Genomic DNA, 71,789 nt, shown 5'->3' with positions numbered 1-71,789 from the left:
ATACTTTTGGCAACTTTTTATACTATTTTTGGGACTAACATATTGATCCAGTGCCAGTTCCTGTTTGTTACATGTTTTTTGTTTCACAGAAAATCCATATCAAACGGAGTCCAAACGGGATGAAAATTGATGGAGATTTTTTTTGGAATATATGTGAATTTTGGGAAGTGGAATCAACGCGAGACGATGCCTGAGGGGCCCACGAGGGTGAGGGGCACGCCCTGGGCCCTCATGGCCACTCTGTAAAGCGGTTGGTGCCCTTCTTTCACCGCAAGAAAGCCAATATTCGGATAAAAAGCGTGTCCAAATTTCAGCCCAATCGGAGTTACGGATCTCCGGAAATTTAAGAAACGGTGAAAGGGCAGAATCAGGGAACGCAGAAACAGAGAGAGACAGAGAGACATATCCAATCTTGGAGGGGCTCTTGCCCCTCCCATGCCATGGAAGCCAAGGACCAGAGGGGAAACCCTTCTCCCATCTAGGGAGAAGGTCAAGGAAGAAGAAGAAGAAGGGGGGCCCTTTCCCCCTCTCTCCTGGTGGCGCCGGAACGCCGCCGAGGGCCATCATCATCACCGCAATCTACACCAACACCTCTGTCATCTTCACGAACATCTTCATCACCTTCCCCGATCAATCTATAGCGGTCCACTCTCCCGCAACCCTCTGTACCCTCTACTTGAACATGGTGCTTTATGCTTCATATTATTATCCCATGATGTGTTGCCATCCTATGATGTCTGAGTAGATTTCCGTTGTCCTATCGGTAATTGGTGAATTGTTATGATTGGTTTAATTTGCTTGTGGTTATGTTGCTGTCCTTTGGTGCCCCATCATATGGGCGCGCGTGTGGATCACACCATAGGGTTAGTTGTATGTTGATAGGACTATGTATTGGAGGGCAAGAGTGACAGAAGCTTCAACCTAGCATAGAAATTGATGCATACGGGATTGAAGGGGGACCATTATATCTTAATGCTATGGTTGGGTTTTACCTTAATGAATGTTAGTAGTTGCGGATGCTTTATAATAGTTCCAATCATAAGTGCAGAGAATTCCAAGTCAGGGATGACATGCTAGCAGTAGCCTCTCCCACATAAAACTTGCTATCGGTCTAGTAAAGTAGTCAATTGCTTACGGACAATTTCGCAACTCCTACCACCACTTTTCCACACTCGCTACACTAACTTTATTGCTTCTTTATCTAAACAGCCCCTAGTTTTTATTTACGTGCTCTTCATTATCTTGCAAACCTATCCAACAACACCTACAAAGTAATTCTAGTTTCATACTTGGTCTAGGCAAAGCGAACGTTAAGCGTGGTAGACTTGTATCGGTGGTCGATAGAACTTGAGGGAATATTTGTTCTACCTTTAGCTCCTCGTTGGGTTCAACACTCTTACTTATCAAAAGAGGCTACAATTGATCCCCTATACTTGTGGGTTATCATGGGTACTTGGTATGTCTTGACTTGAGCGTAGATCTCCCCGGCAACGGCGCTAGAAATCCTTCTTGCTACCTCTTGAGCATGCGTTGGTTTTCCCTTGAAGAGGAAAGGGTGATGCAGCAAAGTACTGTAAGTATTTCCCTCAGTTTTTCAGAACCAAGGTATCAATCCAGTAGGACACTACACGCAAATCGCCTAGTACCTGCACAAACTATCTAGAACCTTGCAACCAACATGATAAAGGGGTTGTCAATCCCTTCACGGCCACTTACAACAGTGAGATCTGATAAAGATAATAAGATAAATATTTTTGGTATTTTTGTTGTATAGATTGAAAAGTAAAGATTGCAAAATAAATAGTAAACTAGAATTATGGATCGGAAACTTATATGATGTAAAGTAGACCCGGGGGCCATAGGTTTCACTAGTGGCTTCTCTCAAGATAGCATATATTATGGTGGGTGAACAAATTACTGCCGAGCAATTGATAGAAAAGCGCATAGTTATGAGAATAGCTAGGCATGATCATGAACATAGGTATCACATCCGTGTCAAGTAGACCGAAACGATTCTGCATCTACTACTATTACTCCACACATCGACCGCTATCCAGCATGCTTCTAGAGTATTAAGTTCATAAGAACAGAGTAACGCATTAGGCAAGATGACATGATGTAGAGGGTAAACTCAAGAAATATGATATAAACCCCATCTTTTGTTCCTTGTACAATACGTGTCGGTTCCCTTTCTGTCACTGGGATCGAGCACCGCAAGATTGAACACAAAGCTAAGCACTTCTCCCATTGCAAGAAAGATCAATCTAGTAAGCCAAACTAAACCGATAATTTGACGAGACTTGCAAAGATATCAAATCATGCATATAAGAATTCAGAGAAGAATCAAATATTGTTCATACATAATCTTGATCATAAACCCACAATTCATCGAATCTCGACAAACACACCACAAAAAGTATTACATCGAATAAATCTCCAAAAACATCGAGGAGAACTTTGTATTGAGAACCAAAGAGAGAGAAGCCATCTAGCAAATAACTATGGACCCGAAGGTCTGTGGTAAACTACTCACACATCATCGGAGAGGCTCTGGAGTTCATGTAGAAGCCCTCCATGATCGAATCCCCCTCCGGCAGCTTGCCGGAAAAGGCCCCAAGATGGGATCTCACGGGTACAGAAGGTTGCGGCGGTGGAGAAGTGGTTTCGTTGCTCCCCTGGATGCTTTCAGGGTATAAGAATATATATAGGCGAAAGAAGTAGGTCGGTGGAGCTAAGATGGGCCCACGAGGGTGGGGGGCGTGCCTACCCAACTGGGCGTGCCCTCCTGCCTCGTGGCCACCTCGTTGCGTCTCTGACTTCCAATCCAAGTCTCTTGGATTGCGTTTGTTCCAAGAAAGATCCTCGTGAAGGTTTCGTTCCGTTTGGATTCTGTTTGATATTCCTTTTCTGCGAAACGCTGAAATACGCAAAAAACAGCAACTGGCACTGGGCCTCCTGTTAATAGGTTAGTCCCAAAAATAATATAAAAGAGCATAATAAAGCCCATTAAACATCCAAAATAAATAATATAATAGCATGGAACAATCAAAAATTATAGATACGTTGGAGACGTATCACGGGCCGCTTCCGCCTCCTGCACCTTGGTGGCCGCATCCGCCTGCTCCTTTGCCGCGGCATCGGCTTGAACATTGGCCGCCGCATCGGCCTGCGCCGCCTTGGCCGCGTCCGCCTTATTCCGCTCTGCCTTCTCCCGCTCCTCGCGCGCCTCCTGCGCGTTCCGCTCCGTCGCCTCGTGGAGGTCGGCAAGCGGGTCCACACGGCCGGGCTCTACGGAGCCGTCCGGTGCCCCGATCCCTAAGGCAGATGGGGCTCGCGAAAGAGAGAGCGGGGCCCTATGAAGACACGGCGATGAGAGGCCGGTAAGAAGACTAGAAGAAAGAAGAAAAGCAAATGAAAAAGTAAGAGCAGAAAAATCAAATACTCACCCGGACGCCAATGGGAGCCGCTTCGGGTCCCTCTGGAATTGGGCCGCCTTCGCAGCGGCCTCCTACCGCTTGGTCGCGGCGGCCGTATTCTTGGCCTTCTTCGGCCGGCTACAAACAGCCCGCCTTCGGCCCGGCACTTCGGTGCGCCACCTGGCACAGTCGGCGCGGCTGAAGAGCTCGCGCCCACCTTGCCGGCTCCATGAGCGCGGCGCGGCTCATTCTCCTCCTCATCATCGTCCGGCCAGTCCTCAACGCCACCTCCTGAGGAGCCGCCTGCTCCACCTCCGCCTCCCTTGGCGTCGTCCTCCTCCATGGCAGCTGCCCCCAAGTCGGGGTCATCCACGTCGCTCCTCGTCCGGTCCGGCATGTACACGTGACCCGGCTCCAGAGCGTCGGCAGCCGACTGGGTCGAGAATACCTGTACCATTGCCGACTGATCAGACGGCAAAGCAAGAACTCGGACAAGCAAAGAAGGAAAAGAATTACAAGACTCACCACAGGCGGCAGGTGTGCGCGGTCGTACAGCCTCTTGCCGAACTGCCAATCCTTCTCCGACAACTTGCAGTTGGAGAAGTAGTTGACCAGCCGGGCCACGTCCACGTCCGGCAACTCCCATGTGCACATCCGGCATGGGTCCCGGTGCCCGCTCATGCTACTGATGATGTGGGTCCGGGCTTGGAGGGGGAGCACTCGGCGCGCCATGTAGGCGGCTAGCAGGTCCGAGCCCTTAAGGCCCTCCGACTCCGTCATCACCTGAAGTCGGGCGGGGCGGCGAAGGAGGCGGCCAAAAGGGTGCTCGGTTTGTATTGCCAGTTGGCGCGTGGCTCAGCAGGCGGGCCGGCTACGTAAGCCGGCAAGTTGATGTAGTCCCTCGTCGGATGAATATTCTTGACGTAGAAGTAGGACTTCTGCCACAGTTCCGCCGACCGCAGCAGGGAGACGGGCGGGAAGCGGTTCCCAGCAACCGGACGCCGCACCGCCACGCAGGTTCCGCACTGGGCCGCCGTGCCCTTGGTGGCGGTGCCGAGGTTGAGGTAGAAGCACTCTCCCCAGAGCTCGAGGGTGGGAGAGTACCAAGATAGCCTTCGCAGAGAGTGACGAAGGCGGCCAGCAGCACCACCGTGTTTGGTGTGAGGTGGTGCGGCTGGACTCGATAGAAGTTGAGGAAGGAGTGCAAGAAGCCGCTCGCCGGAAGGCCGAAGCCGCGAAAAAAATGGGACAGGAAGACGATGCGTTCATCGTCCTCCGGCACCGGCAAGATTTCTGCCTGGGGGGGGGGACACGCACCTTCACGTTCGTCTCCCGGGGCAGCCGCCATGTCTGATGAAGAGAGGAGAGGTGTTCATATGTGGACGTTGGTGCCGTCCCAGTCGCCGGCCCATGCGCGTGCCATGGACTTAGGCGCTCGTTGGAGGCGCGGCGTGGTGGCGAACGGGCGAAACCGCGGAGAGTAAGAAAGCCGCGACGAGGAGAGGTCTGGCGATAGTGAGCTGCGGCAGCACTTGGACAAGAGGGAGAGGCGCTGCGGCTGCGGAGAGGAGAAGATGAAGAGCGGCAAAGGCAAAGGGAGAGGAGGGCGCGCGTGCGTCTGCCGCCCCCTCCTCCCCCTACTTATAGCCCCAGGCGGCGGAGCTGAGGGGGCGAGAACGTGGGGGTCGTGGGATTAACTGCGCCCACTCCCCCACGATCCTGTGATTACCGCGCCATAACTGCGTGTATTAACTGCGCCACGAGAGCTCAACCGTCCGCCTCGGCCGCAGCGGATCTGCGCGCATGCCGAGGCCCTGTAGTGGCGGGCCCCAGCCTACGACGACGTCCCATTGCACGCATGGGCTGGCAGGCCGGCCTGCCTACTGGCGCCGCGTGGCGTGCGGGCAACGGGCGGCAAGTCTGGCGTCGGGCTGGCATGCCACCTGGGCGTCACCACGACGTTTCAAAATCACCAGGCGGCCTGCCTGGTCACGGCCGGCTCCTAGTAGTCGGCATCTCGGAAGATGGATGAAGCAAGTCTACCGGACCACTCGGACTAGGAAGCTGCTGACGCTTCTCGCCATTTCAGCCGCGGCACCCCACCAGCTTCAGGGACTACTGTCGGAGTAAATGACCACGGGTAGCCTCATCTGCTCCCCATGGTATTTCAAGACATCGGGGCCGGCTGCGCCCCTCAAACAGCAAAGACGAAAGACCGCCTTCTTTGGGCCGGCTGGTCCAGGCGGCCGACTGCTAGAAGGCGGCGGAGCCCAGAAGGCGGCCATGAGGCGGGCCAACTCCTAGCACGCGGCCCAGAGAGGCCAGATCCTAGCAGGCGCCCCTCCCCCCCCATTCCCTCGAAGTTGGCACCTCATTACAACGACGAGACAGGGTGTGGCTACAGTGCAGCCTGCCACCCTCGAATCCAGGGCAGACGTGGCCACAGTGCAGCGTACTGGGCAGACATCCCTCGCCCGGTGCGACACTGTTGCCACGCAGCCCGTGACATCATCCATGGCAGAGGAAGCCATGCTCCCATGACAGGCTGTCGGTATGGCCCGCAGGCGGCGGGCCCTACCTGTCCGTGAGAAGCCAGAAGGCGGCGAGCCCTGACCAGTCAGCGCGGGGGGAGGCCGACTCCTAGCAGGCGGCCTACCCCCTCCCTCGGAGTCTGCGCGCCATTAACCAGAAGAGACGGGGAATGGCTACAGTGAACGCCCACCAAGCGGCGGGACTGTAGCCTTGCTCTCCCCGACAAAGTACACATCATCAGTGGCACGGCCACAGACTAAGCAGGCGGCAGGACCCGCAAGCGGCAGGCGCGGCCTGTCGGCCAAGTACAAGACAACCAGCGGGACCCACCAGGCGACGGGCCCCACTAGCCGGCGGAGAAGCCGGCAACCAGAGATACTGACAGCCGGGTCCTACACCTGGCTGGATTACCATTGTACCCCTGGGGGGTAGGCCTATATAAACCCCCAGGCCACCCATGCAAAGGGTTCAGAACCTTAACACACACACAACGCATGGAGAGAGTGGAGTATGGGGATAGCCTTGTTCTTCTTCCTCCTCTAGCCGAAACAGCTCAAGGAGCAAGCTTGTGGCTACCTTGCTGATTTAGTGATCATGCGGAGACCGCAGAGTAGGACTAGGGGTGTTATCTCCTAGGAGAGCCCCGAACCTGGGTAAGATGCGTCGGCGTACATGCCTTTTCCAGGCACCGGCGACGTACTCTTGTCCCCCACCATGATAAGCCATCCCTTGGCATATGTCGCACGAAACCCCCGACACTAGTTCTAGTAGGTGTTTCAGGAGATTCAGTTTCAAGCTCATCATCAGATTCAACAACATCATGTTGTATAACTCTAGCAATTTGTTTATCAAGAAAGTCACCAAGTGGCACATCATCATTATCAAGCAAGGTACTAGCATCATCATAAGCATCATCCATAGTAGAAGTAGCATCATCAATAACTTGCGACGTATTAGAATTCATAGCATGTGGTGGTGTTGCAAGTTTACTCATAACAGAAGGTGAATCTAAAGCGGAACTGGATGGCAGTTTCTAACCTCCCCTCGTACTTGAGGGAAATATCTTCGGTTTAGGATCCTTCAGATTCTTCATAGTGATAATATGATAATAGTCCCAAGTGACTCAACAAATACAGCTATGCTCCCCGGCAACGGCACCAGAAAAAGGTCTTGATAACCCAAATTTATAGATTCAACACAAGGGGAGCCAAAGAATATTTGAAGGTATTAGCAGCTGAGTTGTCAATTCAACCACACCTAGAGATTAATTATCTGCAGCAAGTAATCAGTAGCACAGTAATATGATAGTTTTGATAGTAGTGACAGCAGCAACGGTAACAGTAACAGTGATAGCAGTAATTTTGTAGCAAGTGTAACAGTGACAACAGCAGTAGTAACTTCGCAAGAACAATATAAGATAAATTTGTAGGCATTGGATCGGTGACTTGTTGGATGATATTCATCATGTGACAGTTATAACCTAGGGCGATACGGCACTAGCTCGAGTTCATCAATATAATGTAGGCATGTATTCCGTAAATAGTCATACGTGCTTTATTAAAAGAACTTGCATGACATCTTTTGTCCTACCCTCCCGTGGCAGCGGGGTCCATATTGGAAACTAAGGGAAATTAAGGCCTCCTTTTAATAGAGAACCGGAACAAAGCATTAACACATAGTGAATACATGAACTCCTCAAACTACGTTCATCACCGAGAGTGGGCCCGGTTGTTGTCACTCCGGGGTTGTCGGATCATAACACGTAGTAGGTGACTATAACTTGCAAGATCGGATCTAAAACATGGATATCATGATGAATTCACAAACGGTTCAGATCTGAGTTCATGGCACCCCGGCCCAAAGTGACAAGCATTAAGCATAACAAAGTCATAGCAACATCAATCTAAGAACATAGTGGATACTAGGGATCGGGCCCTAACAAAACTAACTCGATTACATGATGAATCTCATCCAACTCCTCACCGACCAGCGAGCCTATGAAGGAATCACTCACTCCCGGTGGGGAGCATCATGGAATTGGCGATGGAGATGGGTTGGTGATGACGAAGAACGAAGATCCCCCTCTCCGGAGCCCCAAACGGACTCCAGATCTGCCCTCCCGGGGAAGAACAGATCTTGGCGGCGGCTCCGTCTCATGGATGCGATAATTCTTTCTCCCTGATTTTTTTCTGGAATAATGTGAATTTATAGTATCGGGGGGGTCGTCAGCGGGGCCACCAGGTGGGTACAACTCACCTGGGCACGCCAGGAGAGGGGGGCGCACCCTGGTGGGTTGTGCCCAACCAGGGGCCCCTCTCTGGTGGGTCTTGGCTCTAGAAATTCTTATTATTGCTATAAAAATCCTTGCAAAGTTTCGTTCCATTTCGAGAACTTTTATTTCTGCACAAAAACAACACCATGGTAGTTCTGCTGAAAACAGCGTCAGTCCGGGGTTAGTTTCATCCAAATCATGCAAATTAGAGCATCTCTAGCAGACCCCGCATAAGTGGTCAAACCCGTAAAAATTTCGCGTTTTACAGTTTTGGGCGAAAAAGTGTCCAGAACAGAATCCGTAAAAGTGGTCCAACCCATAAAAAAATTTAAGGGCGACCGCAAATGCACACCCGAAACCCTTATCTTTGAAGGTTGGAAGGCCAAATCTAGGGGGCCCCGTATACGGGTCAAACCTCGTCGGAGCAAACACGCCACCGCGGAGTTTGCCGGAATCCGCCCTAAACTCGCTGGAATTCATCACCGCACACCGGAAAAGGCCGCTAGGCACCGCAATCGATCGCCGCCGGTTCGAATTGGACGAGCTTGACATATACGTGGCCTCCCATGACCTCATCCTGGCCGCCGGAATCCTCCCGGCGCTGCAGGCAAAGGGGCACGACTCGGCTGGCAATAGAGTAAGGCGCGGATGGCGGAGGCGGCGGGGCGTGGCCGGCAAGGCTGGGCGTGGACGATGGAGGAGACGCGGCGTGGCCGGTGAGGTGGGCGCGGCCGGCGCCGTGATGGGGCGCGGCCGACACGGGTGGGGTGCGGCCGACGGGCGACGCGGCATGGCCTGCGGGCGATGGGGCGCGGCCGACGGGGTTGGGCGCGACCGGCATGGCCGGTGCGGCCGGCTGGGGGAAGGGGCGGCAGCGGCCGGACTGGAGGAAGGAGCTCTTTATTCCAGTTTTACAGTTTGTTTTACAATATCTGTTCGGCCACAGCTAAAATGAACCCTTAAATGCACTTTTTCCGACCCGTATCCCAGTTTTGCAGTTTGCGATTTTAAGGGGTCTGCTAGAGATGCTCTTAGAGTTGAAAACAAGAGGAAAAGCATGAGAAAAAGTAGATACGTTGGAGACGTACCAAGGTTCAGCTTTCTGAATTCTTCAACAAGCGAGGGCTGAACTTTGCGAACCTCGAGATGGTTGCAATATGACTTGCGGCTCACGGCATCAGCCATTACATTAGCCTTGCCTGGTGTATAGGAAATACCCAAGTCAAAATATGCTACCATCTCCATCCATCTCTGCTGACGGAGGTTCAGGTCTGGCTGGGTAAACAGATACTTCAGACTTTGGTGGTCGGTGAAGATCTCACAACAATTACCGAGAAGGTAATCTCGCCACTGTTTCACTGCATGTATGACTACAGCAATCTCGAGGTCGTGAACTGGGTAGTTCTCTTCATGAGGGCGCAATTGACGAGAGGCATACGTAATCACTCTGCGCCCTTGCATTAGGACACAGCCTAACCCTTGACGTGAAGCGTCGCAGTAAATGACGAAGTCCTTCTTAGTATCAGGTGGAGCAAGCACTGGGGCGGAAGTCAGCTTGTCTTTAAGTGCCTGGAAACTTTCCTGACACTTTTCTGTCCAGTCGAACTTGACGCCCTTGTGAAGCAGACCAGTCAGGGGCTTGGCGATCTTGGAGAAGTTCTCGACAAATCGACAGCAATAGCTGGCAAGTCCGAGAAAACTTCTGACTTGTTTGACATTCTTCGGAGGAGTCCAATCAAAAATAGCCTGAACTCGTTCGGGGTTGATGGCAATACCATCCTTGGAGATGACATGCCCAAGATAGGTCACTTCGGGTAGCCAGAATTCACACTTAGAATACTTGGCATATAGTTGATGTTCTTGAAGCTTTTCCAGAACAACTCGAAGGTGTTCAGCATGTTCTTCTTTGTTCATGGAATATAGAAGGATATCATCAAGATAAACCACGACAAACTTGTCGAGGTATTCCATGAATATATAGTTCATAAGGTGAGAGAATGACGCAAGAGCATTGGTCAAACCGAAGGACATGACGGTGTACTCGTATGAACCATAGCGAGTAACGAAGGCGATCTTGGGAATATCCTCTTCACGAACCCGAATCTGGTGGTAACCCAACCTCAAATCAAGTTTAGAGAATACTGAAGAACCAGCAAGTTGATCATACAGGTCGTTGATTCTGGGAAGCGGATACTTGTTCTGAATTGTTGCCTTGTTGATAGGTCGGTAATCTTGGACCAAACGATTCGTACCATCCTTCTTCTTGACAAAGAGAGAAGGTGCTCCCCAAGCAGATGAACTAGGACGAATGAAACCTTTGTGAAGAGATTTGTCGATTTCCTCCTTAAGTTCTAGGAGTTCATGTGGCGGCATCTTGTAGGGTCGCTTGGCAATAGGAGTTGTGCCCGGTTTCAAGTCTATGATGAATTCAACAGCTCTAGCAGGGGGTATTCCTGGAAGTTCTTCTGGAAAGGCATCCTCGAAATCACGAACAACTGGAATGTTCTCTATTCCCTCAAGAGGCGAGGCATTCAATGCATTCAGAACATATATCTGATTCTCGGCATCCTGGATCATCTGAGTTGAGTAGTTGATCAACTGGCCAGAAGGGTGAGTGAGCTGGACTATCTTGGCAGCACAATCGATCTTAGCATTATGGGCTATCAACCAGTCCATACCAAGAATGATGTCTATGTTGGAAGGTCCGAGCATAATGAGAGAATCCAGAAAAAGTAAACCTCCAATCTCGATGTGGTTGTGAGGGCTTACCATTGTGGTTTGCCACTTGGATCCTAGGGACTGAACCATTAGAGGAGTGGGTAATTTCTCCAGGTACAACTCATGTGACTGAGCAAATTGTTGGGACACAAAAGCATGTGATGCCCCTGAATCAAAGAGAACAGAGGCTGGTACTGAATTCACAGATAGAGTTCCCAGCCCGATAGTCGGTTCCTTCTGAGCCTTTTCAGCATCGACGTGATTGGCATGGACAAGTACAACAACAGGTGGTATGATATTACGGTTTCTGAATCGACGGTTTCGACAACCCTTCTTACGGTCAACATGAGGACGTGGTGCATCCTGAGACTAACCCTGGTGACAATCGAGGGTAAGGTGTCCTGGCTATCCACACTTGTGGCATAAGCCATCATTATGGAAAGGAGCCACAACATTGGACTATCCACCCTGAATTGTTAGTTGCCTCGGTGGAGGAGGCAGATGAGGTGCAACATAAGATGGCCTTGGTGTTGGAGCAGGCCGGTGATGAACATTGTGTGGGATCCAAACTCGACGTTTCTGAGCAGGCTAACTCGAGGGTGGGCCAACACCTCGAGTACGCTTGAGCAATTCCTGGTACTCAGTCAGACCAGTTTCAGTTCGGAAAGCTTGGCTGACAAGCGTCGCAAAGTCTGTGCAATCATGAGCAACAAGTGCGAGCTTTATATCGGGACGCAGTCCTTCACGGAATTTTTCCTGCTTGCGAGCGTCAGTGCACACGTCATCCACAGCATAGCGAGATAATTCAAGGAATTTCCTCTGATATTCATCCATAGTCATTGTGCCTTGTGAGAGTTTGCGGAACTCCTTCTTCTGGTCCATCAGACCTTGGGGAATGTACCGTGCACGAAAGGCTAACTGAAATTCCTGCCAAGTGGTCACAGTCTCTGCAGGTACCATACCCCTGTGGCTTTCCCACCATTGAGCAGCTGGACCCTTCAACTGGAATGTCGCAAAGGTGACGTAACGGGCTGGGGCAACATTAGCTGACTCCATCTCAAATAGTATGTCACGAAGCCAATCATCAGCATCCATAGGATTGGTGGAGTTGCAAAAAATGGACGGGTTGAGGCGCACAAATTCTGGCAGTGTTATTGGGGCAGGCTGTTGACGAGCATTCTGGTTTGGAAACTGAGCCATTACTCTAGTCATAAACTGATGATTCAGCTCAAATTGCTGCATCATTGCGGCAATATAAGGTGGAGGTGGAAGATTGTCAGCCATCCTGCTAAAAACATCAGGGAGCAGTTTTAACAAGAGGTTGGAGCAGGTGTATGGAGTCATTCATGATGTAACTTGAACAATGAGCAAAGGCGCAGTATGTACAAAGCAGTAGTCATTAAAGACATACACATACATATACAGAGCCAATTACCCGTTGTTTATATGAGTTCGGACAAGAGGATCCTAGACATACTAGGCGACATGCATGCTCGCGATGGAGGGATACAACAATGAGACATAGCAAAGGCTACATCAATGTCGGAAAAAACCACTAGAGCAAGGAATCTGCAGGGGGACGATGCAGGGTGCCCTCGATAAAAGGATCATGCGGCCCGTGAACAATGTGTAGCAGATGCTGGCCCTCAACTCAAGAAAGGCGTAACACAAATCTCCAGGTGGATGTGACCACGAGATCCTAAGGTTAGAGTTAGCAAAATCATTTAACCTGAATAGAAGAGAGATCAGAATCCCAGAGTATAGATGAGGAGTAAAAGATCCTAATACCATCCATTTGGCGACGTGGGCCCGTAAGCCACACAGCCATGTTAGTAAAACAGTTTTTCAAAGACTAGACTCGACTTCGGCCAAGGAGTTGGAAAGGGAGTTCCTACAGGTAGTCGGGTCTGATACCAACTTGTGACGCCCCTGATTTGACCATACACTAGTCATACACGCAAATGTGTACGATCAAGATCAGGGACTCACGGGAAGATATCACAACACAACTCTAGACACAAAAAAATAATACAAGCTTTGTATTACAAGCCAGGGGCCTCGAGGGCTCGAATACATAGCTCGATACACAAGAGTCAGCGGAAGCAACAATATGTGAGTACAGACATAGGTTAAACAAGGATGCCTTAAGAAGGCTAGCACAAACATCAATGATCGAAGAGGCAAGGCCTCCTGCCTAGGACCTCCTAACTACTCCTGGTCGTCGGCGGGCTCAACGTAGTAGTAGGCACCCTCGGGGTAGTAGTAGTAGTCGTCGGGGGTGGTATCTGGCTCCTGGGATCCGCCATCTGGTTGCAACAACCGAAAAGAAGAAAGAAGGGGGGAGGGGTACCAAAGCAAACGTGAGTACTCATCTAAAGTACTCGCAAGCATCAGATCTATACTAAGTATGCATTGGTATCAAAGGAAGGTATGTATCTGTGGGCTGAACTGCAGAATGCCAGAATAGAGGGGAAGGCCTAGCCTATCGAAGACTAGCATCTTCAAGAAGCACCAAGCATCTTGCAGCATGTAGAAGAGTAAAGAATAGCAGTTTAATTAACAAACATGTTGTAGCATTGCTACCTCTTGAGCATGCGTTGGTTTTCCCTTGAAGAGGAAAGGGTGATGCACCAAAGTAGCGTAAGTATTTCCCTCAGTTTTTGAGAACCAAGGTATCTATCCATTAGGAGACTACACGCAAATCACCTAGTACCTACACAAACAATCAAGAACCTTGCAACCAACGCGATAAAGGGGTTGTCAATCCCTTCACGGCCACTTGCAAAAGTGAGATCTGATAAAGATAATAAGATAAATATTTTTGGTATTTTTGTTGTATAGATTGAAAAGTGAAGATTGCAAAGTAAATAGTAAACTAGAATTGTAGATTGGAAACTTATATGATGTAAAGTAGACCCGGGGGCCATAGGTTTCACTAGTGGCTTCTCTCATGATAGCATGTATTATGGTGGGTGAACAAATTACTGCCGAGCAATTGATAGAAAAGTGCATAGTTATGATGATATCTAAGGCAATGATCATGAATATAGGCATCACATCCGTGTCAAGTAGACCGAAACTATTCTGCATCTACTACTATTACTCCACGCATCGACCGCTATCCAGCATGCATCTAGAGTATTAAGTTCATAAGAACAGAGTAACGCATTAGGCAAGATGACATGATGTAGAGGGATAAACTCAAGCAATATGATATAAACCCCATCTTTTTATCCTCGATGGCAACAATACAAGACGTGCCTTGCTGCGCCTGCTGTCACTGGTAAAGGACACCGCAAGATTGAACCCAAAGCTAAGCACTTCTCCCATTGCAAGAAAGATCAATCTAGTAGGCCAAACTAAACCGATAATTTGAAGAGACTTGCAAAGATATCAAATCATGCATATAAGAATTCGGAGAAGAACCAAATAATATTCATAGAGAATCAAGTTCATAAACCCACAATTCATCATATCTCGGCAAACACACCACAAAAGAGTATTACATCGAATAGATCTCCAAGAACATCGAGGGGAACTTTGTATTGAGATCCAAACAGAGAGAAGAAGCCATCTAGATAATAACTATGGACCCGAAGGTCTGTGGTAAACTACTCACACATCAGCTGAGAGGCTATGGTGTTGATATAGAAGCCCTCCGTGATCGAATGCCCCTCCGGCAGATCGCCGGAAAAGGCCCCAAGATGGGATATCACGGGTACAGAATGTTGCGGCGGTGGAAAAGTGTTTTCGTGGCTCCCCTGAATGTTTTCAGGGTATAAGAGTATATATAGGCGAAAGAAGTAGGTCGGTGGAGCTACGAGGGGCCCACAAGGGTGGGGGCGCACCTACCCCCCTGGGCATGCCCTCCTGCCTCGTGGCCACCTTGTTGCTTCCTTGACTTCCACTCCAAGTCTCCTGGATTCTGTTTGTTCCAAAAAAGATCCTCGTGAAGATTTCGTTCCGTTTGGATTCCGTTTGATATTCCTTTTCTGCGAAACACTGAAATAGGCAACAAAAACAGCAATTTGCACTGGGCCTTCGGTTAATAGGTTAGTCCCAAAAATACTATAAAAGAGAATAGTAAAGCCCATTAAACATCCAAAATAGATAATATAATAGCATGGAACAATCAAAAATTGTAGATATGTTGGAGACGTATCAAGCATCCCCAAGCTTAATTCCTACTCGTCCTCGAGTAGGTAAATGATAAAAAAAGAATTTTTGATGTGGAATGCTACCTAACATAATTTTAAATGTAATTCTCTTTATTGTGGCATGAATGTTTAGATCCAAAAGATTCTAGACAAAGTTTTAATATTGACATAAAAATAGTAATACTTCAAGCATGCTAACCAAGCAATTATGTCTTACCAAAATAACATAGCCAAAGAAAGCTTATCCCTACAAAATCATATAGTTTGGCCATGCTTCATTTTCGTCACACAAAATGCTCCCATCATGCACAACCCCGATGACAAGCCAAGCAATTGTTTCATACTTAGCCTTTTCAAACTCTTTCAACTTTTACGCAATATATGAGCTCAAGCCATGGACATAGCACTATGGTGGAATAGCATATGATGATGGGGGTTATGTGAGAAGACAAAAAGGAGAAAGTCTCACATTGACGCGGCTAATCAACGGGCTATGGAGATTCCCATCAATTGATGTCAATGCGAGGAGTAGGGATTGCCATGCAACGGATGCACTAGAGCTATAAATATATGAAAGCTCATCAAAAGAAACTAAGTGGGTGTGCATCCAACTTGCTTGCTCACGAAGACCTAGGGCATTTTGAGGAAGCCCATCATTGGAATATACAAGCCAAGTTCTATAATGAAAAATTCCCACTAGTATATGAAAGTGACAAAATAAGAAACTCTCTATCATGAAGATCATGGTGCTATTTTGAAGCACAAGTGTGGAAAAAGGATAGTAACATTGTCCCTTCTCTCTTTTTCTCTCATTTTTTTGGGCTTCTTTGGCCTCCTTTTTTTCGTCCGGAGTCTCATCCCGACTTGTGGGGGGATCATAGTCTCCATCATCCTTTCCTCACATGGGACAATGCTCTAATAATGAAAATCATCACACTTCTATTTACTTACAACTCAAGAATTACAACTCGATACTTAGAACAAAATATGACTCTATGTGAATACCTCCGGCGGTGTACCTGGATATGCAATGAATCAAGAGCGACATGTATGAAAGAATTATGAAGGTGGATTTGCCACAAATACGATGTCAACTACATGATCATGCAAAGCAATATGACAATGATGGAGCGTGTCATAATAAACGGAACGGTGGTAAGTTGTGTGGCAATATATCTCGGAATGGCTATGGAAATGCCATGATATGTAGGTATGGTGGCTGTTTTGAGTAAGATATAAGGAGGCTTATGTGTGATAGAGCGTGTCGTATCGCTCTATCACAGGACTTGGATGCACCGGCGAAGTTTGCACCAACTCTCAAGGTGAGAAAGGGAAATGCACGGTACCGAAGAGGCTAGCAACGATGGAAGGGTGAGAGTGCGTATAATCCACGGACTCAACATTAGTCATAAAGAACTCACATACTTATTGCAAAAATCTACAAGTCATCAAAACTAAGCACTACGCTCATGCTCCTAGAGGGATAGATTGGTAGGAAAATACCATCGCTCGTCCCCGACCGCCACTCATAAGGAAAGCAATCAAAGAACACCCCATGCTTCAAATTTGTCACACAACGTTTACCATACGTGCATGCTACGGGACTTGCAATCCTCAACACAAGTATTTCTCAATTCCACAATTACCCAACTAGCATGACTCTAACATTACCACCTTTATATCTCAAAACAACTAGCAGGTATCAAACTTCTCATAGCGTTCAATGCACTCTATATGAAAGTTTTTATTATACCCATCTTGGATGCCTATCATATTAGGAGTAATTTTATAGCCAAAGCAAATTACCATGCTGTTCTAAAAGACTCTCAAAATATAATAAGTGAAGCATGAGAGATCAATAATTTCTATAAAATAAAACCACCACCGTGCTCTAAAAACGTATAAGTGAAGCACTAGAGCAAAATTTATCTAGCTCAAAAGATATAAGTGAAGCACATAGAGTATTCTAATAAATTCCGATTCATGTGTGTCTCTCCCAAAAGTCGTGTACAGCAAGGATGATTGTGGTAAACTAAAAATCAAAGACTCAGATCATATAAGACGCTCCAAGCAGAACACATATCATGTGGTGAATAAAAATATAGCCTCGAGTAAAGTTACCGATAGACAAAGTCGAAAGAGGGGATGCCTTCCAGGGCATCCCCAAGCTTAGGCTTTTGGTTGTCCTTGAATTTTACCTTGGGGTGCCTTGGTCATCCACAAGCTTAGGCTCTTGCCACTCCTTGTTCCAAAATCCATCAAATCTTTACCCAAAAACTTCAAAACTTCACAACACAAAACTCAAACAGAAAATCTCATGAGCTCCGTTAGTATAAGAAAACAAATCACCACCTTAAGGTACTGTAATGAACTCATTCTTATTTATATTGGTGTGAAACCTATTGTATTCCAACTTCTCTATGGTTCATACCCCCCTATACTAGCCATAGATTCACCAAAATAATCAAACAACACACGAAAAAAAGAATCTGTCAAAAACAGAACAGTCTGTAGAAATCTGTATCAAACGTGCACTTATGTAACTCCAAAAATTCTGAAATAAATTGGTGGAGGTGAGGAATTTGTCTATTAATTATATGCAAAAAGAATCAACCTAAAATCACTCTCCATTAAAAATGGCATCTAATCTCGTGAGCGCTAAAGTTTCTGTTTTTTACAGCAAGATCGCAAAGACTTCACCCAAGTCTTCCCAACGGTTCTACTTGGCACAAACACTAATTAAAACATAAAACCACATCTAAATAGAGGCTAGATGAATTATTTATTACTAAAAAGAAACAAAAATCAAGGAACAAAAATAAAATTGGGTTGCCTCCCAACAAGCGCTATCGTTTAACGCCCCTAGCTAGGCATAAAAAAAGAATAGATCTAGGTGGTATTGTCATCTTTGGTATTTATCTTTTTAATGGATGCTCTAATCCGGGAGGTTCCTTGCGTTTTCCTTTATGCTCGGAGATCTTTAGATCTAGAGCATCCAACCGCTTATTGCAAAGTGTAATCAACGTATTCATGCGGTTAAGAGTCCCACCAACATTTTTAAGAGGTTCAATAGATTTTTTCAATTCGCATAATTTCTCTAAGATTTGGGTTCCTTCTTGAGTAAGCTGAAGTCCCTTTTGTGGGGGAAGTACTCCTACTATCCCCTCTATAATTTCATAAGCAATACTAGGATCAACTTCAATAAAATTCCCTTTGGCGGCAAAATCAAGGAGTTGTCTATGGGATATGGTTAGCCCAACATAAAAATTGCAAAGTAAAATCTTGAAATCTCCCTCTATAGTGAAACTACGATAAGATTCTACCATCCTATACCAAGCATCTTTTAAGTTTTCTCCTTGTCTTTGTTTGAAGTGGAGGACTTAAAAATCAGGAGACAAAGGAAGGGAGAAAGAGCTAGCCATGAAAGCGAAGTAAACGATCTAACACACGGACACACAAGAGGCAAGCGAAAAGAGACGAACGAAAAGGGCGAATAAAACGGCAAAGGTGAAGTGGGGGGGAGTAAAACGAGAGGAAAATGGAAAATAATGTAATGCGAGGGATAAGAGTTTGTGATGGGTACTTGGTATGTCTTGACTTGGCGTAGATCTCCCCGGCAACGGCGCCAGAAATCCTTCTTGCTACCTCTTGGGCATGCATTGGTTTTCCCTTGAAGAGGAAAGGGTGATGCAGCAAAGTACCATAAGTATTTCCCTCAGTTTTTGAGAACCAAGGTATCAATCCAGTAGGAGACTACACGCAAATCGCCTAGTACCTGCACAAACAATCAAGAACCTTGCAACCAACATGATAAAGGGGTTGTCAATCCCTTCATGGCCACTGGCAAAAGTGAGATCTGATAAAGATAATAAGATAAATATTTTTGGTATTTTTGTTGTATAGATTGGAAAGTAAAGATTGCAAAATAAATAGAAAACTAGAATTGTAGATTGGAAACTTATATGATGTAAAGTAGACCCGGGGGCCACAGGTTTCACTAGTGGCTTCTCTCATGATAGCATGTATAACTGTGGGTGAACAAATTACTGCCGAGCAATTGATAGAAAAGTGCATAGTTATGATGATATCTAAGGCAATGATCATGAATATAGGCATCACGTCCGTGTCAAGTAGACCGAAACGATTCTGCATCCACTACTATTACTCCACCCATCGACCGCTATCCAGCATGCATCTAGAGTATTAAGTTCATAAGAACAGAGTAACGCATTAGGCAAGATGACATGATGTAGAGGGATAAACTCAAGCAATATGATATAAACCCCATCTTTTTATCCTCGATGGCAACAATACAATACGTCCCTTGCTACCCCTACTGTCACTGGGAAAGGACACCGCAAGATTGAACCCAAAGCTAAGCACTTCTCCCATTGCAAGAAAGATCAATCTAGTAGGCCAAACTAAACCGATAATTCAAAGAGACTTGCAAAGATATCAAATCATGCATATAAGAATTCAGAGAAGAACCAAATAATATTCATAGATAATCAAGTTCATAAACCCATCGGATCTCAGCAAACACACCGCAAAAGAGTATTACATCGAATAGATCTCCAAGAACATCGAGGAGAACTTTGTATTGAGATCCAAAGAGAGAGAAGAAGCCATCTAGCTAATAACTATGGACCCGAAGGTCTATGGTAAACTACTCACACATCATCGGAGAGGCTATGGTGTTGATGTAGAAGCCCTCCGTGATCGAATCCCCCTCCGGCAGATCGCCGGAAAAGGCCCCAAGATGGGATCTCACGGGTACAAAAGGTTGCAGCGGTGGAAAAGTGGTTTCGTGGCTCCCCTGGATGTTTTCAGGGTATAAGAGTATATATAGGTGAAAGAAGTAGGTCGGTGGAGCTATGAGGGGCCCACGAGGATGGGGGTGCGCCTACCCCCCTGGGCGTGCCCTCCTGCCTCGTGGCCAATCGTTGCTTCCTTGACTTCCACTCCAAGTCTCCTGGATTGCATTTGTTCCAAAAAAGATCCTCGCGAAGGTTTCGTTCCGTTTGGATTCCGTTTGATATTCCTTTTCTGCGAAACACTGAAATAGGCAAAAAAAACAGCAATTTGCACTGGGCTTCGGTCAATAGGTTAGTCCCAAAAATAATATAAAAGAGCATAGTAAAGCCCATTAAACATCCAAGACAGATAATATAATAGCATGGAACAATCAAAAAGTATAGATACGTTGGAGACGTATCAAGCAGTAACGCCCAGAGATCCTTCCTCGACTCCCTGAGAGAAAGCAATCTCGGAGCCACATATCCATCACATGTCTTAAGTATCCATTTCTAGTTATATAAGATCAGGATACAAGTCTGAACGTCAATTACCGTGGACCCGGTATTTGAATATATATCTTCCCTGTAGGGGTGCACCACGTTACCCAACACGCTCGATCACTCTGGCCGGACACACTCTTCTAGGTCAATGCCCGGCCTCGGAAGATCAACACGTCGCAGCCCTACCTAGGCTCAGCAGAGAGGTCCCCGCCGGTCTACATCCTAAGCACTCCGGGGTCTGGGCCCATCGCCCGTTGCACTCCGGGTCGTTGTGTGCAGGATGGATACCAGCACCACCCGTGTAGTGGATGGCACGATCCGACCATGCCACAATGCTGAACTGGACATCTGACAAAGCTTCGGCTGATACCACGACGTCGAGGCCCATAACTATTCTCGCGTGGTGGTTAGTGCGTAAAGGCCAAAGGCCAACTCAGAACAAATACCCAAACCTGTTAGTGCATTGGGGACTCGCGGAGACGAGCAGAGACTCACGATAATGTGACCCCGTCGCCCCGTCTCATGGACTTATGGCAAGGGCCCAGAATGCCCGGCCGTGCCACATAGAAAACTCGCGGGTGCTCAACGGGCCCGCCCGACTTTCACATCAACTCGCGGGTACCCCTCAGGGCTGACCCAACTTAAACAATGGTCTCAAGTAAAGTCAAGGTAACCGTGTGTCCAAACATCAAGGGGAAAACCCGAGGAATCACCCTCGGTGAATTCCACTCGATGTAATCATCAAGGTGAACGTAAGAGGAACCACCCTCGAGGTTCACACTTGAGGGGTTGCACGACAGAGCCGTATCGGGAGTGGTCAAGGAGGAATCACCCTAGATGACCACGACCGAATAGCTACACTACAGAGTTATCATCAGGAGTGCGTTATGAGGTACCACCCTTGGCACTCGATAGTAGCTCTTCAGAGTCGAGCAACAATAGGGGCGTGATGTGATGTGAGGTGTCGGGCTCTGGTCGTTGATCACGCTGATTGATTCGTCGATGATGAAGCAGGGGCAACAAGGACAAGGTGGGGGTCACTGATGGATCACTAACCAACCTATACTAAGCAGTTTAGGATAAGCAAGTAAGGTACAATGAGCAGGTTACAAAAGCATGCTATGCGTCAGAATAGGAGCAATCAATTGCAGTAGCAAAATCTAATGCAAGCATGAGAGAATGGAATGGGCTATATCGGGATGATCAAAGGGGGGGGCTTGCCTGGAAGCTCCGCTGAAAGGGGAGAAGGGTCGTCGACGACGTAGTCGATCACAGGGGCAGCATCGGTAGCGGTCTCGGAGTCTACCGGAGAGAAGAGGGGGAGAAACAGTAAATATAATGCAAATAGATGCAACACAGATGTATGACGGGGTAACACGCGGGGCTAGGGGTGCTCTAATGTGGTGCTACACGGTACCGGCGAAGGGGGATAACATCCGGGAAAGTTTTCCCGGGGTTAGGCATTTTTCGGACAGACGAAAGAGAGGGGACGGTTGCATGTTCGCTATGCTAGGGACACGTGGTGGACGAAAGGACCACGTATTCGGATTCGTCTCGTTTTTCTGAGCAATTTCATGTACAGAGTATTTTTCATCCGAGTTACGGTTTATTTTAAATGATTTTTCTAAGTTTTAACAATATTCTGAAATTATTTAAATTAACAGAAATGAATTATTGTGTCAGCACGATGTCAGCATGAGGTCAACAGGTCAACCGCAGCTGGGTCCCACATGTCATACACAGTGGTTTAACAGAGAGTTAAATTCAACTAATTAGGTTAATTAGCAGGAGGGGCCCCATCTGTCAGCCACTAATCTAATTATGCAGATTAGTTTAAAATTGGATTAGCTTAATTAAACACGTGGTGGACACATGTCAGCAACTGGGGTTGGCTCAACGGTGATGTACGGCGGCGGCAATCCCGGGCGCCCGAAGGTCGAAGACGACCTCGAAGTCGACGGGGCAGGGGCTCCGTGCTCGGGGAGGTTGCCGCAATCGGCATAGGTGGGGACGAGGGAGCTCCCGGACACGGGCGAACGGAGGACGGCGGCCGGTGGCCACGGGCACGGCGAGGCCGCGGCGATGGCTTCGCTCGGGCGGCGCGGTGCGGTGGATCTGAGGAGGGGAGGAGAGAGGGCGAGGTGAGTGGGAGTGGCAGGGGGAGGACTTGAGGAGCCGGAGGGGGGGCGTGGCCTTATCCCCTCGCCAAGGCGACGCCGGCGAGGTGGCTCGGTGGGAGCTCGCCCCTGTGGCGACTGGGTCGGGGGAACAGGGAGGCGACCGATGAGGTAGGTGGTTTGGGCCGGCTGGGCCGCGTGTGTGGCCAGCTGGGCCTGTTGGCCCAGTTAGCCAGGGGGATCTTCTTTTAGTTTTATTTTCTTTTGCCTTTTCTTTTTACTTATTTTAAATTTCAAATTGGAACCGACTTTGAGTCAATGCGAACTTAACAACAGTAAAATCGATGACCTCGCACCATTAACAGGAGTTTACTGTAGCATAATTATCCGGGTGTTGCATTGACAAAATTCCATGTGTCCTCAAGAGCATTTCGGTCATTATAAGAAACACAACCGGCTTCTCCTTAGCATACATAAGGATTGGGCCACTTTCTGAACTCTATTGATTTTGTTACTATTTACCTTTTATAAATTATCTTGCTATCAAACAACATATCAAATTATCTTTACAGCTTTTATAGTGAAACCTTGTTGAAAACGCTTGTCAATTCCATCTACTCCTCATTGGGTTCGACACTGTCACTTATCGAAAAGGCTATGATAGACCCCCTATACTTGTGGGTCATCACTAGGTCCTATGACCATGAAGTTGTTGTTATTGATGTCACGTCCGCGCCGAAAGGCTGATCAGGTCGGCTGATGATGCTGCCGACTGTTGTCCGCCAGTGCTTGCTCTCACACAAACAGATTGTGCTCGATTTACGCCAGACGAGCGCACTCAACCAAGGTGGTTTGGCGTGCTGCTTTTAGGGCTTTGTCGGCCGGCAAATCCCCTGATATTGGGGTGTTGAGTAGTTAATCGGCATCCCCTCATTCTACCCTAGTGAGCTGTCACCCATCACCCGCCACAGATTGTCAGCTGTCAAGGATGGATTGATTGGTGCACCCCCTCTAAGGTTAGACTCGGGGGGGTGTGCCAGCCATGGAACCCTAAGTATCGTAGATATCTTCCTCCCCGGAGTCAGACTCCAACAAAGGGATGAACGATTCGGTGTCCATCACCCCAACAAGTTGGCTCGCAGAATGACGGAACTGTAGATGAGGCTTGCTCGAGCGCTTCCGGTGGTGCCAAGCCGACCGGTCGGTGCAAAACCGAGAGTTGAAGTCTCAAAACACCCAGATCATTAGCTCGGTAATGGATGTTCCCGCTTGCCGGCAGGTCTGTACTGTTCAACGGGGCATCAGGATGCCACACTGAACTATCAATGGCGAACTCGAGGACGTCGAAATGGCTGCCGACTAGAGTCAATGAAGGAACCATCTACACCATGAAATAGACACTTGCCACATGGTGAGCGCCAACTATCGTGGATATAATCCCGAAATACTACAGGGCTGTGTACGTAGAGGTAATCGTATCTACCGATCGCTACAAATGGGAGTATGCACAAGGTTTATACAGGTCCAGGCTCTCTCTGGTGGATGCAATACCCTACTCTTGCGGTGTTCTTAGATCCTAGCGCAAGGTACAATGTGAGAGAGTTCAACCCTTAGCCCGGTGCCCTCCTACGGTCTTATATAGAGTGCACTAGGAGGGGTGTCACAACGGGTCGATATTAATGTTGGTCGTGGCCGCATGCAATGCCAACTGTTCATGGCCATTACTACTAATAACTGCCATATTTAGTTAGATTACTCTACCATTGGGTAATGGTGGTAATTAAACATCGTGAGGGTCATGGTATCCTAGGTCGCAGTCGACTGTAGAAGGTTCGACTGCTCTGCCTTCATGGTGACCGACTATTAGTGTTTTATCCATTAGGGGGTGTAAGATCCGACTGTTTGGACTTAGCCTGATTGCGGGGTTCCCTCTAGAATTTGGCGTCTTGGGCTATGGCTTTATTGGGCCTGATCGATAGCCCCTTGGCCCATCGTATTTTGGACTATATTCTTGGTTGCCTTGGGCCTTGGACTGGGCCATATGTATGTATGAGTGTTCCGCCTTGGGTATAACCTGTCACCGATGCAAAACAGTGGGACATAGTAAGAAACTAAAAAACCCAAAGAAAACCAGAAGGAAACAAATAAAAACTGAAGCAAAAATAAGACACAAAACAATGGAACAATGTGAAAACCAATAAAAATGAAGAAGAAACAAACATTCGCTCGCTCCGTATGGCACGAGCTCTTTGCTTGGTGTCGATCCCCTATTGATCTTCCACCCTCCGACTCCACCATCATCGAGTGGTGAGCCTAGGCCACCATTGCGGTTCCATCGGCCATGCGAAATGGCCTGGCGTCCATCCTCCTCCTCGCTGCCTGGCACATTTGGAAGCTTCGCAATTCTTGTGTCTTCGACAGCGCTCAACCATCCTGTTGGGAGCTCCTTCAATCCATCAAGGACGATGCACGGTCCTGGGCCAGGGCTGGGAAAAAAGGATTGGCGGCCATCATCCCTACTTAGTGTGTCCATGTAGTGTGTCGAGCTGAGCACCCCTAGTCTTCTGCTTCCCAGCATGTGTCCCGCCAACTTTGTCTACACGACATATGTTGCCTTGTAACCCGCTTTTCTGCTCCTTTCCATCAATGGAATGATATGCAATTTGCGTATTCACGAAGAAAAGAAACAAGGTGAAAAAAGAAGGAGAAAAAACTCATAAAATAATGATGCAAAATAGTGAACGCGGTAAAAATTTGCTTGAGGTACTCGGCCGGTCAAGTACTGAAACAATCGTGAACCAACCTGTGGTTGGGTGGTTAGGAAGACTAATATCCCCAACCCACCAGGGTTCAAATCCTGGTGCTCGTATTTTTCTGGATTTATTCCAGACTTTCCGGCGGTGTGCGTTGAGTGGAAGGAAATGTTCCCCTCAACAAAGAAGCGCCTATGATGACTTTGTCAATCAAGATGTTTATAGGAGTACAATGTGAGTGTGTGTTTATAGGGATGAATATGCAGGTATATAGAGTGTGTGTAGTGTAGCGATAGGAAAATGCTAGCGAGAGAAGCATGCATTTCGGCGCCGGATTGACCGAGCTTTTTTTTTTCTTTAAAGAAGGAGGATTGCCTCCAGCCTCTAGTACATCAGAACGATGTCCAGCCAAGGATTGACCGACCTGCCACGAGGAAGTCCCCTAGGGTCTACCACCCCCCGGCCGCTGAGGCGCCGGAGACGGCCATGGGGACGAGGGCCCTAGAGCCGCCCATTCGCCATGACTATCGCCAGAGGCCGCTCACCGAATTCAATAATCCCTTCCCCATAGATGTAACACATGGTGCGTGCAGTTATCTGAAAGAAAAAAAATCGCATGCAAAGGATTTCTGAGACGAATACAATATCGATTTATTCCTATTTTTACATCTTCTAATCACCTTGCTCCCGTGGTAACGTACGAATTTGGCAATATGCAAGCAACTCTTTCATCAGAAAATACAGATACGACTCATGGCAGCAACATTGAGAAGTCTCCTCAGGGCAAGCTTGGCCTTGGGATCAAACCATGTCGTGCTCGTGCATGCACCATCAACAAAGAAGCTTTGCTTTCTTCAGGAATCTGTGTTCTCCTTTACCATCTTGTTGATGAACTTTGGGATCTTCACGTCGAACCCGAAGAGCGAGAGGTTTTGCGGCATCTTCGGCAGGGACGCCGAAGGCATCGGCGGGAAAGAGAGGTTCGTCAGCCCCGATAAGTCGGGCATCTTGGGGATCTGCGGCAAGCCCGCCGCTGCGTTGCCCTGGGATGCCCCAGCAGCAGGCTGCCCTGGCTGCTGCTGCTCCTGCTGCTTCATCGCCGCGAGGGTGACCAACATATCTGGCGTCACGTTTGGTGGCAGCTTGTCTGGCGGGATGCTGGCCAGCGCCTCCGGCGGGATCTTGGACAGCATCGCCGGCGTCATGGTGGTGGAGAGGTTGGCCAGCATCTCCGGTGGTACACTGGCTAGCATCCCCGGTGGCACGTTCGCAAGCACCCCCGGTGGCACGTTGGCAGGGAGGTTTATCGGCATGTTCTCTGGCAGGCTAGCAGGGAGGTTCCCCGGAATGTTGTCTGACATGCTCGCGGGGACATTAGCCGGGAAGTTTCCCGGCAGGCCGCCGGGAGGGAGCGGCGCCGGTGCACCTGGCTGGCCATGTGGACTTTCGGCCAAGAGGCGTACGGATGCAGAGAGTTGCACGCTGCTGATGGACGAGATGAGCAGGAAAGTCACGTAGCAGAGAGATCTCATCGTGACTTCCCTCATGGAATTGAGGGTTCCAAAAACCTGGCAAAATATGGACTAAATTTGCAAGAAAAGATGAAGAACCGTTGCGAGTATATATCAAGAAAGGATATGACTAGACAAGCCCCTAAATTTAGTGAGATGGAGAGCCTAAATGTATGGGGGGAACGCACGCTGAACTAGCACCGAAGCCAGATATTTTTAGAACGAAATAAAAGCCAAATATAGGCGTAGTGCCTAGATATAGCCAGGTCTGAAAAACGTTGGACACGGTTAGAAACAGGAATTATTTGCATGGTGTTGAAGGCAATTTCACATATGTAATTTCTCAGGGATTTTTTTTTCATGTTCTAGATAGTTTTATTTTTATCTTGTTCTTAAGCTATAATATCACACTCCGACTCAACTGTACTCAATAAGGACTACACACATCACATGTTCTCAATTTCTCAACAGAGTTTACTCACCCAAACAAAAATTCTCAACATAGTTTGTACGTTCAAAGTTGAGTAAAGAGCATACAACCATCACAAATGTCGTTAAGTTTCAAATAACCACCACTTAATAACATTTTGCAAACCTACGGGCATTACGCCTAACTTTTGCAAGAAAAATACTCTGACCGCTCACTTGGTCAAAACTGAGCGTTATTATGACAGGAAGGGCATGCATGTAAGCGTTGACTTGGAACTAAAAGCCAACACCATTGTTTGACACTTAAGTTCAACGTGAGGCCCATCCATGTGCAATACATCGAAGCAGACAATGTGCAACACAACTCCTCTTTGGCCACGAGCACCACCTCAACCATGGTGGTTGTTCGGCACAGTGGAGATCGCCAGGAGGGTCGTGCCTGAAATCGAGCAGGCCAATGGAGCTAACGACAGCCAACACCGATGCCTCCCGTGCTCTTCCGTTGTGGCGCCACGGGAGCTCTCCGACTCTGTCTACCCGCCTCAACCCTCTCCTCCCAAGTTGTTGCTTCTAGTGACCCTCGACCGCGTGCTCTCCAACTTGGAGGCTCAGTCGCGGCACTCCCGTTCAACCCCCCCCCCCCCCCCCCGCTGCTTAGCGACGCTCTATGAACACCTTCCTGCCTTCCTCATCCACCTCCACAATTCCCTCAAATGGTACCCTACAGCGGGAGGTGAGAGACGCCAACACCTTCAACAGGAGGGTGGCACGTGAGAACCGGGAGGTCAGGGAGTGCGCCGGAGTGGCGGTTGTAGCTGACGTTAGTGACAGTGGCACTAGGCACGATGAGTAGTTCCACGAGAACAGACCGGCGAGGCCGTTCCCGGAGGGGTTGAGGTGCGTGAGTGTGGCAAGGCTGGCACCACCGGCAAGATCGTGCCGTTGAGCCCGTGGCCAGGGTGCGACACACACATTACAGCGCCATCACCTCCCACATCTGCGAGAGCCCGTCGAGGAAGGACAACAGTGCCCCCCTCTTCCCTCGTTGCACACGCAGGCGACTGGGCCAGGGCTGGCCAATAAAAGCAACGTCAACAACACAACAACAGCCAAGCCGGACCAACTAAGAAAGGGACGGAGAAGAAAAAGCCGATGGATGGGACCTGGTCCGGCTTAACGGTTCAATCTAGGAGCGTCAACATTTGCTACTACCTTTTCCTGACGAGTAGGTCATGTATGCCATAAACATGATTAAAATTATGTAATTGCATCATCAGTGTTTTACAAAAATTAGTCACAATACAATAGTTTTTGCCAAAAATATATATGAAGTGGTGGTTTTTTAAAACCCTACCAAACAATCTCCATTCATATGCATAGGTTGTTGAGAAGGCCAAACTTGCTGAGCTTCTCTATCCAATCCTTTTCGAAATCGTTTTTGTGTAGACCAATCATGCACCACATCTTTTTTGAGGGACACGACATATCTTTTTCGATGGAGCAATCATACACCACATTTGAGAAGTGAATTTGATATTTTCAAGAGCTGATAATCCAGTGAGTATTATGTTCTTTTAGAGTAAATTACGAAAAAGCACCACATGTGGGGTTAGGATATCAAGAAATTACTCCCTCCATTTTTATATACAAAGCCACTTTGCTTTTGTGTCAAACTTTGACTTATAATTTTGGCCAAGAAAATGTTGGAAATATGCCCTAGAGGCAATAATAAAATGGTTATTATTGTATTTCCTTGTTCATGATAATTGTCTATTGTTCATGCTATAATTGTATTAACTGGAAACTGTAATACATGTGTGAATACATAGACCACAACATGTCCCTAGTAAGCCTCTAGTTGACTAGCTCGTTGATCAATAGATGGTTATGGTTTCCTGACCATGGACATTGGATGTCATTGATAACGGGATCACATCATTAGGAGAATGATGTGATGGACAAGACCCAAACCTAAGTATAGCACAAGATCGTGTAGTTCGTTTGCTAAGAGTTTTTCTAATGTCAAGTATCATTTCCTTAGACCATGAGATTGTGCAACTCCCGGATACCGTAGGAATGCTTTGGGTGTACCAAACATCACAACGTAACTGGGTGGCTATAAAGGTGCACTACAGGTATCTCCGAAAGTGTCCGTTGGGTTGGCACGAATCGAGACTGGGATTTGTCACTCCGTATGACGGAGAGGTATCTCTGGGCCCACTCGGTAATGCATCATCATAATGAGCTCAATGTGACTAAGGAGTTAGCCACGGGATCATGCGTTGCGGAACGAGTAAAGAGACTTGCTGGTAATAAGATTGAACGAGGTATTGGGATACCGACGATCGAATCTCGGGCAAGTAACATGCCGATAGACAAAGGGAATTGTATACGGGATTGATTGAATCCCCGACATCGTGGTTCATCCGATGAGATCATCGTGGAACATGTGGGAGCCAATATGGGTATCCAGATCCCGCTATTGGTTATTGGCTGGAGAGGTGTCTCGGTCATGTCTGCATGGTTCCCGAACCCGTAGGGTCTACACACTTAAGGTTCGGTGACGCTAGAGTTGTTATGGGAAATAGTATGTGGTTACCGAAGGTTGTTCGGAGTCCCGGATGAGATCCCGGACATCACGAGGAGTTCCGGAATGGTCCGGCGGTGAAGATCGATATATTGGACGAAGGGTATTGGAGTCCGGAAGTGTTCCGGGGGTACCAGGCTATGGCCAGCATGACCGAAAGGTGTTTCGGGAGCCCCGGCAAGTGTTGGAGGGCCTCATGGGCCAAAGGGGAAGGGGCAAACCAGCCCACTAAGGGGTGGTGCGCCCCCCACACCCTTTCCCACGTTACTTGGGGAGGTGGGGCGCCTCCACCTGGCTGGGGAGGCAAGCCTCCACCTGCTTGGCTTGGGGGGCAAGTCTCCCTAGGATTTTTCCTAGGGAGATCCAATCTGCTTGGCCGCCGCCCCTAGGGGAAACCCTAGGGCGCCTCCCCCTCTCCCCTTGCCCCTATATATAGTGGAGGGGTGGGAGGGCAGCCGCACCTCTTCCCTGGCGCAGCCCTCCCTCCTCATACACCTCCTCCTCCTCCTCCGTAGTGCTTAGCGAAGCTCTGCCGGAGAACCACGAGCTCCATTGCCACCACGCCGTCGTGCTGCTGGAGTTCTCCCTCAACTTCTCCTCTCCCCTTGCTGGATCAAGAAGGAGGAGACGTCCCCGGGCTGTACGTGTGTTGAACGCGGAGGCGCCGTCCGTTTGGCGCTAGATTGGATCTTCCGCGATTTGAATCGCTGCGAGTACGACTCCATCAACCACGTTCTTGTAACGCTTCCGCTTAGCGATCTGCAAGGGTATGAAGATGCACTCCCTCTCTCTCTCGTTGCTAGCATCTCCTAGATTGATCTTGGTGACACGTAGGAAAATTTTGAATTATTACTACGTTACCTAACAGTGGCATCATGAGCTAGGTCTATGCGTAGATTCTATGCACGAGTAGAACACAAAGTAGTTGTGGGCGATGATTTGTTCAATTTGCTTACCGTTACTAGTCTTATCTTGATTCGGCGGCATTGTGGGATGAAGCGGTCCGGACCGACCTTACACGTACTCTTACGTGAGACAGGTTCCACCGACTGACATGCACTTGATGCATAAGGTGGCTAGCGGGTGTCTGTCTCTCCCACTTTAGTCGGATCGGATTCGATGAAAAGGGTCCTTATGAAGGGTATCACCGTTGTGGCTTTTGCGTAGGTAAGAAACGTTCTTGCTAGAAACCCATAGCAGCCACGTAAAACATGCAACAACAATTAGAGGACGTCTAACTTGTTTTTGCAGGGTATGCTATGTGATGTGATATGGCCAAAAGGATGTGATGAATGATATATGTGATGTATGAGATTGATCATGTTCTTGTAATAGGAATCACGACTTGCATGTCGATGAGTATGACAACCGGCAGGAGCCATAGGAGTTGTCTTAATTTATTGTATGACCTGCGTGTCAATGAAAGTGCCATGTAATTACTTTACTTTATTGCTAACCGTTAGCCATAGTAGTAGAAGTAATAGTTGGCGAGACAACTTCATGAAGACACGATGATGGAGATCATGATGATGGAGATCATGGTGTCATGCCGGTGACGAAGGTGATCATGCCGCGCCTCGAAGATGGAGATCAAAAGGCGCAAGATGATATTGGCCATATCATGTCACTTTATGATTTGCATGTGATGTTTGTCATGTTTACATCTTATTTGCTTAGAACGACGGTAGCATAAATAAGATGGTCCCTCACTAAAATTTCAAGAGATGTGTTCCCCCTAACTGTGCACCGTTGCGAAGGTTCGTTGTTTCGAAGCACCACGTGATGATCGGGTGTGATAGATTCTAACATTCGCATACAACGGGTGTAAGCCAGTTTACACATGCGAAACACTTAGGTTGACTTGACGAGCCTAGCATGTACAGACATGGCCTCGGAACACAAGAGACCGAAAGGTCGAACATGAGTCGTATAGTAGATACGATCAACATGGAGATGTTCACCGATGATGACTAGTCCGTCTCACGTGATGATCGGACACGGCCTAGTTGACTCGGATCATGTATCACTTAGATGACTAGAGGGATGTCTATCTGAGTGGGAGTTTATTAAATAATTAGATGAACTTAATTATCATGAACATAGTCAAAAGGTCTTTGCAAATTATGTCGTAGCTTACGCTTTAGTTCTACTGTTTAAGATATGTTCCTAGAGAAAATTTAGTTGAAAGTTGATAGTAGCAATTATGCGGACTGGGTCCGTAAACTGAGGATTGTCCTCATTGCTGCATAGAAGGCTTATGTCCTTAATGCACCGCTCGGTGTGCTGAACCTTGAGCGTCGTTTGTGGGTGTTGCGAACATCTGACATGCATGTTTTGATGACTACGTGATAGTTCAGTGTGTAATGTGAAAACGGTATAGAATTGAGGCACCGAAGACGTTTTTGAAACGTCGCGGAACATATGAGATGTTTCAAGGGCTGAAATTGGGATTTCAGGCTCGTGCCCACGTCAAGAGGTGTGAGACCTCCAACAAGTTTCTTAAGCCTACAAACTAAGGGAGAAAAGCTCAATCGTTGAGCATGTGCTCAGATTGTCTGAGTACTACAATCGCTTGAATCGAATGGGAGTTGTCTTCCAGCTGAGATAGTGATGGTTCTCCAAAGTCACTGCCACCAAGCTACTAGAGCTTCGTGATGAACTATAACATATCAGGGATAGATATGATGATCCTTGAGCTATTCGCGATGTTTGACACCGTGAAAGTGGAAATCAAGTAGGAGCATCAATTGTTGATGGTTTGTAAAACCACTGGTCTCAAGAAGGGCAAGGGCAAGAAGGGATACTTCATGAAACGGCAAATCAGTTGTTGCTCTAGTGAAGAAACCCAAGGTAGAACCCAAACCCGAGACTAAGTGCTTCTGTAATGAGGGGAACGGTCACTGAAGCAGAACTACCCTAGATACTTAGTAGATGAGAAGTCAGGCAAGGTCGACAGAAGTATATTGGATATACATTATATTAATGTGTACTTTACTAGTACTCCTAGTAGCACCAGGGTATTAGATACCGGTTCGGTTGCTAAGTGTTGGTAACTCGAAATAAAAGCTACGGAATAAATGGAGACTAACTAAAGGTGAGATGACGATATGTGTTGGAAGTGTTTCCAAGGTTGATGTGATCAAGCATCGCATGCTCCCTCTACCATCGAGATTGGTGTTAAACCTAAATAATTGTTATTTGGTGTTTGCGTTGAGCATAGACATGATTGGATTATGTTTATCGCAATACGGCTATTCATTTAAGGAGAATAATGGTTACTCTGTCTATTTGAATAATACCTTCAATGGTCTTGCACCTAAAATGAATGGTTTATTGAATCTCGATCGTAGTGATACACATGTTCATGCCAAAAGATATAAGATAGTAATGATAGTACCACATACTTGTGGCACTGCCACTTGAGTCATATTGGTGTAAAACGCATGAAGAAGCTCCATGTTGATGGATCTTTGGACTCACTCATTTTTGAAAAGATTGAGACATGCGAACCATGTCTATTAGTATATATGCATGAAGAAAGTCCATACAGATGGATCGTTTGGACTCACTTAATTTTGAATTACTTGAGACATGCAAATCATACCACATGGGCAAGATGACTGAAAGACCTCGTTTTCAGTAAGATGGAACAAGAAAGCAACTTGTTGGAAGTAATACATTTTGATGTGTGCAGTCCAATGAGTGCTGAGGCATGCAGTGGATATCGTTATGTTCTTGCTTCACAGATGATTTGAGTAGATGCTGAGTATATTTACTTAATGAAACACAAGTCTGAATCATTGAAAGGTTCAAGTAATTTCAGAGTGAAGTTGAAGATCGTCGTGACAAGAGGATAAAATGTCTGTGATATGATCATAGAGATGAATATCTGAGTTACGAGTTTGGCACACAATGAAGAAATTGTGGAAATTGTTTCATGACTAATACCGCCTGGAACACCATAGTGTGATGGTGTGTCCGAACATCATAACTGCACCCTATTGGATATGGTGCATACCATGATGTCTCTTATCGAATTACACTATCGTTTATGGGTTAGGCATTAGAGACAACCGCATTCACTTTAAATAGGGCACCACGCAATTCCGTTGAGACGACACCGTATGAACTATGGTTTAGAGAAACCTAAGCTGTCGTTTATTAAAAGTTTGGGGCTGCGATGCTTATGTGAAAAAGTTTCAGGCTGATAAGCTCGAACCCAAAGCGGATAAATGCATCTTCATAGAATACCCAAAACAGTTGGGTATACCTCCTGTTTCAGATCCGGAAGCAAAGTGATTGTTTCTAGAAACATGTCCTTTCTCGAGGAAAAGTTTCTCTCGAAAGAATTGAGTGGGAGGATGGTGGAGACTTGATGAGGTTATTGAACCGTCACTTCAACTAGTGTGTAGCAGGGCACAAGAAGTTGTTCCTATGGCACCTACACCAATTGAAGTGGAAGCTTATGATAGTGATCATGAAACTTCGGATCAAGTCACTACCAAACCTCGTAGGACGACAAGGATGCGTACTACTTCAGAGTGGTACGTAATTCTGTCTTGGAAGTCATGTTGCTAGACAACAATGAACCTACGAGCTATGGAGAAGTGATGGTGGGACCGGATTCCGACTAATGGCTCGAGGCCATAAAATCCGAGAGAGGATCCATGTATAAAAACAAAGTATGGACTTTGGAAGAACTACTTGATGGTCGTAAGGCTGTTGGGTGCAGATGGATTTTAAAAGGAAGACGGACAATGATGGTAAGTGTCACCATTAAGAAAGCTCGACTTGTCGTTAAGATGTTTTCCGACAAGTTCAAGGAGTTGACTACGATGAGACTTTCTCACTCATAGCGATGCTAAGAGTCTGTTGAAATTATATTAGCAGTTACTGCATTATTTATGAAATCTTGCAGATAGGATGTCAAAACCATTGTTTCCTCGACGATTTTCTTGAGGAAAGGTTGTATGTGATACAACCAGAAGGTTTTGTCAATCCTGAAAGATGCTAACAAGTATGCAAAGCTCCAGCAATCCTTCTAAGGACTAGAGTAAGCATCTCGGAGTTGGAATGTACGCTTTGATGAGATGATCAAAGCTTTTGGGTTTATACAAAGTTTATGAGAAACTTGTATTTCCAAAGAAGTGAGTGGGAGCACTATAGAATTTTTTATGAGTATATGTTGTTAACATATTGTTGATCAGAAATGATGTAGAATTTCTGGAAAGCATACAGGGTTATTTGAAAAGTGTTTTTCAATGGAAAACCTGGATTAAGCTACTTGAACATTGAGCATCAAGATCTATAAGGATAGATAAAAAACGCTTAATAGTACTTTCAAATGAATACATACCGTGACAAGATTTTGAAGGAGTTCAAAATAGATAAGCAAAGAAGGAGTTCTTGGCTGTGTTACAAGGTGTGAGTATTGAGTAAGACTCAAGACCTGACCACGGCAGAAGAGAGAGAAAGGACGAAGGTCGTCCCCTATGCTTAAGACGTAGGCTCTACAGTATGCTATGCTGTGTACCGCACCTGAAGTGTGCCTTGCCATGAGTTAGTCAAGGGTACAATAGTGATCCGGGAATGGATCACATGACAGCGGTCGAACTTATCCTTAGTGTCTAGTGGACTAAGGAATTTTCTCGATTATGAAGGTGGAAAAGGAGTTCGTCGTAAAGGGTTACGTCGATGCAAACTTTGACACTAATCCAGATGACCCTGAGTAGTAAACCGGATTCGTATAGTAGAGCAGTTATTTGGAATAGCTCCAAGTAGCGCGTGGCAGCTGCATCTACAAGATGACATAGAGATTTGTAAAGCACACATGGATCTGAATGTTGCAGACCCGTTGACTAAAACCTCTCTCGTAAGCATAACATGATCAAACCCTAGAACTCATTGAGTGTTAATCACATGGTGATGTGAACTAGATTATTGACTCTAGTAAACTCTTGGGTATTAGTCACATGGCGATGTGAACTTTGAGTGTTAATCACATGGTGATGTGAACTAGATTATTGACTCAGTGCAAGTGGGAGACTGTTGGAAATATGCCCTAGAGGCAATAATAAAATGGTTATTATTGTATTTCCTTGTTCATGATAATTGTCTATTGTTCATGCTATAATTGTATTAACTGGAAACCGTAATACATGTGTGAATACATAGACCACAACATGTCCCTAGTAAACCTCTAGTTGACTAGCTCGTTGATCAATAGATGGTTATGGTTTCCTGACCATGGACATTGGATGTCATTGATAACGGGATCACATCATTAGGAGAATGATGTGATGGACAAGACCCAAACCTAAGCATAGCACAAGATCGTGTAGTTCGTTTGCTAAGAGTTTTTCTAATGTCAAGTATCATTTCCTTAGACCATGAGATTGTGCAACTCCCGGATACCGTAGGAATGCTTTGGGTGTACCAAACGTCACAACGTAACTGGGTGGCTATAAAGGTGCACTACAGGTATCTCCGAAAGTGTCTGTTGGGTTGGCACGAATCGAGACTGGGGTTTGTCACTCCGTATGACGGAGAGGTATCTCTGGGCCCACTCGGTAATGCATCATCATAATGAGCTCAATGTGACTAAGGAGTTAGCCACGGGATCATGCGTTACGGAACGAGTAAAGAGACTTGCCGGTAACAAGATTGAACGAGGTATTGGGATACCGACGATCGAATCTCGGGCAAGTAACATGCCGATAGGCAAAGGGAATTGTATACGGGATTGATTGAATCCCCGACATCGTGGTTCATCCGATGAGATCATCGTGGAACATGTGGGAGCCAATATGGGTATCCAGATCCCGCTATTGGTTATTGGCCGGAGAGGCGTCTCGGTCATGTCTGCATGGTTCCCGAACCCGTAGGGTCTACACACTTAAGGTTCGGTGACGCTAGAGTTGTTATGGGAAATAGTATGTGGTTACCGAAGGTTGTTCGGAGTCCCGGATGAGATCCCGGACATCACGAGGAGTTCCGGAATGGTCCGGCGGTGAAGATCGATATATTGGACGAAGGGTATTGGAGTCCGGAAGTGTTCCGGGGGTACCAGGCTATGGCCAGCATGACCGAAAGGTGTTTCGGGAGCCCCGGCAAGTGTTGGAGGGCCTCATGGGCCAAAGGGGAAGGGGCAAACCAGCCCACTAAGGGGTGGTGCGCCCCCCACACCCTTTCCCATGTTACTTGGGGAGGTGGGGCGCCTCCACCTGGCTGGGGAGGCAAGCCTCCACCTGCTTGGCTTGGGGGGCAAATCTCCCTAGGATTTTTCCTAGGGAGATCCAATCTGCTTGGCCGCCGCCCCCTAGGGGAAACCCTAGGGCGCCTCCCCCTCTCCCCTTGCCCCTATATATAGTGGAGGGGTGGGAGGGCAGCCGCACCTCTTCCCTGGCGCAGCCCTCCCTCCTCATACACCTCCTCCTCCTCCTCCGTAGTGCTTAGCGAAGCTCTGCCGGAGAACCACGAGCTCAATTGCCACCACGCCGTCGTGCTGCTGGAGTTCTCCCTCAACTTCTCCTCTCCCCTTGCTGGATCAAGAAGGAGGAGACGTCCCCGGGCTGTACGTGTGTTGAACGCGGAGGCGCCGTCCGTTCGGCCCTAGATCGGATCTTCGGCGATTTGAATCGCTGCGAGTACGACTCCATCAACCGCGTTCTTGTAACGCTTCCGCTTAGCGATCTGCAAGGGTATGAAGATGCACTCCCTCTCTCTCGTTGCTAGCATCTCCTAGATTGATCTTGGTGACACGTAGGAAAATTTTGAATTATTACTACGTTACCCAACAGAAAATATGGTTGAATGCCATAAAAAATATATTACCATGAATTTCTTTCAAATGTGCATCCAATGGCATAATTTTTATGATATATAACTCACATTTTATTTGTAATATTAATTGTCAAAGGTAGACATAAAATATAGGAAGGGCCTTGTAGTAGTAGATGGAAGGAGTATCATATTCGACGAAAATCACAAAAACTACCAATTCTAGGGCAGGTGTGCAACACATTGATTCACGTTTCATTCTAAGGGTGAATCTGACCCTTGTAATCTGCATGTCGAGTTGATGTGATATACTTATGTGATAAATGCACCGAGGTGAATGTGGATCCCACCTTCCATTGACTTGCTCTCTATCTTCTTCTGATGGAACACTTCATCGAGTAGCTTTCGGGCATCGTGTGCTCGTGTCCATGCCGCTGCTGTGTGGCTCATTTAATGTGACCGCGCACGACATGAGCATGACATCTTCACCAACGTTTCTTCCCTAGCCTCCTCGACCCACCCCACTTAAGCTGCTCAATGTAGCTGCCACCACTTGAGTTGAGCAAGGGGGCAGCCATCTAGGGCCTTCCTGAACCTTGCAGGTTTCTAGAACCTTTGCAGACCTTCTGTTGCCTTCTAGGGTTTCGGGACCTTCTCGGTATTATCAGAACACTTCTATTCTCATCCGAATCACTTTCGAAACCTCTCTGAAACACTTTCGATATTACCAGAACATTTTGGGTGCAGACTTCGACTACGCCCATATGCCCGCCGTCTCTTCGTCCAAAGGGTGCCTATTTCTAGGCATGCCAGCCGATGCAGCTTCATCTGCCGAGTCGCCTCGCCTGCTTTTCACCGGGTTGCACTGACCACACTAGATGAGACTCACGAGAGGATCATCAAGAAAGAAAAGAGATGAGAGTCGGGTTGTCGATAGGGGTGGGGGGTGGGGGGGGGGGGGCTAGCTCACCCATGACGTGAGGCCACCATTGCCGCCGTCATCTCTAATAACGACCTCACCAAAGAACGGTTCCATCGGCTTCAGGGCCTCCACCACCGGAGGAGGAGTACGCTAGGGAAACTCTTGACTCGTGTCACGTAGCGGTTTGTTTTCTTTCCCTACCCGAGCCACTCCAAGAAGTTGGATCTTTTTCCATACTTTACTTCTTTATTTGATAATTTGCCTCCTTAAAAGGTTGGCGGCCGGGGCCACTGGTCATTGGAATGACGCTGGGCAAATCACCCAATCCCACGCGACTCCTCCCATCGAACCAACAAAGAAATAACAGAGGAAAAAACAGAGAAATCAAGCGACCTCTCCGTGACGGGTAGGGTTCCAGCCTGCGGCACCCTTCCGGCCGGGCTGCTAGCGGCGCGCCGCCCCTCCGGCCTACCCCTTCCTCTGGCGCCAACTCCCCTGTCCCTGCCCCCAAGCAGCCCGCCAGCGCCGCCGACCAGACCTTCGCCCTTCTTCCACCGCCGCTCCTCCTCTGCAGGTCTCTCTCTCTCTCTTGTTTTGTACAGCATAGTTTTATGTGATGAATTGATACTTCCTGTATTGATTTTTTGTTTCCAATTGTACATGCCATGATTGATTGTTAGTTTTTCTTAAATTTGGCCAGAATTTGGCTGTTTTTGAACTACTTTTGTTTGTCTGCTTGCGCAATAATGGCAACATGCCATTTATCTTATTATTAGACTTGGGAACTATATCCTTCATATTCTGGCAAAATTCTGGCCACATAATCTCTATTAGGTTATGACTATTTGAACTGAACTGCATTTAAGTTGTTATTTTGCTTATGTGAACCAGATGTGTATTTGCTATGGTGTGAACTGTATTTTAGATGCTATGTAAATTACCATGTGCCATGTTTCCTATTTTCCTGTGTATATAGCCAATTTCAAAAAAAGGTTAAGCACCCATTGCTCTAAGTTGTGGCCTTCTGCTTCGCTTACGCTTTCCGCTTTTTGAACATTGCGTGCCTATCTGGGCACTATATATTTGTTGTGATTGAGCTGATCGTCCTCTTCAATAACTTCTCTTATAGGTCTAGCCTGCCAAGGTGAAGACTTGGGACGAGATAATGGTGAGTTCATCTCACCTCCTGTTAAGCAGCTAAGCAATCTTGAATTTGCAATTTATTTTGGGCAAGTGGTCTCATGGTGTGTCTAAACAGTGCCATTTCACAGGCAAGCCTCGCTGATTCCTTCTTGGCCGATCTTGACGAACTTTCAGACAATGAAGCCTATCCTGTGAGTTGATTTCTGTGTCTACTGCGTAACCATGTTTTAGAAGGATATATTTGTTGGCAATTCCTTAATCTGTTGTCAAATTTCAGGAAGAAGACAACGCTGAGGCAGTGGGTGTGGATGAGGATGGTGATGATGATATGCCTGACCTCGAGTCTCTTAATCGTGACGATCTTGACAGTGTCTCAAAACTACAAAAGACACAACGTTATATTGACATAATGCAAGTATGTGATCAAACTCATAAATCTTGTAACCTTATACCTTTCTCTCTTGCATAGATCTATGTTCATATCTGGTAAAAAGTAAAACCTTATTTGTGCGGTTAGGGTAATCAGTCAGTTATAAGATGCTGCACAATGTTTTTCACCAAAACAGGGCTTGCTAGTTCGAAAGAAATCTTAAATGGCACCTATTGTATGGATTTTGGAGAAACACTCAGTTGATTGTTCTTTTCATGTCTCATTCCCAAATAGTACTTTAAGTGTTCTTAGGGTGCAAATGGAGATATTTTAGTATGTTTAGTGTGCAATAAGAAAGAAATAGGCCAACCAGGGATTAGTCCCTGGAGACCTTTTTAATATTATAAGACAACCTGAGTCACCTGCAGAAGCTAGGCCCTAAATGCAGGTTCTGCAGTGACACAGCATGCACACTCGTGCTGTATCGCTCAGTTCTCGCTCAATGTTACAAATGGTTTGTGTGAAAAATATGCTTCCATTCAATTTGGGTTCATAGGGCTGCGATTTGAGTCCATAGGGCATGCGGCGTTGTTCATCTTTAGTCTAGCCTTAGTCTAAAAAATCTTTGACTCACCGCATCCATGACAATACATTAATATACAGGTCCATTTTCTGCATGCAGAAAGTCGAAGGAGCACTTGAGAAAGGCACAGATTTGTCTAATCAAGGGTTCATCCTGGAGGAGGATCCAGAGTACCAGCTCATTGTAGACAAATCTGTGCCTTTCGCAACTTGTTAGAAGAAATTCGTAAGAAGATCGAGAAGTGGCGAGAACCACCTCCTGCAAAGCTTCCAAAACCACTTCCTGTACCAGACTCCGAGCCTAAAAAGAAGAGAGGGGGTCGCCGCCTTCGAAAAATGAAAGAAAGGTAAGCTTTTCTCAACTTTTTTTGCAAAAAAAACATATTGAACAGCTTCATGCTTATTTGTTTCTTGAACTACTTATTTGCATTCTGTGCTGAAACTTGATTCATCGCATATACAACATGGTATCTTGTCATGACTTCGGGAACTTGGTTGTGCAGATATGCGGTAACTGATATGATGAAGCTTGCAAACCGAATGCAGTTTGGAATACCAGAGGAGAGCTCATTAGGTCAGTTGGTTTTGACAGTATGGTTGGAATAACATTTTGTTACTCCCTCCGATCCATATTACTTGTCACTCAAACGGATGTATCTAGATGTATTTCAGTGCTAGATAGATACATCCGTTTGAGCGACAAGTAATTTGGATCGGAGGGAGTAGTTAGTTTAGCTACACTATACTTTAATATTGACATGATCACATCTTGTTATCACCAGGTGATGGTTTGGGGGAAGGTTACGGCATGCTCGGGCAGGCCGGAAGTGGGAAGCTACGTGTCTCAGCTGCACAGAACAAACTTGCTGCTAAAGTGGCAAAAAAGTATGCCTTCTTTATTCTTCCCACAGTATCTTTATTTTGTTCCTTCCTGTTCCTTGCCATTTGGTGTTAAAGCATAAAGCACATCACTACTAATTAGCTCGGCAATAGAGGTCTTCTGCACTTTTACTCCAAAAAACATGGTATAACTTGCAGTGTAATGTTTTCTGTTTGACTGTTTCTAAATTCAACACAAGTGTAATGTTTCCCTGCACAAACCTTAGATCATTTAGGTGTTTGCACACATTTTTTATGTTACGGATTATTTGCACCCTGTACCAGTTCTAGTAGCCTTGCAGGCAAATCGTTATGCTACTGTAACTCTCTTAATTATCTTGAAATTGATGTTTCTATTTCAATTCATGACCACTTTCTTGATATCACGCACTGCAATCTCTCATTGATTCCATATTACTTTCTAATATTAGATTCAAGGAGAAGAGTTATGGTAGCAGTGGTGCAACATCTGGACTGACATCTAGTTTGACCTTTACACCAGTTCAGGTGAGTTTATTTTTCCCTGGTTCACTTTAATAAGATAGGTAATTGATGTTATGCATGATCTTTAGTCAATCCAGTTGTTTAACATGGGATCATGACTGATACTCTAGATTGCTATGTAATTTTTATCTTGTATTTGCTTAGTTATTGCTTGACTTGCTCATGTTGAGGAGTCGGAAAAGGCATTGCATCCATTGTTTTTGTCTTTTTGCTGCACCAGAAAGTCCTTTTTTGTTTATGTGAGTGAAGTCATCATGAACAATATATTTTGCTATACTGTACATAAATATGCCAGCATTACATATTCTTTTTTCTTTCTTGTAAACCAGGTGCTGTATGGCTGCTGTTAGTTTGTACCATACTTTTATACGTTCAGCACCTTCCGTATAGATGGTAATCAGTAGGCTGTATGCATCTTTGACGCCATTATACGGTTTCAGTTAGTTGGATTGTCCTATTTTGTTATTTTTAAAGAGGTTAACCACATGAAATCTCTGGCATCACTCCATCTTTCTCATATACCTTACTTTCCACTTGCAGGGAATAGAACTGTCAAACCCACAGGCACACGGGAACCTTCTTGGAAGTGGAATCCAGAGCACCTACTTCTCGGAGACCGGCACATTTTCTCGGATCAGTAGGCCTGGAGATTAGAATCTGAAAAAGTAAGAACCTGATTTTGAGATCAGAAGCGATGATTGTTTCTTGGTCTGAGCGATTTCATCCCATTCGGCACACAATTCCCAAGAACCAACTGTTGGGATGCACTTGCGCACAACGAGCTTGTAATATTCTCAGATGTATCGCATGGTCTGTAATGTAAGTACAGTTTCCCTGCAAAAAAGAAAAATGTAAGTACAGTTTGTGCACTACAACATCAGAATGTATGAGTCAGGCAGTACACAACATTCATTACCTATGCTTCGAGCGTGGATAAATTTTCTAGAAAACCTGTTGGACCTTGTCTGAAACTGTTGCATTCCAAATGTTGGATTGTTCCATACCATTCAACCGAGTTGAGCTCCAGACAAGATGATAATTGTGATTGACCTTTTTGAGGAAATAATTTTTCTCCGAAGTAGAGAACTATCATGTTGTGATCTAGATAAAACAATGTAGACTGCATGGTGCTACCACATGACATATGCGGTAAACAATCCAAACAATTTCAAAAAAAAAAGAGTAGACTGCAAGGTGCTGATATTACATGCTGTGGTGTTTGGTAACGGCACGACCACGAACCAGTAAATATCTTTCAAGTTTTCTTACTTTTGTACTAGATCAACGTCAATTAACATGGATCGGTGGGAGTAGTTCTTTTTCTGAGAGAACTCTGAGTACAAGACATAGTTTTTCCCTCAAAAAGTTAGCATAGTTAAGTTATCTTTGTTTTTCTTAGGAAAATTTCGAGGCTATTTTTAGGGGAAGGAATCTCCAGGCCACTACAGTACTACTGATGAAGACAAACCCAATCGTTGGTTCACACTTATTTTTCCAGGGTGTGGAAGGATGGCACACTGGTCCACAGCCCAATTACGACAAGCCCATTGGTCCACCTATCCCTTTGATTCAACAAACTAGTTGCTCTTAAGAATGGAATTTCCTATTCGCCGCTCTTTGCGGCAAACTGCCGAGGTTTCGCACAGGGATATCGAGGGATCGTTCCAGCTGGGCCATCCCGTTTCAGTGTTTCAACGTCCCCGGTTTAGGAACCTTCTAGAGGTTCCCAGCCGGTTTTTTCTGGTTTTGGGAAACTTCTAGAAGGTTCCTGATCCGGTTTTTTTCTTGTTCTGTTTTTTTCGTTTTCCTTTTTTCTTTTCTCTCCTTTTTCCCTTTCTGCTTATTTCTCTTTTGTTTTTATTTCTTTTTTCACTTTCCTTTCTTTATAATTTTTCATTTTCAATTTTTCTAATCGTTGTGTTTTATTATTTTGTTCATAAATCCGAAAATTCAAGGATTTTCATTTTTTTGTATTTTTCAATAAATGTTCAGATTTTCGAAAAATTGTTCCCATTATAAAAAACTATTCACAAATTTCGAAAAATGTTCGTGTTTCAAAAATTATCCTCAAAAGCTATTTTTCAGGAGTTCAAAAACTGTTCACGTTTTAAAAAATGTTCGCACTTTTTAATTTTTTTTTCAAAGTTTCAAAATTTGGTTGCGCTTTAGAAAATATATTTGTGTTTACGAAATTTGTTCATTATTTTAAAAATGTTCGAAAATTTTCAAATAAATTTAAAGTTTCAAAAATTGTTCGCGCTTTAGAAAATATGTTCGTGTTTTAGAATTTTTTGAAGTTTTAGAAAAATGATCCCATTTAATTTTTTTTCATATATGCAAAAAGTGTTCGTATTTTCAAAATTGTTCGGGATATTAAAACTGCACCCAGTTTCAAAATTGTGTTCTGGATTTCAAAATTTGTTCCTGTTTTAAATTTTTGTTCAGCAATTCAAAAAAGTTTGGGTATTAAAAAATGTTCTGGATTTCTAAATTTGTTCTAGTTTTTTTAAATCACCAATTCAAAAAAAGTTCGTATTTTTAAGGAAAATTTTATGTATTTTTTAAAAGTATTTGTGTTTTTACAGATGTTCTGAAAATTAATTTTTTTTGCGTTTTAGATCTTTTTTGAATTTCAAAAGATGTACATTTTTCAAGTTTTTTGTACAAATTAAAAAATGTTCACTTTTTGGAAAAATGATCGAGAATTTTAAAATATCTTTTGCAGTTTCGTAAGATGTTTCAAAATTTTGAAAATTTCCGCGTTTGTCAAAATTCCTTAATTTCCAAAAGGTGTGCGAAATCTGAACTTTTGGTTGCAATTTCTTAACTAATGTTCAGTTTACGCCGCTGCTCATAGTTCTTTAGATATCAGGCTATGTACTCGTCAATAAAACTCTGTTGGCGTACTAGCTTGCATGGTTAGTTCAATAACCGGAGATCCAAGGTTCGAACCCCCCTCGCTCGTGCCATTGTTTTTTTGCGCATTTTCCTGTCTGACCGGCAGCTCCTGTTCAGCCGCAACGAGCCGGCCCAGTCGAGCGCGTCCTGTGCGAAGGGTCATCCTTTTGCCGCAGAATGCGGCAAATAGGAGCTCCCCTTAAGAATTCCTCTTGTCCTCGTGATATTTCCCAACTTTCCCCTCTTGTCTGATTGGTACCTCTCCAACGCCTGCTTCTTGGGATCAGTTGGCCGGAAGATCAGCAGCTTTAGTTGCCTACTGATTCCTCTTTTGCTTGGTAAATTCATCTCTCACAGCTTGTGCTATTTTCCCTTCTTTTTATGTTTGTCGGATCATGCAGCACCTCGCCTTGCCCTTTCCATGCTTAAAAAACTGGATTTGTTGTCTAGTAGTTATTTTAGACAAAAAGGAGCCTTTAACTCCTTAAAAGTTTCAGATGATTGGAGACTCAGAAGGCATGCCTTAGTTTGATCAGTCCAATCATCTTGCAATCCTTTTTTAGTTTATAAACAATTATACTTGAAGGTTCTTCACCAAGATTATTTACATAATTATACTAGCAAACTCTTGATCTACTTGAATGATCTGATTCACTCACAGCAGTTCTGAGAAGGGCACTAAGGAGACATCGTAGTATATTCATGTTGAAACTAAATATGAAGCTTGAGTTGCTCGCGTTTTATGCTAACCAACAATTGTATTTTCCAGGGTGTGGAAGGATGGCAGAGCACTCTGAGAATGCGGCAGAGAACATGATGAGCGGCATCATGGACGCCATTGCCGACAAGATCCCCAAGCAAAAGTCTGTCAGGTTCGACGATGAGGGCTCCATCTCCGGCCAAGCCAAGAAGCTCTTTGGCGGCCACAAGTCTGTTCACCACGTCCTCGGCGGTGGAAAATGTCTGGACCTCTTATACTTTTATATCTCCCTCTTATTAATTTGATTCGGTCCACACGGAGTTGCTGATGATATGTCGCTTCCTTCCTCGCGACGACAATGACTGACGACAGCCGCTGATGTGCTACTGTGGAGGAACAAGAAGATCTCATCCAGCGTTCTTGCTGTTGCAACAGCTGCCTGGGTCTTCTTCGAGTGGCTCGACTACCATTTCTTGACCATCGTATCATTTGTGCTTGTTCTTGGCATGGTTGTCCAGTTCGGATGGTCCAGCTTCGCAGGCATGCTCAATGGGTATATACTATGCAACAATGCAAAAACTCCAACCAATTCTGCATTTTTTTTCCTTTGTTTGCTGTCGACACCTGAATTTTGGTAGGCAGCATAATCATAAGCAAGCATTTATATTTTCAGGTCTCCCTCTAACGTGCCCCGTTTGGAGTTACCGGAAGAGCTGTTTGCAAACATCGGCGTAGCTGTCGGCGCCCAGGTGAACAAATTCTTGGGAAGCCTTCAGGATGTGTCTTGTGGAAGAGACCTGAAGCAGTTCCTCATGGTATGTTGCGCCTTAAGCTTAATTAATGCCTATCAGATGAAATCCGTCCTGTCAGTTTGTCCTCTCCCATGAGCACTTCCAGACATGTAGTGTACCAGACCAGGCTTGAATTTTTTTCTTTCAGGTGGTCGCCGGGTTCATTGTCACCGCTTTCATCGGGAGCTGGTTCAGTCTCATCACCGTCATCTACATCGGTAACAACCATGATTCACTTGATAATATGTTGAGGAGGGATTAACACCTGGAAATTTTCGTGGTTTCTGACTACCATTTACACTGGTGCTCTGTTGCAGGGTTTGTGTGTGCACACACTCTACCAGTGTTCTATGAGAGGTATCATGATCAAGTCGATGAGGTGCTGTACAACATGCTTGGGTTGATTGGGAGTCAGTACCAGAAGCTTGACAAGGGCGTCTTGAGCAAGATGCCTAAAGGGAACCTCAAGTTCAGGAAGAGCCAGTAGTAGTTGGATCCGGATGAACGTGTTAGAATTAATGGGTTTGGCCATGTGCATTTCCAGAAATTCCAAAAGCCTATGAATAAATGGTAAGACGTGGTGCAAATCTTTAATCCCATATCGCTACTGGAGGTGGCGTGAGACCACCTTACCCAAAAATGCTTTCGCCCTGCTTTATATAAAAAGCAACGATCAACAACACTCGGTACAAACGCATACCCCCACAACACGCACACACACCCAAGGTAGGATACATAGACGCTAGGCAGGATACAAAGACGCTGGGCGCAGCAACACCATCCCTAGCACGACAAGAGTAGCCCGGGGCTATAGCCATGAACACGCCGCCGCAAAGAAGTGAAGCCGCATATGACTAACAAGGGCTCCAAGACGGCGCCTTCAGGAAGGGGACGACATCGGGGCGCCCTCACCGCCTGATCCGAGGATCAGAGTTTTCCCTGGAGCAATACAACGGGCAATGTGAGCCGCGACGACGCCTTCAAGAAGGGAACGAGCTTCGCCGCCGCCGGTACATCCGAAGATAGAGTAGGTTTTCACCCCGGCCATCACTCACCGCCACCGAATGCCGCACCCCAGCTACCACGCCGTTCACACGGCCGTGGCAACCGAGCAGCACCAATCCACGGCCTCTGCCCATGAGCACCGTAGAACCATCACCAGGGCCACCGCCCCGGCATCCAAGACCTTGACACTGCCTCCCCCGAGACTCGCCGCTACCTCAACCAAAGATACGATCGGAAAGGACCCGCTTTTCGCACCCCTGGGCGGCCCCCTGTGCCGAGACCCAATAGGTCGGCGAAAACTGGCCTTCATCGACCTATGCTGCAGCACCGGGCACGAGTCGAGCTCGGTCTTGCCGCCGGGCGTGAGACTAGCATGGTCGTGTTGTCGGGCGCAGACGAGCTCGATCCTGCTGCCGGGCGCGAGACGAGGTCAGTCCTACAGCCAGGCGCGAGACGAGCAATGGACTGCAGCTGGGAGAAGGCCGACCTTTTGACGAAAGTAGCGCCCGGACGACGAGGAAAGGGGTCGAAGGCCGACACTGACCGCCTACAGACGGGCCGACGCCGGAAAAAGCCAACCGTCGTCGCCGATCTGCCACCACCACAGCACCAGCGTCTCCACGCTCTGTCCAGATCCGCCCAGAGCCCCGTTACCCCGCACTGGAGCAGCGTAGACACTAGCCGCATCACCACCACCTTATAAGGGCCGCCGACCACCTCTGCCATCGCCTACCATCACCATCCACCAAATCTGGGCAGGGAATCCCAGATCCACTGCCCCCGCCAACCACCACCATCCAGAAGAGGGCATGAGGCCAGATCCGCCGCCAGCCCGCCCCTGTGCACCGGAGCCCCGAGCCACGCTGGAGGAAGGGAAGGAGGCGGCGCCGGTGACCACAGGATGCCGGGAGGAGGTAGGGAGCCGGAGTAGGGCCGGCCCGACGCCCGAAACCACCAAGCAGAGGGAAGGCGCCCCGCGATGCCCACCAACTGCGCGCGGGAGGGAGCTGCCGGAGCGGGGAGGCGGCGCTAGGGTTTCCTCGGGGCGCCCGCGGGAGCGCCTCGGCGAGGGAGGGGGAGTTTTCCTTCCGCCGCTCTTTTTGTGAGACCACCTTATACGGTTGGTTCCCCCAACTACACCCAGTGATTGCTACTGGAGAGAAAGAGAAGACCACACTTGCTCGCCTCGCCGGGGCCGGGCGAAGGGCGTGGGTGTGCGTCATGCACGTGAATGTCCCTCTGAAATCTGGTCCATGGCCTTGCATGAACATGGCTTCGTTTTGACATTCTATTTTTTGCTTTCTTGGCCAATAAGTTTTCGAGTTGGTTTCCTGACCATTAAGTTTTGAAACCTAATTGGTTTGGATTGTGATCGCGACACGCGTCCATTAATGGGTTTGGTTATGTGCATTTCTAGAAAATCCAAAGTAAATCCCAAATGCCCATGAATAAATGGTAAGACATGGTGCAAATCTTTAATCCCATATCTCTACTGGAGGTGGTGTTGAAGGAAATATGCCCTAGAGGCAATAATAAAGTTATTATTTATTTCCTCATATCATGATAAATGTTTATTATTCATGCTAGAATTGTATTAACCGGAAACATGATACATGTGTGAATACATAGACAAACAGAGTGTCACTAGTATGCCTCTACTTGACTAGCTCGTTAATCAAAGATGGTTATGTTTCCTAGCCATAGACAAAGAGTTGTCATTTGATTAACGGGATCACATCATTAGGAGAATGATGTGATTGACTTGACCCATTCTGTTAGCTTAGCACTTGATCGTTTAGTATGTTGCTATTGCTTTCTTCATGACTTATACATGTTCCTATGACTATGAGATTATGCAACTCCCGTTTACCGGAGGAACACTTTGTGTGCTACCAAACGTCACAACGTAACTGGGTGATTATAAAGGTGCTCTACAGGTGTCTCCGAAGGTACTTGTTGGGTTGGCGTATTTCGAGATTAGGATTTGTCACTCCGATTGTCGGAGAGGTATCTCTGGGCCGACTCGGTAATGCACATCATTATAAGCCTTGCAAGCATTGCAACTAATGAGTTAGTTGCGGGATGATGTATTACAGAACGAGTAAAGAGACTTGCTGGTAACGAGATTGAGCTAGGTATTGAGATACCGACGATCGAATCTCGGGCAAGTAACATACCGATGACAAAGGGAACAACGTATGTTGTTATGCGGTTTGACCGATAAAGATCTTCGTAGAATATGTGGGAGCCAATATGAGCATCCAGGTTCCGCTATTGGTTATTGACCGGAGACGTGTCTCGGTCATGTCTACATAGTTCTCGAACCCGTAGGGTCCGCACGCTTAAAGTTCGATGACGGTTATATTATGGGTTTATGTGTTTTGATGTACCGAAGGTAGTTCGGAGTCCCGGATCTGATCACGGACATGACGAGGAGTCTCGAAATGGTCGAGCCATAAAGATTGATATATTGGATGACTATGTTCGGACACCGGAATGGTTTCGGGGAGTATCGGGCATATACCGGAGTACCGGGGGGGGGGGTGTTACCGGAACCCCCCGGGGAGACTAATGGGCCTATTGGGCCCTAGTAGAGGAGGGGCGGCCAAGGGGCAGCCGCGCCCCCCTCCCCCCAGTCCGAATTGGACAAGGAGGGGGGGGGGCGCCCCCCTTTTCCTTTCCCCCCTCTCTCCTTCCCTCTCCTCTCCTATTCCCACATGGAAGGGGGGAGACCGGGAGTAGGACTCCTCATGGGGCGCGCCAAGGGTGGCCGGCCCCCTCCCCCTCCTCCACTCCTTTATATATGGGGAGGGAGGCACCCCTTGGAGACACAACAATTGATCCCTTGGATCTCTTAGCCGTGTGCGGTGCCCCCCTCCACCATAATCCACCTCGATAATATCGTAGTAGTGCTTAGGCGAAGCCCTGCGTCGGTAGAACATCATCATCGTCACCACGCCGTCGTGCTGACGGAACTCTCCCTCAAAGCTCGGCTGGATCGGAGTTCGAGGGACGCCATCGAGTTGAACGTGTGCTGAACTCGGAGGTGCCGTACGTTCGGTACTTGATCGGTCGGGTCGTGAAGACGTACGACTACATCAACCGCGTTGTGCTAACACTTCCGCTTTCGGTATACGAGGGTACGTGGACAACGCTCTCTCCTCTCGTTGCTATGCATCACCATGATCTTGCGTGTGCGTAGGTAAATTTTTGAAATTACTACGTTACCCAACAGTGGCATCCGAGCCTGGTTTTATGCGTAGATGTTATATGCACGAGTAAAACACAAGTGAGTTGTGGGCGATACAAGTCATACTGCTTACCAGCATGTCATACTTTGGTTCGGCGGTATTGTTGGATGAAGCGGCCTGGACCGACATTACGCGTACGCTTACGCGAGACTGCTTCTACCGACGTGCTTTGCACACAGGTGGCTGGCGGGTGTCAGTTTCTCCAACTTTAGTTGAACCGAGTGTGGCTACGCCCGGTCCTTGAGAAGGTTAAAACAGCACTAACTTGATGAACTATCATTGTGGTTTTGATGCGTAGGTAAGAACGGTTCTTGCTCAGCCCGTAGCAGCCACGAAAAACTTGCAACAACAAAGTAGAGGACGTCTAACTTGTTTTTGCAGGGCATGTTGTGATGTGATATGGTCAAGGCATGATGCTAAATTTTATTGTATGAGATGATCATGTTTTGTAACCAAGTTATCAGCAACTGGCAGGAGCCATATGGTTGTCGCTTTATTGTATGCAATGCAATCGCCCTGTAATGCTTTACTTTATCACTAAGCGGTAGCGATAGTCGTAGAAGCATAAGTTGGCGAGACGACAACGATGCTACAATGGAGATCAAGGTGTCGCGCCGGTGACGATGGTGATCATGACGGTGCTTCGGAGATGGAGATCACAAGCACAAGATGATGATGGCCATATCATATCACTTATATTGATTGCATGTGATGTTTATCTTTTATGCATCTTATCTTGCTTTGATTGACGGTAGCATTATAAGATGATCTCTCACTAAATTTCAAGATAAAAGTGTTCTCCCTGAGTATGCACCATTGCCAAAGTTCGTCGTGCCCAGACACCACGTGATGATCGGGTGTGGTAAGCTCTACGTCCATCTACAACGGGTGTAAGCCAGTTTTGCACACGCAGAGTACTCAGGTTAAACTTGACGAGCCTAGCATATGCAGATATGGCCTCAGAACACTGAGACCGAAAGGTCGAGCGTGAATCATATAGTAGATATGATCAACATAAGTGATGTTCATCATTGAAAACTACTCCATTTCACATGATGATCGGTTATGGTTTAGTTGATTTGGATCACGTGATCACTTAGATGATTAGAGGGATGTCTATCTAAGTGGGAGTTCTTAAGTAATATGATTAATTGAACTTAAATTTATCATGAACTTAGTACCTGATAGTATTTTGCATGTCTATGTTTGTTGTAGATAGATGGCTCGTGCTGTTGTTCCGTTGAATTTTAATGCGTTCCTTGAGAAAGCAAAGTTGAAAGATGATGGGAGCAATTACACGGACTGGGTCCGTAACTTGAGGATTATCCTCATTGCTGCACAGAAGAATTACGTCCTGGAAGCACCGCTAGGTGCCATACCTGCTGCAGGAGCAACACCAGATGTTATAAACGTTTGGTAGAGCAAAGCTGATGACTACTCGATAGTTTAGTGTGCCATGCTTTACGGCTTAGAACCGGGACTTCAACGATGTTTTGAACGTCATGGAGCATATGAGATGTTCCAGGAGTTGAAGTTAATATTTCTAGCAAATGCCCAGATTGAGAGATATGAAGTCTCCAATAAGTTCTACAGCTGCAAGATGGAGGAGAATAGTTCTGTCAGGCATATACTCAGAATGTCTGGTTATAACAATCACTTGATTCAACTGGGAGTTAATCTTCCGGATGATAGCGTCATTGACAGAATTCTTCAATCACTGCCACCAAGCTATAAGAGCTTCGTGATGAACTATAACATGCAAGGGATGGATAAGACAATTCCCGAGCTCTTCGCAATGCTAAAGGCTGCGGAGGTAGAAATCAAGAAGGAGCATCAAGTGTTGATGGTCAATAAGACCACCAGTTTTAAGAAAAAGGGCAAAGGGAAGAAGAATTGGAACTTCAAGAAGAACAACAAACAAGTTGCTGCTCAAGAGAAGAAACCCAAGTCTGGACCTAAGCCTGAGACTGAGTACTTCTACTGCAAGCAGACTGGTCACTGGAAGCGGAACTGCCCCAAGTATTTGGCGGATAAGAAGGATGGCAAGGTGAACAAAGGTATATGTGATATACATGTTATTGATGTGTACCTTACCAGAGCTCGTAGTAGCACCTGGGTATTTGATACTGGTTCTGTTGCTAATATTTGCAACTCAAAACAGGGACTACGGATTAAGCGAACACTGGCTAAGGACGAGGTGACGATGCGCGTGGGAAATGGTTCCAAAGTCAATGTGATCGCCGTCGGCACGCTACCTCTACATCTACCTTCGGGATTAGTTTTAGACCTAAATAATTGTTATTTGGTGCCAGCGTTGAGCATGAACATTATATCTGGATCTTGTTTGATGCGAGGCGGTTATTCATTTAAATCCGAGAATAATGGTTGTTCTATTTATATGAGTAATATCTTTTATGGTCATGCACCCTTGAAGAGTGGTCTATTTTTGATGAATCTCGATAGTGGTGATACACATATTCATAATGTTGAAGCCAAAAGATGCAGAGTTGATAATGATAGTGCAACTTATTTGTGGCACTGCCGTTTGGGTCATATTGGTGTAAAGCGCATGAAGAAAGTCCATACTGATGGACTTTTGGAATCACTTGATTATGAATCACTTGGTACTTGCGAACCATGCCTCATGGGCAAGATGACTAAAACGCCGTTCTCCGGAACTATGGAGCGAGCAGCTAATTTGTTGGAGATCATACATACTGATGTATGTGGTCCAATGAATGTTGAGGCTCGCGGCGGGTATCGTTATTTTCTCACCTTCACAGATGATTTAAGCAGATATGGGTATATCTACTTAATGAAACAGAAGTCTGAAACATTTGAAAAGTTCAAAGAATTTCAGAGTGAAGTTGAAAATAATCGTAACAAGAAAATAAAGTTTCTGCGATCTGATCGTGGAGGAGAATATTTGAGTTACGAGTTTGGTCTACATTTGAAACAATGCGGAATAGTTTCGCAACTCACGCCACCCGGAACACCACAACGTAATGGTGTGTCCGAACGTCGTAATCGTACTTTACTAGATATGGTGCGATCTATGATGTCTCTTACTGATTTACCGCTATCGTTTTGGGGTTATGCTTTAGAGACAGCCGCATTCACGTTAAATAGGGGACCATCAAAATCCGTTGAGACGACGCCTTATGAACTGTGGTTTGGCAAGAAACCAAAGTTGTCGTTTCTTAAAGTTTGGGGCTGCGATGCTTATGTGAAAAAGCTTCAACCTGATAAGCTCGAACCCAAATTGGAGAAATGTGTCTTCATAGGATACCCAAAGGAAACTGTTGGGTACACCTTCTATCACAGATCCGGAGGCAAGACATTCGTTGCCAAGAATGGATCCTTTCTAGAGAAGGAGTTTCTCTCGAAAGAAGTGAGTGGGAGGAAAGCAGAACTTGATGAGCTAACAGTACCTTCTCCCTTATTGGAAAATAGTTCATCACAGAAACCGGTTCGTGTGACGTCTACACCAATTAGTGAGGAAGTTAATGATGATGATCATGAAACTTCAGATCAAGTTGTTACTGAACCTCGTAGGTCAGTCAGAGTAAGATCCGCACCAGAGTGGTATGGTAATCCTGTTCTGGAGGTTATGTTACTAGACCATGACGAACCTACGAACTATGAAGAAGCGATGGTGAGCCCAGATTCCGCAAAATGGCTTGAGGCCATGAAATCCGAGATGGGATCCATGTATGAGAACAAAGTATGGACTTCAAGAAGAAGACTGACGCTGACGGTAACATTACTGTCTATAAAGCTCGACTTGTTGCAAAAGGTTTTTGACAAGTTCAAGGGATTGACTATGATGAGACCTTCTCACCCGTAGCGATGCTTAAGTCTGTCCGAATCATGTTAGCAATTGCCGCATTTTATGATTATGAAATTTGGCAAATGGATGTCAAAACTGCATTCCTGAATGGATTTCTGGAAGAAGAATTGTATATGATGCAACCGGAAGGTTTTGTCGATCCGAAGGGAGCTAACAAAGTGTGCAAGCTCCAGCGATCCATTTATGGACTGGTGCAAGCCTCTCGGAGTTGGAATAAACGTTTTGATAGTGTGATCAAAGCATATGGTTTTTTACAGACTTTTGGAGAAGCCTGTATTTACAAGAAAGTGAGTGGGAGCTCTGTAGCATTTCTGATATTATATGTGGATGACATATTGTTGATTGGAAATGATATAGAATTTCTGGATAGGATAAAAGGATATTTGAATAAGAGTTTTTCAATGAAGGACCTCGGTGAAGCTGCTTATATATTGGGCAACAAGATCTATAGAGATAGATCAAGACGCTTAATTGGACTTTCACGAAGCACATACCTTGACAAAGTTTTGAAGAAGTTCAAAATGGATCAAGCAAAGAAAGGGTTCTTGCCTGTGTTACAAGGTGTGAAGTTGAGTAAGACTCAATGCCCGACCACTGCAAAAGATAGAGAGAAAATGAAATATGTTCCCTATGCTTCAGCCATAGGCTCTATCATGTATGCAATGCTGTGTACCAGACCTGATGTGTGCCTTGCTATTAGTTTAGCAGGGAGGTACCAAAGTAATCCAGGAGTGGATCACTGGACAGTGGTCAAGAACGTCCTGAAATACCTGAAAAGGACTAAGGATATGTTTCTCGTTTATGGAGGTGACAAAGAGCTCGTCGTAAATGGTTACGTCGATGCAAGCTTTGACACTGATCCAGACAATTCTAAATTGCAAACCGGATACGTGTTTTTATTGAACGGTGGAGCTGTCAGTTGGTGCAGTTCTAAACAAAGCGTCGTAGCGGGGTCTACATGTGAAGCGGAGTACATAGCTGCTTCGGAAGCAGCAAATGAAGGAGTCTGGATGAAGGAGTTCATATCCGATCTAGGTGTCATACCTAGTGCATCGGGTCCAATGAAAATCTTTTGTGACAATACTGGTGCAATTGCTTTGGCAAAGGAATCCAGATTTCACAAGAGAACCAAGCACATCAAGAGACGCTTCAACTCCATCCGGGATCAAGCCCAGGTGGGAGACATAGAGATTTGCAAGATACATACAGATCTGAATGTTGCAGACCCGTTGACTAAGCCTCTTCCACGAGCAAAACATGATCAACACCAAGGCTCCATGGGTGTTAGAACCATTACTATGTAATCTAGATTATTGACTCTAGTGCAAGTGGGAGACTGAAGGAAATATGCCCTAGAGGCAATATTAAAGTTATTATTTATTTCCTCATATCATGATAAATGTTTATTATTCATTCTAGAATCGTATTAACCGGAAACATGATACATGTGTGAATACATAGACAAACAGAGTGTCACTAGTATGCCTCTACTTGACTAGCTCGTTAGTCAAAGATGGTTATGTTTCCTAGCCATAGACAAAGAGTTGTCATTTGATTAACGGGATCACATCATTAGGAGAATGATGTGATTGACTTGACCCATTCCGTTAGCTTAGCACTTGATCGTTTAGTATGTTGCTATTGCTTTCTTCATGACTTATACATGTTCCTATGACTATGAGATTATGCAACTCCCGTTTACCGGAGGAACACTTTGTGTGCTACCAAACGTCACAACGTAACTGGGTGATTATAAAGGTGCTCTACAGGTGTCTCTGAAGGTACTTGTTGGGTTGGCGTATTTCGAGATTAGGATTTGTCACTCCGATTGTCGGAGAGGTATCTCTGGGTGCACTCGGTAATGCACATCATTATAAGCCTTGCAAGCATTGCAACTAATGAGTTAGTTGCGGGATGATGTATTACGGAACGAGTAAAGAGACTTCCGGTAACGAGATTGAACTAGGTATTGAGATACCGACGATCGAATCTCGGGCAAGTAACATACCGATGACAAAGGGAACAACGTATGTTGTTATGCGGTTTGACCGATAAAGATCTTCGTAGAATATGTGGGAGCCAATATGAGCATCCAGGTTCCTCTATTGGTTATTGACCGGAGATGTGTCTCGGTCATGTCTACATAGTTCTCGAACCCGTAGGGTCCGCACGCTTAAAGTTCGATGACGGTTATATTATGAGTTTATGTGTTTTGATGTACTGAAGGTATTTCGGAGTCCCGGATGTGATCACGGACATGACGAGGAGTCTCAAAATGGTCGAGACATAAAGATTGATATATTGGATGACTATGTTCGGACACCGGAATGGTTTCGGGGAGTATCGGGCATATACCGGAGTACCGGGGGTTACCGGAACCTCCCGGGGAGACTAATGGGCCTATTGGGCCCTAGTGGAGAAGAGGAGGGGCGGCCAAGGGGTAGCCGCGCGCCCCCTCCACCCAGTCCGAATTGGACAAGGAGGGGGGGCGGCGCCCCCCCTTTTCCTTTCCCCCCTCTCCTTCCCTCTCCTCTCCTACTCCCACATGGAAGGGGGGAGTCCTACTCCCGGTGGGAGTAGGACTCCTCATGGGGCACGCCAAGGGTGGCCGGCCCCCTCCCCCTCCTCCACTCCTTCATATACGGGGATGGAGGCACCCCTTGGAGACACAACAATTGATCCGTTGGATCTCTTAGCCGTGTGCGGTGCCTCCTCCACCATAATCCACCTCGATAATATCGTAGCAGTGCTTAGGTGAAGCCCTGCGTCGGTAGAACATCATCATCGTCACCATGCCGTCGTGCTGACGGAACTCTCCCTCAAAGCTCGGCTGGATTGGAGTTCGAGGGACGTCATCGAGTTGAACGTGTGCTGAACTCGGAGGTGCCGTACGTTCGTTACTTGATCGGTCGGATCGTGAAAACGTACGACTACATCAACCGCGTTGTGCTAACGCTTCCGCTTTCGGTCTACGAGGGTACGTGGACAACACTCTCCCCTCCCGTTGCTATGCATCACCATGATCTTGCGTGTGCGTAGGTAAATTTTTGAAATTACTACGTTACCCAACAGGGAGAGAAAAAGAACACCACACTTGCTCGCCTTGCCTGGCCGGGGCTGGAGCGAAGGGCGCGGGTGGGCGACATGCTCGTGAATGGCCCTCTTAAATCCGGTCCATGGCCTTATAGGAACATGGCTCCATTTTGCAGTTCTATTTTTTGCTTCATCGACCTTTAAGTTTCCGAGTTGGTTTCTTGACCATTAAGTTTTGGAAACCTAATCGGTTTGGATCGTAATCGTGACACAAGACCATGTAAGTTGTCCTATATATATGACTTATCGGCCACAACCAAAGATACATCAAAATTGAGTTAGGGTTTTTGCCTCCTCTTTCCTTCGAGTTGGTTTCTTGACCAGTAAGTTTTGAAACCTAATCGGTTTGGATCGTGATCGTGACACACGACCATTAATGGGATTGGCTATGTGCATTTCCAGAAATTCCAAAGTAAATCCCAAATGCCTATGAATGAATGGTAAGACATGGTGCAAATCTTTAATCCCATATCTCTACTGGAGGTGGTGTGAGACCACCTTATACTGTGAGTTCTCCCAACTACACCTAGTGATTGCTATTGCGAGAGAAAGAGAACACCACACTTGCTCGCCTCACCGGGGCCGAGAGAAGGGTGCGGGTGTGCGACACACACGTGAATGGCCCTCTGAAATCCGGTCCATGGCTTTGCAGGAACATTGCTTCGTTTTCTCATTCTATTTTTTTGCTTCCTGATAACCCACAAGTATAGGGGATCACAACAGTTTTTGACGGTAGAGTATTCAACCCAAATTTATTGATTCAACACAAGGGAAGCCAAAGAATATCCTCACGTATTAGCAGCTGAGCTGTCAATTCAACCACACTTGAAAGACTTAATATCTGCAGCAAAGTATTTAGTAGCAAAGTAGTATGGAAGTAACGGTAACAGTGGCAAAAGTAATAGTAGCAGTTTTGTAGCAATCATAACAGTGGCAACGGAAAAGTAACTTAGCAAGATCAATATGAAACGAGCTTGTAGGCAATGGATCAATGATGGATAATTATGTCGGATGGCATTCATCATGCAAAAGTTATAACATAGGGTGACACAGAACTAGCTCCAATTCATCAATATAATGTAGGCATGTATTACGTGTATAGTCATATGTGCTTATGGCAAAGAACTTGCATGACATCTTTTTTCCTACCCTCCCGTGGCAGCGGGGTCCTATTGGAAACTAAGGGATATTAAGGACTCCTTTTAATAGATAACTGGACCAAAGCATTAGCACTTAGTGAATACATGAACTCCTCAAACTACGGTCATCACCGGGAAGTGTCCCGACTATTGTCACTCCGGGGTTGCCGGATCATAACACGTAGTAGGTGGCTATAACTTGCAAGATAGGATCAAGAACACAAATATATTCCATGAAAACATAATAGGTTCAGATCAGTAATCATGGCACTCAGGCCCTAGTGACAAGCATTAAGCATAGCAAAGTCATAGCAACATCAATCTTAGAACATAGTGGACACTAGGGATCAAACCCTAACAAAACTAACTCGATTACATGGTAAATCTCATCCAACCCATCATCGTCCAGCAAGCCTATGATGGGATTACTCACGCACGGCGGTGAGCATCATGAAATTGGTGATGGAGGATGATTGATGATGACGATGGCGACGGATTCCCCTCTCCGGAGCCCAAAACAGACTCCAGATCTGCCCTCTCGAGGAAGAACGGGGCTTGGCGGCGGCTCCGTATCGTAAAACGCGATGAATCCTTTGCTTTGTTTCTCCCCGAACGTGTATATATGGAGTTGGAGTTGAGGTCGGTGGAGGTCCAGGGGGCCCACAAGGATGGAGGGCGCCCCCCAGGGGGTGGGCGCGCCCCCACCCTTGAGGCCAGGGTGTGGGCCCCCTTCAGTTGATTCTTTCGTCAATATTTTTTATTAATTCCAAAAATCATCTCCGTGAAGTTTCAGGTCATTCCGAGAACTTTTATTTCTGCACAAAAATAACGCCATGGCAATTCTGCTGAAAACTGCGTCGGTCCGGGTTAGTTCCATTCAAATCATGCAAGTTAGGGTCCAAAACAAGCGCAAAAGAGTTTGGAAAAGTAGATACGATGGAGACGTATCAACTCCCCCAAGCTTAACCCATTGCTTGTCCTCAAGAAATTCAGTTGACAAACTGAAAGTGATAAAGAAAAACTTTTACAAACTCTGTTTGATTTTTTTTGCAAATATATAAAGCCAGCATTCAAGTTTTCAGCAAAGATTATGAACTAACCATATTCACAATAACATTTAGGTCTCACATCTACTCACATCAATGGCATAACCAACTAGCGAACAATAATAGTAAATCTCGGATGACAACACTTTCTCAAAACAATCATGATATGATATAACAAGATGGTATCTCCCTAGCCCTTTCTGAGACCGCAAAACATAAATACAGAGCACCCCTGAAGATCAAGGGCTGACTAGACATTGTAATTCATGGTAAAAGAGATCCAGTCACAATCATAGTCAATATAAATTAATAACGATGCATACAAATGACAGTGGTACTCTCTAACTGGTGCTTTTCATAAGAGGATGATGACTCAACAATAAAAGTCAATAGATAGGCCCTTCGTAGAGGGAAGCAGGGATTTGCAGAGGTGCCAGGGCTCGAGTTTTGAAATAGAGATAAATAATATTTTGAGTGGCATGCTTTCATTGTCAACGTAACAACCAAGAGATCTCGGTATCTTCCATGCTACATACATTATAGGTGGTTCCCAAACAGAATGGCAAAGTTTATACTCCCCCACCACCAACAAGCACACTCCACGGCTGGTCCGAAACAACGGGTACCGTCCAACTAACAACAGTCCTGGGGGAGTTTTTTTGCATTTATTTTTATTTGATTTGAGCATGGGACTGGGCATCCCGGTTACCAGCCATTTTCTCGTGAATGATGAGCGGAGTCCACTCATCGTGAAAATAACCCACCTAGCATGGAAGATATTGACAGCCCTAGTTGGTACATGAGCGACTCGAGCATACAAAACAGATTATCATTTGTAGATTTAGAGTTTGGCACTTGCGAATTTACTTGGAACGGCAGGTAAATACCGCATATAGGAAGGTATGGTGGACTCATATGGAACAACTTTGGGTTTATGGAAGTGGATGCACAAGCAGTATTCCCCCTTAGTACAAGTGAAGGCTAGAAAAAGACTAGGAAGCGACCAACTAGAGAGCGACAACAGTCATAAACATGCATTGAGATTAACCAACATTGAATGCAAGCATGAGTAGGATATAAATCACCATGAACATAAATATCGTAGAGGCTATGTTGATTTTGTTTCAACTACATGCGTGAACATGTGCCAAGTCAAGCCACTCGAATCATTCAAAGGAGGATACCATACCATACTGCATCACAACCATTTTAATTTCCATGTTGGCACGCAAGGTAAACCATTATAAACTCCTGGCTAATTAAGCATGGCATGAGTAACTATAATCTCTAATTGTTATTGCAAGCATGTTTCATTCATAATAAGCTGAATCAGGAATGATGAACTAATCATATTTACAAAAACAAGATAGATCGAGTTCATACCAGCTTTTCCTCATCTCAATCATTTCATCATATATCGTCATTATTGTCTTTCACTCGCATGACCGAACGGTGTGGATAATAATAATAGTGCACGTGCATTGGACTAAGCTGGAATCTGCAAACATTTATTCAAAGGAGAAGACAAGGTAATATGGGCTCTTTTGTTAGATCAACAATAATGCAAATGAGAGACACTCAACATTTTCATCGTGGTCTTCTCCTCTCGACCCCCAAAGAAAATAAAAGAATTTCAAAGAAACACACTGAAATATTTTTGGAGTTTTTGTTTTTCTGAAGAAAGTAAAACAAGAACGAGAAAAACTATTTACATGGGAAAGCTCCCAACAAGCAAAATAAGAATGAGAAATCTTTTGGGGTTTTCTTTTAATATTACAACTAAGAATGCATAGAAAGTAAACTAACTTCAACTATTTTTTTAGTTTTTCTTAAGGTTTTTCAAACACACAAGAAGAGAGCGAGAAAAACAAATAAACTAATATGGATAATACAATAAAAAGTATGAACACCGACAACTGAAATGAGTGTGTGAACATGAATGTAATGTCGGTGAGAAATACGTACCCCCCCCCCCCAAGCTTAGGCTTTTGGCCTAAGTTGGTCTAAGCCCATGGATCAAAGTAGCCCTCTCCAGTGTACTGAGGAGGATCCTGGGAGTTCCACTTGTGACGCCCCCGGTTCAATCGTACACTAATCATACACGCAATCGTGTACAATCAAGATCAGGGACTCACGGGGAAAGATAGCACAACACAACTCTAAAAATAAAATAAGTCATACAAGCATCATAATACAAGCCAGGGGCCTCGAGGGCTCTAATACAAGTGCTCGATCATAGACGAGTCAGCGGAACGAACAATATCTGAGTATAGACATAAGTTAAACAAGTTGCCATAAGATGGCTAGCACAAATTGGGATACAGATCGAAAGAGGCGCAGGCCTCCTGCCTGGGATCCTCCTAAACTACTCCTGGTCGTCGGCGGCCTCCACGTAGTAGTAAGCACCCTCATGGTAGTAGTAGTAGTCGTCGACGACAGCGTCTGGCTCCTGGGCTCCAACATCTGGTTGCGACGTCTGAGAAAAGGAGGAAAAGGGGGAAAAGAGGGAGCAAAGAAACCGTGAGTACTCATCCAAAGTACTCGCAAGCAAGGATCTACACTACATATGCATGGGTATCTGTGTATAGGGGCAATATCGGTGGACTAAACTGCAGAATGCCAGAATAAGAGGGGGATAGCTAGTCCTATCGAAGACTACGCTTCTGGCAGCCTCCATCTTGCAGCATGTAGAAGAGAGTAGATGGTAAGTTCACCAAGTATCATCGCATAGCATAAATCCTACCCGGCGATCCTCCCCTCGTCGCCCTGTGTGAGAGCGATCACCGGGTTATATCTGACACTTGGAAGGGTGTGTTTTATTAAGTATCCGGTTCTAGTTGTCATAAGGTCAAGGTACAACTCCGGGTCGTCCTGTTACCGAGGATCACGGCTATTCAAATAGATAAACTTCCCTGCAGGGGTGCACCACATTACCCAACAAGCTCGATCCCCTTTGGCCGGACACACTTTCCTGGGTCATGCCCGGCCTCGGAAGATCAACACGTCGTAGCCCTACCTAGGCACAACAGAGAGGTCAGCACGTCGGTCTAAATCCTATGCGCGCAGGGGTCTGGGCCCATCGCCCATTGCACACCTGCACGTTGCGTACGCGGCCGGAAGCAGACCTAGCCTCCCTAATACAAGAGCAGGCGTTCCAGTCCAATCCGGCGCCCGCCGCTCAGTCGCTGACGTCAAGAAGGCTTTGGCTGATACCACGACGTCGACTGCCCATAATTGTTCCCGCGTAGTTGGTTAGTGCGTATAGGCCAGTGGCCAGACTCAGATCAAATACCAAGATCTCATTAAGCGTGTTATTTTGAAGTAATTGCGGACGCCAACCAGGGCCAGGCCCACCTCTCACCTAGGTGGTCTCAACCTGCCCTGTCGCTCCGCCACAAAGTAACAGTCGGGGGCCGTCGGGAACCCAGGCCCACCTCTACCGGATGGAGCCACCTGTCCTTTCAGCCCCCACATCGGAATCACTTGCGGGTACTCTATGAGCCGACCCGACTTTAGTCACCACATGTATCATATAATGTATACAAGTATAAACCCGTGATCACCTCCCGAGTGATCATGGCCCGGTAGTATAGCATGGTAGACGGACAAGAATGTAGGGCCACTGATGGAATACTAGCATCCTATACTAAGCATTTAGGATTGCAGGTAAGGGTAACAAATGTAGCAACAATGATAGGCTATGCAGCAGAATAGGATTAACCGAAAGTAGTAACATGCTACACTACTCTAATGCAAGCAGTAGAGAGAAGGAATAGGCAATATCTGGTGATCAAGGGGGGGGGGCTTGCCTGGAAGCTCGACCGAGAAGGAGGGGTCGCCAACACCGTAGTCGTACTGGGTAGCAGCGGCGTCGGTCTCGGGGTCTACCGAAGAAGAAGAGGGGGAAGAAACAGTAAATACAGAGCAAACAAAGCATCACACAAAATATATCAAGGCAATACGCGGTGCCAGGGGTAATCTAACGCGGGGATAGGTGATACCGGCGAAGGGGGAAACATCCAGGAAAGTATTCCCGGTGTTTGGCATTTTCGGACAAATGAAACGGAGGGGAAAAGTTGTGTGTTTGGTATGCTAGGGATGTGTGGCGGATGAACAGGCTACGTATCTGGATTCGTCTCGTCGTTCTGAGCAACTTTCATGTACAAAGTATTTTCATCCGAGTTACGGTTTATTTAATATTAATTTTAAAATGTTTAATCAATTTTCTAGAATTAACAGATTATTTTAATTCAAAATTGCACTTATGACGTCAGCATGACATCAGCAGTCAACTCTGACTGTTGACTGGTCAAGCTGACACGTGGGCCCCATTGGTCATAGACTCGGGTTAACTAAACCGGTTTAATTAGACTAACTAAGTGATTAGGCTAACTTATTTTAATTAGATTAGTTAAACATGATTAATTAACTTAATTAACTCATTAATTAATTAATTAATAATTTATTTATTCTAACATTATTTATTCTCTTTTCTTTTTGTTAATCGTTCTGTGGGCGGGGCCCATATGTCATAGGCCCAGAGGCCTTAACGGGCGCTGGGCAGAAGGGCGACGGGCGCCTGGCGGGCGCTCGCCCGCAGGGAGTGCGGCGGGGCCATGCCAGTGGCCAGGGCGGCCGAAGCGGCAGCCGCCGGGGCGAGAGGCGGCGCGGGGACGCGGCAGCGGTGGTCGGCGAGCAGCTGCAGCGGGGCAGAGCGGGGGAAGCGGCAGGGTGGAGCCGGCGGTGAGGGCCAGCAGCGGGCGCGGCTGGAGCCTACGCGCGCATGGGGGGAGCTCGGGCGAACGGTTGCGTGGCCGGCGCGGGGTAGCGGGCTGCAGACGCAGGCCGCGGCGAGCAGAAGGCAGACGGCAAGTGCGGCAATCGCGTGGGCGCGCGCGAGGGGCCGCGGCGAAGGAGTGGTCCGGGGTGGGGGAGGGCACGGCCAGATGGAGTGGGCACGGCGACGGCGGGCGTGGGCGGCTGCGGCCGGGCGCGGGCCGGCGTGGCCGCTGGGCGTGACCGAGCGCGCGGAGCGGAGGTGGACGCTCGCGGCTGCAGAGGTGGGTGCGGGCACCGGTATGGAGCAGTAGCGGTGAGCAGCATCGGTACCAGCAGGCAATGACATGGGCGTCGGCGATTAGCTACGACGGCGATGGAAGTAATGGCTACGGGCACAAATTCGAGGCGTAATAATAGGGATTTGAGGGAGGAGCTCACAGCGGATCTCAACGAGGGCTTGCTGAAGCCGGAGGGAGTCGAAGAGCGGCGAATCGAACAACGAGGTGCGACGGTCGTCGGGGAGGAAGTGCTCGACGATGAAGACGATGCGGTGAGGATCCCGTCGAGTCTTTGCGCGTATTTGAAGTAGACGAGGAAGAGGTAGCTCCGGGACCTCGTCTGCAAGCTCGGGGGGCACGGTGGCCACGCAGGTGGCCACGTAGGTGACCACGGTCATGGAGGCGGCGACTCGGCCTTGCACGGGAGCGATGGAAGCGGCGCGAGGACAGGGGGGAAATGCGCTAGGTTTCGCGAGAGGGGTTGCGGGGTTGCTCTTAACCTAAGGGGGGCCGTGGGATGGGTGCCACGGCGGCATCGCCGGCCAGGGAGGCCCGGATGGCCGCCACGCTCCCCTCTGCCTCCTAGATGGAGGTGGGCTGGGCTGGCATTGTTGCTAGATGGGCCAAAATGAACGATGCCACTAGAGTCCACTAACAAAGTAGTAGTTAGGCATTTTCCTTTTATGTTTTCTGTTTCTTATTTACCTTCAGTATCATTTTGGTTTTATAAATATGAGACGTGGCCCATAATTAGTGATGCAATATTAGGCACTGCCAAAAAGTCTTGGGTTTTTTTTAAATAGTTTGTATTGTCTATTACTTTAAAAGCTTTTAAATAATTGGTTTTGTTGCTGTTTTGTTCATTTTAGAGTTTTAAACACTTCATAAAAGTGGGGTTTCTCCACCAACATTTAGTATGGATTATTTTCCACAAACCGAACATTTTAGTTTCAATATTTGAAAACTTTTGTTGGTTGCCATTTTTTGAATTTGAATTTGTAACGGTTTCAAACTAATGCGCGATTAGCAACAGTAATCGAGGTGACGTGGCATCATTAGCAAAGGTTCACTGTAGCTTAATTACCCGGGCGTTACACCATTGGTTGGCGAGCTCCTGTGGATCCTACTGATAAATAGACTCCTGATATGGATCAAGTGATGGCTCTAGCTCGGGAGCTGGGGATCGTGTCCCCTCCCAGTATGCATGAATGTCCGCGGGCAAAACAAAGTACCTGCCTGAATGAATATCGAACAAAGTAGGTGCAGGCAAGGTAATAATCTGAAAAGTATCCTCGCTAAATATCAAGTTATAAATGAGTTTCTTTTCCTCATCATAGCGAATAAACTTATGTGCTACCATGATATCATAATCTAAGTATATAGTAGGTAGCAGTTTCTCCTCTTTTTCATAATGCCTAATGGGTATCTCGAAGCGTCTAGCAAGGCGGGAAGCGTAGATACCTCTGAAAATAGGCCCCTTTGTATGGTTTAAACTCAAGCGTTTAGCAACCATAGCGCCTACACTGAAAGTTCTATCACGAAGTAAAGCATGGTGCAAAATGGCAAGGTCAGGAGCACTAAGGCCTCCACTCTCCCCACGACCAATTAAACATCTCCCAGCAAATAATAAGTAGTAACGCAAAACAGGAAAAATGTAAACTAGCCACTCTCGTTTCCGACACCCTTCTCCTTTCCCCTACAGTGACTTCATTAATAAAATCTTCCACATCTAGGGCGTGGTTCCTCGACGCTACCCTCATATGGTAATTTACAAACCTCACAAAAGTCATAGAGCGTCATTTCCTTGTACTCATCATATAAGTAAAAGTCTACCATGGGTGGTGATCTCCTAGCATGAAAATGAAAATTTTGGACGAAAGTATTAGTGAGTAGGAGATACTGATCACACTGGTCAAGGAGGAAGTTGGCGATGCCTGCATTCTCAGCCAAATAATAGAAATCATCATAAATTCCGGCCGCCTGCAAGAATGCATCACATGGCCATTCACACGGACGAATCTCCGCGGTGCAAGGAAGATTATACTTGGGCTTCTCCTTCTCCTCATTTTCCTTATCCTTCGAACCCCGTCTCGAGGAGCCTCTCAACAATCTCCTCAACATTTTCTTCCTCTAAAAATTTCTGAAATTTTTAGTGACTCAAAATAAAAGTGAACCAAACTCAACAAAATTGATAGCAACTACTCCCACAAGTGCCTAGAGACTATATCATGCATCAAAACTACTTTGGACCATATAAATTTGACATGCAAGCTCAAGAACAAGGTCACCACAACAGCAAAAATTTGCAATAAATAAAGCACTAGAACAAAAACTAATTGGACCATTGGAGGAGTCACATACCGAAGAACAATCCCCCAAAGCAGTTTTGTGAATGGAGCTTTGAGCAAGGAGATTGAAAATGGCAGCAAAATGAGCAAGAACACGAGTTTGAGCTATGGAGTGATTTTTTCTGGAGGTAGACGAAGTGGATGGGTGCTGGAATAAGTGGAGGGGGCCACGTGGGGCCCACAAGGACAGTGGGCGCGCCCTTCACCCTTGTCGCCAGCTGGTGAGGCCCCCTGGTGTGTGTTCAATGCCAGAAATTCTCAAATATTCTAAAAAAATCATACTACATTTTCAGCGCATTTGGAGAATTTTTATTTTCGAGACATTTTTTATTGCACGGATAATTCAGAAAACAGATAGATAATACTATTTTTTCTTTATTTAATCTAAATAACAGAAAGTACAAGGTGGGTACAAAAAGTTGTGCTTTCTAAATTCATCCATCTCATGCCCATCAAAAGGAATTCATTAACAAGGTTGATCAAGTCTTATTAACAAACTTCTTCCGAATGACATGAAACCGGAGAACTTTCGATAACACTAGGTTACCTCAACGGGGATATGCATGTCCCCAACAATAAGAATATTATACTTCTTTTTGACAGTAGGTAGAGGGAATTCAAAACCTCCTATAGTAATAGTTGAAAATTTTCCAATAGAATTGATACTATGAACTTGAGGTTGTTTCTTCGGAAAGTGTACGGTATGCTCATTACCATTAACATGAAAAGTGACATTGCCTTTGTTGCAATCAATAACAGCCCCTGCAGTATTCAAAAAGGGTCTACCAAGGATAATCGACATACTGCCATCCTCGGGAATATCAAGAATAACAAAGTCCGTTAAGATAGTAACGTTTGCAACCACAACAGGCACATCCTCACAAATACCGATGGGTATAACAGTTGATTTATCAGCCATTTGCAAAGATATTTCAGTAGGTGTCAACTTATTCAATTCAAGTCTACGATACAAACAGAAAGGCATAACACTAACACCGGCTCCAAGATCACATAAAGCAGTTTTAACACAGTTTCTTTTAATGGAGCATGGTATAGTTGGTACCCCTAGATCTCCAAGTTTCTTTGGTATTTCACCCTTAAAAGTATAATTAGCAAGCATGGTGGAAATTTCAGCTTCCGGTATCTTTCTTTTATTAGTAACAATATCTTTCATATACTTAGCATAAGGAGGCATTTTAAGCATATCAGTCAAATGCATACGCAAAAAGATAGGTCTAATCATTTCAGCAAAGCGCTCAAAATCATCATCATCCTTTTTCTTGGATGGCTTAGGATGAAATGGGATGGGTTTCTCAACCCATGGTTCTCTTTCTTTACCATGTTTCCTAGCAACGAAGTCTCTCTTATCATAAAGTTGATTCTTTGATTGTGGGTTATCAAGATCAACAACAGGTTTTATCTCTACATCAATATCATTACTAGGTTGAGCATCAACATGAACATCATTATTAACACTATCACTAGATTCATGTTCATCAGATTGTATCTGTGGGGACCCCGACTCATAAGTCGTGATCACCGAATGCACGTGTACAGTGATCCCAGAGATCAATGCTCACTGAACACACAGAAGCTGAATAACAAGAGTCTTACATCCATACATACCATATTACACAAGTAGGACCATTATGGTCAAGTCTTGAGTATAACTTCGCAGCGGAAATCTTCATCGATAACTTGGACCCATGCCATCTGCCTTAACCCTACATGCATTCTGACTGGGAAGCGTCCTAGCTCGCATGTTCGTCACCGAAGTATTCTTCATCATATCATGTTCTTTCATGCCTGGCCAATAAAATAACCAGTGGCAAGCAAATGAGTACTTTGAATGTACTCGCAAGAACCCATGTTTTGGTTCAAGGCACAATAATGCATGATATAGGTAAATTTTTGCAGAAAGCTAGTTTTGAGTGCTACGACATGTTCAACAACTTGCATAGCATGCATCATGAGAATTCAAGTAACCTTGAGGACAGGTTACAGATATCAACATAAATGGAGTGGGCACCAACCCAACTCCATCATGTCAAGTCCTTTGACTTGACCCAAGTAGTTCTTTCCACTCATCCATACACACTCACCAGGTTTCGTAAACATATGGACGTAGCCCAAGAGTGGTTACCCAACTGTCCTTGACCGTGGACACGGCTATTCGAATAGTTTTGCACTCTGCAGAGGTTGCACACTTTACCCACAAGATCCGGGGAACTTTCGTGTCACCCACGACCCGCGGTACCTCCAGTACCCGGGGTAAGCACCCGATCACTACCTTTCCCTAGATGATACTAACATGGAGTCCACTCGATTGGTAGTAACCCCCGTGCCCAACATTTCACATCTTACAATTGTGGAGCCTCGCTCCCATATTTATCACATACCACTGGCACGGGGTACCCAACGGTGTGTCCGGTGCCCCATAAAAATGTTCTTGGCCGCCCTACCTGGCACGACCCCATCCCGAGAGAGTGCACCAACAACTCTCCCGTCACTAGTAATGCGGGCTCCAAGCTAGTATCGGCCTAGGTAATCAGTAATGCCCTTTCCCACATAAGGGTAGAGTGGTTGCGCATGTAAGGTTGGAATAACGGTCGCAACTTAAACCAATCCGTTTTTGAAACCACACTCACATATCCTTCTCCGGTACACCACTTCTTTGTCAAGTGGTTACCTAGCTCAACATCTCCCTCGGGCATTAGTGGCACCCGACGGGGTTTTCAAAAAAGTCTTTGGGAGCATACTTGCCTCCATCACCATGCATATACCCGTCCCATTTGCGTAGCATCTACTTTAGCATCCTATCTACCCCCACCCGCATAACCCTCATAAGGAGGTAGGGTCATGCACAATGCAAGTGTCTACGAGGAAGTAACGGAGGCAACCCATCAAGGTGGTTACCACCTCATCATGATTCCGTTGCAACAACAATATGGTGCTATATGACATGCATAAAAAGGGTTTCGTAGACATGGTCAAAGGGCTGCTTGCCTGTTTAAACAAAGTCTTCAAGGTCTTCAAATATCTCTGGTCCAACTCCGAGCATTTCGTCTACTTCGTCAACTATCGTCGAAAGCAACCATAATAAGCAACACAGGCAGAAAATAAAAGTGCTCTAAAAATATTAATTTGACTTTTCTAGGACATCTCTAGTTATATGAAAAATAACCAGAGTGGTTTCATTGGAATTGGGTCAGTGGATATTTTTAAACATTTTGATATGATGGGATCAAGGGGTTTATGGATTTGCAAGAAGTGTACAGAAACATATTTTTGAAAAATGAGCAAAGATACCCATTTGACAAGGCATGATTTTAGAAGCATTTAGGAGTTGGTTTCACTAGATTTGGAGTTCAAATGATTTTCCTATGAATTTGCAAAGTTGACAAATATGAAGAAATGGCTCATTAATTTGTGTCGCACAGAAAGTATTAATAAAAATGTTCATAAACCAAGTTATGAACTTAGAAGCATCTAGGAATTTGAATCATGGCATTTGGATCAAATTTGAGCCCTCTGTGATTTTCTAAAGTTCATTATAGAAATGGAAAAACAAGATTTGATAAATGTTTGTGAAGAAAAAGTGTCTGGAAGAATGTGCATGTTGCACCAACAGGTAGATCATGATTTATGGAGTCACTAGAAATTTGAATCATCAAATTTGGAGTTAGTTTGAATTATTTGTGGATTTTACAAATTATACAGAAAAGAAAAAGGGAAAGGGTTTTTACCCAAACGGGCTGGATCTGGGCGACAACCACGTGCACTGGGCGAGACATAGCGGGGCAGCGCACTAGGCCTGGCCCAGCCGCACGGCCGCACGGGGCGACAGGCGGTGACGCCGAAGGCGCCCGCCCAGAATACGCCTTGGCCTCGGGGAGACGGCTCCCGAAGAAGCCGTGTCCACTTAACCCGCGGGCCCGGCCCTCAGGGTCGCCGACACGCGGGACCCATCTGCCGGGTTCATCCCCAACCTCCCACTCGAACAGAGCAGGGGCAGGGGCGGTGTCGACGGCGGCTTGCCGGTGCCACAGGCCACCGTTTCCGCTGAGCTGACCACCGGCGTGCTCAGGGGACCCGGTCGTGTCCAACCGCGGGTGGCACGGTCGCCCAGGGGCACTGGGTTGAGCAGGGCGTCGGCCGCGGCGGACGCGGCTGGCTGTGATGATGGAACTCGACGGCACGACCACGGGGAGGAGAGGGAGAAGCGCGGGAGGGGCTCGCGGTGATGGTGGAGGTGCTCTAGTGCGTCCGAGAGGGGAGGAGGAGGAGCGGTGGGTGCAAATTTAGGCGGAGTCCGGCGGCTCGGCTCCGGCCATGGGGAGCGACGGAGGGCACCGGGAGAGGTTTGGATTCGTCCAGTGGGTCGCTGGGAGGGAAAGAGGGCGAAGGGGATCCAGAGGGAGGCCTGGGGAGGCTCTATATGGCGAAGCCACGACTCACCGTGGACGCGGCGCACGGGTGGCCGCAACAACGGCTCGGGCGGCCAGGAGAGAGGGCGAGGGACTGTCTGAGGCGTTTGTGGGCGTGGTGCTGGGTGTAGGGAAGGGATAGAGAGAGCGTGGCGGAGCAGGCGGCGCCCTAACGCGGGCTGCAGAGGAGAGAGGAGGGCGCGGGAGCAAGTGGGC

The 71,789-nt window shown here is 46.3% G+C and overlaps 3 protein-coding genes across 7 annotated transcripts; 2 read left to right on the top strand and 1 right to left on the bottom strand.

Annotated features, from left to right (window-relative positions):
• Window positions 1-25,887: 25,887 nt before the first annotated feature.
• LOC123055777 (WW domain-binding protein 11-like) lies at window positions 25,888-38,604 on the bottom strand. Its single transcript, XM_044479640.1, has 2 exons — window positions 38,539-38,604; window positions 25,888-26,845 (listed from the first exon to the last, which is right to left on the bottom strand). The coding sequence occupies exons 1-2, from the start codon at window positions 38,602-38,604 to the stop codon at window positions 26,117-26,119; spliced, it is 795 nt and encodes a 264-aa protein (XP_044335575.1). The 3' UTR covers window positions 25,888-26,116.
• Window positions 38,605-38,810: 206 nt separating this feature from the next.
• On the top strand, window positions 38,811-42,885 carry LOC123052883 (U4/U6 small nuclear ribonucleoprotein Prp31 homolog). Of its 4 annotated transcripts, none has more exons than XM_044476242.1 (9): window positions 38,811-39,064; window positions 39,620-39,658; window positions 39,762-39,824; window positions 39,911-40,048; window positions 40,686-40,932; window positions 41,089-41,159; window positions 41,368-41,470; window positions 41,896-41,971; window positions 42,509-42,885. In XM_044476242.1, exons 5-9 carry the CDS (start codon window positions 40,922-40,924, stop codon window positions 42,620-42,622), a joined length of 375 nt encoding a protein of 124 aa, XP_044332177.1. In that variant the 5' UTR covers window positions 38,811-39,064; window positions 39,620-39,658; window positions 39,762-39,824; window positions 39,911-40,048; window positions 40,686-40,921; the 3' UTR covers window positions 42,623-42,885. The 4 variants fall into 4 exon arrangements, with proteins under 4 accessions (XP_044332177.1, XP_044332180.1, XP_044332176.1 ...); XM_044476245.1 differs by having other exon boundaries at window positions 40,667-40,932; XM_044476241.1 differs by having other exon boundaries at window positions 39,749-39,824.
• A 2,163-nt stretch (window positions 42,886-45,048) lies between these two features.
• On the top strand, window positions 45,049-46,932 carry LOC123049256 (reticulon-like protein B8). 2 transcript variants are annotated; one of them, XM_044472200.1, is made up of 6 exons: window positions 45,049-45,204; window positions 45,636-45,827; window positions 45,939-46,119; window positions 46,240-46,381; window positions 46,506-46,575; window positions 46,675-46,932. In XM_044472200.1, the coding sequence occupies exons 2-6, from the start codon at window positions 45,647-45,649 to the stop codon at window positions 46,842-46,844; spliced, it is 744 nt and encodes a 247-aa protein (XP_044328135.1). In that variant the 5' UTR covers window positions 45,049-45,204; window positions 45,636-45,646; the 3' UTR covers window positions 46,845-46,932. The 2 variants fall into 2 exon arrangements, with proteins under 2 accessions (XP_044328135.1, XP_044328136.1); XM_044472201.1 differs by having other exon boundaries at window positions 46,662-46,823.
• The last annotated feature ends 24,857 nt before the right edge of the window (window positions 46,933-71,789 follow it).

Source organism: Triticum aestivum, chromosome 2D (assembly GCF_018294505.1).
Source record: "Triticum aestivum cultivar Chinese Spring chromosome 2D, IWGSC CS RefSeq v2.1, whole genome shotgun sequence".
Taxonomy (NCBI): domain Eukaryota; kingdom Viridiplantae; phylum Streptophyta; class Magnoliopsida; order Poales; family Poaceae; genus Triticum; species Triticum aestivum.
Note: the sequence above shows the minus strand (reverse complement) of the source record. Positions and strands in the feature narration are given on the sequence as shown.

Coding starts and splice junctions, on each gene's coding strand:
- LOC123055777 (XM_044479640.1), bottom strand. CDS start 38,604: ATGGAACCGTTCTTTGGTGAGGTCGTTATTAGAGATGACGGCGGCAAT. Junction 26,846..38,538: donor ATGGTGGCCTCACGTCATGG/GTGAGCTAGCCC, acceptor TTGCAAATTTAG/TCCATATTTTGCCAGGTTTT.
- LOC123052883 (XM_044476242.1), top strand. Junction 41,160..41,367: donor ACCAGAGGAGAGCTCATTAG/GTCAGTTGGTTT, acceptor TGTTATCACCAG/GTGATGGTTTGGGGGAAGGT. Junction 41,471..41,895: donor GCTGCTAAAGTGGCAAAAAA/GTATGCCTTCTT, acceptor TTCTAATATTAG/ATTCAAGGAGAAGAGTTATG.
- LOC123049256 (XM_044472200.1), top strand. CDS start 45,647: ATGGCAGAGCACTCTGAGAATGCGGCAGAGAACATGATGAGCGGCATC. Junction 45,828..45,938: donor CGTCCTCGGCGGTGGAAAAT/GTCTGGACCTCT, acceptor GACTGACGACAG/CCGCTGATGTGCTACTGTGG. Junction 46,576..46,674: donor CATCACCGTCATCTACATCG/GTAACAACCATG, acceptor GCTCTGTTGCAG/GGTTTGTGTGTGCACACACT.